Source organism: Ipomoea nil, unplaced genomic scaffold (assembly GCF_001879475.1).
Source record: "Ipomoea nil cultivar Tokyo-kokei standard unplaced genomic scaffold, Asagao_1.1 scaffold0276, whole genome shotgun sequence".
NCBI lineage: Eukaryota > Viridiplantae > Streptophyta > Magnoliopsida > Solanales > Convolvulaceae > Ipomoea > Ipomoea nil.
The window spans coordinates 2,399,211-2,471,299 of NW_017616704.1; the positions used below are offsets into that span (position 1 = coordinate 2,399,211).

At 43.1% G+C, this 72,089-nt stretch overlaps 2 protein-coding genes across 2 annotated transcripts; both read right to left on the reverse strand.

Annotated features, from left to right (window-relative positions):
* Positions 1 to 12,968: 12,968 nt before the first annotated feature.
* On the reverse strand, positions 12,969 to 23,253 carry LOC109155444 (putative late blight resistance protein homolog R1B-14). Its single transcript, XM_019303137.1, has 3 exons — positions 23,009 to 23,253; positions 13,162 to 14,412; positions 12,969 to 13,049 (listed from the first exon to the last, which is right to left on the reverse strand). The coding sequence occupies exons 1-2, from the start codon at positions 23,251 to 23,253 to the stop codon at positions 13,173 to 13,175; spliced, it is 1,485 nt and encodes a 494-aa protein (XP_019158682.1). The 3' UTR covers positions 12,969 to 13,049; positions 13,162 to 13,172.
* A 24-nt stretch (positions 23,254 to 23,277) lies between these two features.
* LOC109155460 (disease resistance protein RPP13-like) lies at positions 23,278 to 48,385 on the reverse strand. The gene is made up of 3 exons (XM_019303138.1): positions 47,980 to 48,385; positions 47,210 to 47,435; positions 23,278 to 23,759 (listed from the first exon to the last, which is right to left on the reverse strand). The coding sequence occupies exons 2-3, from the start codon at positions 47,325 to 47,327 to the stop codon at positions 23,278 to 23,280; spliced, it is 600 nt and encodes a 199-aa protein (XP_019158683.1). The 5' UTR covers positions 47,328 to 47,435; positions 47,980 to 48,385.
* Positions 48,386 to 72,089: the final 23,704 nt, after the last annotated feature.

The window sequence follows — 72,089 nt, forward strand, 5'->3', positions numbered from 1 at the left end:
TATGATGGATGAGGCAGTAGATCAGAGAGATCAAGCAGTTGATGAATTGCATACGGTTCCAGGTTATTTTGCATTTGGTTTTTTATGGATTTGTGATCGTTTGCGATTATTTTGATTGTTGCAGTGTGATATATTGTTTAGGTGTTTATATTTAGTGTGATGTTGGTCATTCTAGTCTGAGATCATTCTTAATTCTGGGTGTTTATGTGTTTATGGTTTTCTGAATGAACGAAATATTTATTCATAATTTTTGAACTATATAACCAGAAGTTGTGAGCTATATATCCAGAATTATAATAGTATATATCAAGGATTTTGTGAACGGATACTCTGTTCTGGATTGTATATCCATAATTATGTCCAGAAATTGTGAGCTATATATCCAGAATTCTAATACTATATATCCAGAATTCTAATACTATATATCCACAAATTTCTAAACTGATACTCTGTTCTGGCTTGTAACATTATGCAGTCAGTGAAGATGTTGTTGTTGATTCATCAAGTTCAGATCCCATAGAGTTAGACATTGAAGGTTCTTCTTCAATTCCAGGTTTATATGTAGTTTTATATGCTCATAATTCAGCATTGTTATATTTTCATTCTTTTTCTATGGAAAATGTTATTCCTTTTGTAGAGCATGGCTGGATTTATTCGGCATTCCCCGCACCCCCTCTACTTAGGAATTATATTTTCAATGGAATGTGTATTATTTGTTATACTTGAGGTTATATATTGCATTTGCAGTTGAAGATTTGGTTGGTGTTGTTGTAAGTAACGGGGTTGAAGCTTATGAGTTGTATAACAATTATGCATATAGAGTTGGTTTTAGTGTGAGGAAGGGTAATCAACGGTGCAAGGTATATAGTAAAACAGTCCAAATGACGATGTTTATGTGTTCTAAAGCTGGTTTTAAGGTTAAGGCAAATGCTAGTGTTAGGGCAAATTCAAAAATTGACATAAGGACAGGGTGTGGTGCATGTGTTCAGTTTGACGTGGGTGAGGATGGGTTGTGGACGGTTACAAAACACGTAAAAGTGCACAACCACGAGTTATGTGCTGTAGACAAGAGTCATCTTCTCCGTTCACATAGAAATGTGGGTGATAATCAACTGCTATATTTAAAAGATTTGAAGAAGAGTGGTGTTGCAATGGCAGATGGTATTAGGTTTTTGAAACATCAAGTAGGGGGGTCTCCATTAATTGGTTTCACTAATCGAGATGCTTATAATTCGATTGCTTCTGATACATCAAAGCGTTTGGATGGAACAGATTCGAACTCATTAATTGAAATATTTAGGAAGAGGCAGTCGACTGAGTCTGATTTTTTCTTCAATTTTGAAGTTGATTGCGATTCAAGACTGTGCAGTTTTTTTTGGAGGGATGGTCGGATGAAACAAGACTATGAGTTTTTTGGGGATTTGTTAGTGCATGATACAACATATCGCACCAATAAATATGATATGATTTGTGGCCCTTTTGTAGGGATGAACCATCACTGCATGAATGTAATGTTTGGATGTGGTTTTTTGATGAATGAGAGGATAGAATCATTTGTGTGGTTGTTTAGAGCATTTTTAAGATCTATGAATGGGAAGTGTCCACAGTCTATCATGACAAATCAATGTGCATCCATGGCTGCTGCTATCTGTCAGGTGTTTCTAACATCACGTTATCGTCTTTGCATATGGCATATTGGTGAGAATTCGAAGAAGCATATCAAGGCGTTAAGGAATAATAAGGATTTCTTGGATATGTTTAACTGTGTGTTGAAATACACACAGACTGAAGCTGAGTTTGAATTTTATTGGACAAGGTATGTCCACTATTTTTTTTTTCATTCCAGTAAATGAATTATGGATATTTAGTATTAGAATTATGGATATATAGCATTAGAATTATGGATATATAGTATTAGAATTATGGATGTATAGTATTAGAATTATGTGAACATGTAGTAGTAAAGCATGGAATTTTCTGATTGTTTCTGAATTACATGCATTCAATTTATGGATTTATAGTATTGGAATTGTGAATATATAGTATTAGAATTATGGATATATAGTATTAGAATTATGTGAACATGTAGTAGTAAATCATGGAACTTTCTGATTGTTTCTGAATTACATGCATTCAATTTATGGATTTATAGTATTGGAATTGTGAATATATAGTATTAGAATTATGGATATATAGTATTAGTTGTCTGAACATGTAGTAGTGAAGCAGTGAGCTTCCTGTTTGTCTCTGAATTATATGCATTCAATTTATGGATTTATAGTATTGGAATTGTGGATATATAGCATTAGAGTTCTGAACATATGTCTTATCATTTTCAGGTTGGTGACTAACTATAAGTGTCACAAGAATAGTTGGATACAAAAGCTGTATAATTATAGGGAGAAGTGGTGTCCAGCATTCAACAAGGATTATTTTTCAGGGGGCATTTTATCGTCGCAAAGGAGTGAAACTACTAATCATTCGATTTCAAGAAGGTTGTCTAAGACTGCGGGTCTTTGTGATTTTTATTCATCATTTGTTAGTGTAATTTCTGAATGGAGAAGCAAAGAGAATGGTGAAGATTTTCGTTGTGCTCAAGGGGTACCCACTATGATGATGGAGCACGTGAAACTTCTTTTACACGCTAGAGAGGTATATACGATTGAGATATATTTTTTGTTTGAGGAACAATTTATGAAAGGCAATGCTTGTCATCAAGAAATGGTGTTGAATGATAGTTTTCAGTTCAAGTATCATGTATGGCGTCCAGATATAGATATTATAAGGCATGAAGTTAGTTTTAAGTTGGCAACCTTGGACATTTCGTGTAGTTGCAAGTTGATTTCCGAGTTGAGAATTTTATGTTGTCATTGTTTACGTATTCTTCATATACATTGTGTTTCTAGTATCCCTAATAAATATATCATGAAAAAGTGGACTAAAAAGGTTGCTGATGGTAGGGATGTGAATACTGGTCCAATGTTTTATAGAGCTGGTGTCCCTCCTTCAATTTGGGTTGTGGAGATTTGTAGAAAATTTCAAAGATTGATTGCATCTAGTCAAGATAACAGTGTAACTAGGCAGTTCTGCGATGAAGCAGTTGAGGATGCAAAGAAAAAGGTTGAAGCTGAGATTGGCTATGTGCTTATTGAAGAGTGTTGTTACACCCCGTGTTACGACCCCTAAAACCAATTAATCATTTAATCAGTTACCCAAAAAAAAGAATTAAATTCCAGTAATTAATTAAGAAAGGTCCACCATGGTCCATGGGCCCTTATCCCTAAAACCAATCCCCTAGTCCTATAGGAAATAGAATTAGCAAACCCATACCACTTGGACCCTAATTAGGACTCTTAAATATATAAATAGGGGGCCTAGGAGGCACTTAGATCCCACACCACAATAATCTCTCACCACACAAGAAGTTCCAAGAAATCCCCTAGGAGAAATCAAGAAAGAAGGAATCTTAAAGAAAGACCATTCATAGCCAAGAAAATTAATTAAGCCTAAGAGGTAACCCATGTCTCAACAAAACCTATTTTCCTTGCTATAATTATCTTCTTTGGCCTCCTCTCTATACTTGTGTCTTGATGAATCGTTTATGATATTGATGATATGTTCTTGATGATTGTGAGATGATTTTATGTGTGATCTTGATGATCTTGATGATGATAAGAGGTTCTTGATGATTATGTGATGTTCTTGATGAATCTTGATGTTTTGGCAATTAAAAGATGAACTATGATTTTATTGATTTGAATATGATTAGAGCCCTAGGTTAAAATTGGGAATTTCGTATTGTGTTATTCTTGATATAATTGGGTGGGATTTCACATGTTCGGGTGTTGATTATGTTTAGAAGTCATGATATGATATGTGCTATATGATTCTTGCTTCTGATCCGTTATTTGTCTACGTGGTGTCATCAATTGCGTTTAAAAGTGTCTAAGCATGGTTTCGGGTTCCACAACGGATCCCGAAACGTTTATTTTGATAAAGAGTCAGTGGGGGGTAGGTGGGGGTAGGGGGACCCGCCACCTGCCCGCTGCCCGAGAAGGGCGTCGCCGGCAGCGGGCAGCCGGCGGGTAGCCTTCCACCCACCAGCTACCCGCTGGAAATTGTCCACCTCGGGACTCCGACTTCCCCGTTTGATGTTTCCCCGACCCTCGTGGTGTCCCAACGGACTCCGTTTATCGTGCCTAATTCTAGTTTGATGTTTCGGGTACCGTTCGTAGGATAAATGAGTCTTATATATCGCATGCTAGTGAATTGGTATCCCGCTGGCCTAGGTAAAGGAAATATGAACCCCTTAGGATTATTCCTAGTATGTGGATGACTACGCATAGGTTTCGTTATACGTTTTCTCCCCTTTTCCCAACGTGTTAATGTGGGTTGCATGTGCTTGCTATGTGTTATGTGTGCATGATACCCCAATTTGGTTGCGATCAAATTGGTTATTCCTGAGCTGCGGTTCAGAAGCTGGCTAAGGTCAGAATTACACTCTCGGGCTACGATCCACCTTTGGTTGCAATCAAACGTTTTACATGAGCTGCGATTCATATTCCTGGCCGCGGTCAGATGACTACTCTTGGGATGCGGTCTACTGTTTGGTTGCGATCAAACATTATGATGAGCTGCGGTTCATCGGTCGGTTGCGATCGACCCCTTTGTATTGCGATACGAGGCAGGGTTCTGCGGGGCCGTGTCAAAGCTATATGCGCTGACCCTCATGTATGGGCATGCGATTGGTCCTGTGGCGCCACCAAAGTGTGCGTGTGTGTGATGAGATACGAATTGGAATGATGATATGAATGAGATGAAGTGAATCTGTGACCATAGGATTTATGCTAGTATCTTTATATGCTTGATTATAACTGTTGAACGTGCTTACCCCTATCTGTCGAGTCTATTCTTGGTTTTAAAACTAGTGTCTCTTAAGTATATATCTTCCTGCTTCAAAATGGTTTTCGTATATCTATATATATATATATATATATATATCTATCTATAATGTATTTCAACTCGTTGGAGTGGGTTACCGGCATCTCTCGCTGAACAGATATATTTGGCTTTCAGGCACAGATGAGTAGACACTGGAGCGCGCTAGAGATTTGGAGCGTAGAGTAGATAGTTTCCCTTTCGACCTGCGTGCCATGCTTACATATTGACATTATTGAGGATTTTAGTTAGTTAGCCTGTGCACCTGAGCTCTCTAGCTCAGGTGTGGCATAACACCCCGTACTCTTATGTTATGTTTTGGGATTTAATGAAAATTTACCTTTATTTTATAAGTCTTAAAAGTTTTAAAATTTCTGGGTGTTACAAGTGTGGTGTTTCATCTTCAAGTGGTGTCATTCAAAATCCTTCAAACCGGAGATCAAAAGGTGAGCGTAATGTAAGGAGGAGTAGTGTTATTGAAAAGAAGTACAGTGTTGCAAGGGGGAGGAGGAGTGCTGCAAATAAAGTTGCTTCGAGTACAAAGGGTGCTGTTCAGTTGTTGGTTTTGGAAAGTCTATCTGAGATTGCCAGGGATGGGTACCTTGTACATCCAAGTTCTGGGAGTTCGGAGTTTTCTCAGTTTAGTAATGATTTAGATGATAATGCAGTTTTAGATTGAGATTGGGGTTAATACAAGTTGTTAGCTGTTTTGAGGATATCAATTTACAAGTTTTTGATCTGTGTATTCAAAATTTTAGTACTTGTTGCTTTGCAGGTTTAAAGCTATATATCCATAATATTAAAGCTATATATCCATAATACTAAAGCTATATATCCATAATATTAGAGCTATAAATCCATATTCTGAGAACTATATGACCACAAATTATTGGACTTATATGTCAAATTAGTAAAAGTGTTCATAATGTTATATCAATATATCCACAATATTAAAGCTATATGTCCAGAATATTATAAATATAAATTAATAAATAGTTGAACTTGATGTTTACACTTATGTAAAATGTAATGTTCACAGTTGAACAAATATTCATAACTTTATATCAATATATCCACAATCTTAAACCTATATGTCCATAATCTTTGAAATATAAATTCATGAATATTTGAACTTTATGTTTACACTTATGTAAAATGTTAATAATTTTATATCCATATATACACAATCTTAAAGCTATATATCCATAATATGAGAACTATATATTCCGTGAATTTCATAGATCAGAATTTGCAAAAATTGTAATAAAGTTGTTACAAAACAATCCGTGAACTTCATAAGATCAGAAATTGCAACAATTGCAATAAAGTTGTTACAAAACAATGTTTGATCATAACAAAAAACGTTCAATAATCTTTGTACTTTTACTTCTTCTTGTCTTCAATCTTTGCAGCTTTCATGACCTGGCTTATGACGGTGTTCAGTTTTGATGTGATGATACAAGCAGCATACTTTGCCCTCAACTGACAAATGAAGCTAGCATGTAAATTAAGAAAAATAAATAATTAGTTTATTGTAATTTTGTTATCCTTTTTTTAATGTAGTTTGAATGTAATATATTTATGTTACTCTTACATTTGTGCGCATATGTTTCTTGAACCCAGGATCCTAGTTCTCGAGAGCTCCACCCATGTAAGTCTCCATATGCCGCATTACATATATGCCACAGTCGGTGACATTCTCAGCATTTTTCCAGTCCATGGCAAGGAACTCTACTGGCATGCTGTTCAGTTTGTGAGTCAAGGTGGATTGTCCTGCTACCAGGTATGCCTTGAATGCTTCAATCTGGTAAAAAATTAGCTCAATGTTCATAATGTTTTAAATTCTATATATAGGTGACAATAAGGAGTTTTTTAATATAATATAAGCTACCAGTGTATATGGACAGTCCCCATATTTATCAAGCTCTGAAACACCAGCAGGCAATTCCTTGTTGTCTATCACTTGAACCTTGGATTCCTTGACATTTATGCACACAACAAAGTAGTGTGCATGGCGATGCACTGGGAAAAATATCTAATTCCAAAACAAAAGGTATAGCGATGTTAATATTTATGGACATAATAAATTCAAATTACAGAAGATTATGTTAAAGATCAAATTTGAACAACTACATACCCATGTATTATTAACTGCATGGGTATACATTCATATTTCACAGAGTACTATATATCCATAATCATATAACTATATATCCACAATTTTAAAACTATATATCCACAAATTCAGAACTTTATAAAGGATCTTAATAAACTGAGTATATTCCAAGCTTCATGCATATATATCCATAAGTTCATAACTATACATCCAAAAATACATTACTATATATCCAGAATTCTTAACAGTCTGTTCACAGAGTAATACGTTCATATATTCACAGAGTACTACATATCCATAATCACATAACTATATATCCACAATTTTAAAACTATATATTCACAAATTCAGAACTAAATAAAGGATCTTAATAACCTTTGTATATTCCAAGCTTCATGCATATATATCCATAATAAATTATTAAATTCTTAAATTGAGTGTGTGTAATAGATCTTACAAGGTCTGCATCATTGATTTCCAGGTTTCCAAAAATTGATATTTCATAATTCAATCTATCATTGAAATTTTCCATCTTTTTCTCGGCTAGGAGACTTTTCATCCAATCATCAGATGGATCAAGCTGCAGCTGTTTTTGAATACACAGAATGCAAAAATGAGTATTCAAAAGGCTTAGAGTACTATATATCCAAAAATCTATACATCTAGAATTATAATGCCACACAGCTAGATTTTTAAAAATATGCATCTGCATGTCAAAAATAACTCTTACATGTGGCAGTGTGGTGAAGAATACTCGTTTTGGTATCCCAACAGCACGTTCTGTGTTCTTCAAAGTTAACCGCAAAGACCAAACATTCAAGAAGTCTATATCCAGCTTGACGTTGCTCAAAGTTGAGAAGTGACGCCTTGTTAGGTAGTAGTCACCATAGCTGAACAGCAACTCACTACAACACCAAAATAATAATAATAATAATAATAATAATAATAATAACAACAATAATAATAATAATATGAACTATCTAAGTAATTAAAAGTTTGCTATGAATATACGTGTTCAAACATACTCTTCTGGGTGTTCGTTAGACACACTCAAGAATGCATAGTTTGAGATGATTTTTTCCCGTGGAGTTGCAGTGCGTATAAAACCTGCATTCTGTGTCCAGTATGGTGACCTCAGACAAAGAGGTTTGTTCCTGAATCGTCACTAGGGTCTCTTCCTAACAGTCACGTCCTCAACATCAGACTCACTTTCTTGCATGGCACTGTTGTTTATATATCCACAGTGTTAGAACTTCATATCTATAATATTAAACCTATATGTCCATAATCATAGAACTATACATTCACAGATATAAAATGTTCATAATTTTATTATCCACAATTCCAAAGCTATATGTTCAGTTGTAAAAATGTTCATAATTTTATATTCATAATCTTAGAACTATAAATTCATAACGTTAAAGCTAAATGTAAATAACAAACTGTCAATTTACCGATCAAAGTCATCAACATCAGCATCAGCAGCAGGGGCACGATGAACATATCTTTGAAATGGGACTCTAACAAGTGGAGGAGTTACTTCTGCTCCCAAGGGCGTTGACAGTCCTGCATCTTCTCCAATTTGTTGAACCAAAACATCCAATGGTTGTTCCTCTTCAACTACTTGCTCTGTTTCTTGCTCATGTGGCTGCGGTTGGGATTCATTGCTGTGTATTCCCAAATCTAATGATGGAGCTTCAAATTCCATGGTTCTTGTTGTCTTCTGAAACGCTTACACCAACGAATCCACTGCAGCTGTGAAGGTTTCACTCCCAAAGAATATGTCATCCAACTGAGATTCAGTTGGAACGGAAGTTGATTCAATTGCACTTGCAGCACCTAGCATGTTTGATATCCCTGAGAATGCTTTCTTCATCACTTCAATAGGTGCGCCCTGCTTTCCAATTTCAGACATAGCTTCACCAAACTCCAGAATATTTGATGCTAGCTTTTGGAGCACACGAGTCACCCGGTCGACACTTGAGAGTGGCTCATTTGTAGGTGGTGTCGGTGTTGCAGTAGCAGGAGTAGAAGAAGTAGTAGCCTGTGAGGTGGTAGCAGCAGCAGTAAATGCAGGTTGTGGCAATGAGGTTGTAGCAGCAGCAGTGCTTGCAGGTTGTTGCAGTGAGGTGGTAGCAGCAGTCCTTGGCTTCTTAACCCTAGGAACAACCTTTCCCTTTCCAAACCCCCAGCCTTTTTTTCAGCCTTGACTCTCTTTCTTACAAGAGTGCTCGTCCAAGCAAGTATGCTAGGGTATGTCCTGTTGACCTTCATTCCTTTGAATTCTACTCAATCAAAGTAGAACAGCTACAAATTACAGAAGATTATGTTAAAGATCAATTTAGAATAATTTACCCATGTATTCTTAATTGCATGGTCACAGAGTAATGCATTCATATTCACAGAGTACTACATATCCATAATCACATAACTATATATCCATAATTTTAAAACTATATATCCACAAATTCAAAAATATACATTCATATCTTAATAAACTGAGTATATTCCAAGTTTCATTCATATATATCCATAAAATCATAACTATATATCCTAAAATACATTACTATATGTACATAATTCTTAACTTTTTGTTCTCAGAGTAATACATTCATATATTCACAGAGTAATATATATCCATAATCACATAACTATATATCCACAATTTTAAAAGAGTGAATTCCATTTTTTCTCCTACTGTTATAGGGGCGTTTCTAATTTTAGTCTACCTTAATTTTTTTTGCCACTTTATAACCACTATTATTGAATGTATTCCACTTTTAGTCCCACCGTTAGTATTTTCATCAAGAGGCCGTGTAATCTATGGGTATTTTGACCTTTCTTATCATCCAAGACTATGTTTGACTAAAGAAATGAGAACATTAAACCTAAAACCTAAGAAACCTCGCCGGCCCATGTTGGAACGAACGAAACGATGTAGCTTTGGCTTCCCATTCTCGTTGTTCGAAGAGCCATCTTCGAATATCGGTGGAGGAGGACGAAGCCTCTGGATTAAAAGAGAAGAGACAAACATAAAGAGACCAAAATACCCTTTGATTATACGGCCTCTTGACAGAAATATTAACGGTGGACTAAAAGTGGAACACATTCAATAACAGTGGTTGTAAAGTGGCAAAAAAAATTAAAGTGGACTGAAATTGGAAACACCCCTATAACAGTAGGACCAAAAATGGAATTCACTCATTTTAAAACTATATATCTACAAATTCAGAACTACATAAAGGATCTTAATAAACTGAGTATATTCCAAGCTTCATGCATATATATCCATAATAAATTGTTAATTATACATCTACAACTACATAAAATTCATGCAATTAGATTAAAGACAATAAGAACTGACCAATATCATTGTCATTGGCCCCCAACAGGTTCTGCTTCTATCTTCCTTTTAATTCTCTATCGAGTCAATGAGAGATTTGTATGTGTAGCCGCACCAATTGTATTCTTTAATCATATCAACATGAATCAATGACTTTAAGATTCTGCACTTGGAGTAGCGTGTGTGTTTCCTCGAAGCATGGAGGAAACGACAAAGACTACAAAATCCCTCTTGAACTCATCACCATGATCAGCTCTCCTAACAATCTCATCTGGCATCTGTGTTGTTATTGGTGAGCCTGTTGCAATACCCCACCTCCTTCTCCATGAAGTCAGCAGCAGTTTGTATTCACGGGTTGAGTTGTCTTCCATCTTTGTTCCCTCATTGACCTCCATACGCCCTCGCGGGATTCCCAACGTGTATTCAACATCTACCTCTTCAATGTGGAGAATATCATCCTCTAATACAAAATCACACCTTAAAACATTAAATTTGTCCAGCAGGTATTGCACCAACTTTGATTTATTGGTGCAGAGTTGGAGATGTAGAAGTCCACCAAATCCAATATCAACCACAGCTTGTTTCTGCTGTGTTGAGAGCCTCTGGACAAGATCAAACATCAACTTTGGCCCAATCCTCGTACTGAATTAATCTCCCCTTTTTTCTCTAGTCTGTGGTGCTTGGCGTCTTTTGCGCGAAGTTTGGCGCCCTCTCGTTGAAGTCTCTGTAACGGTTGTTTGCCTAGCAGGGTGTTCTTCATTAGTTGGATTAGAGCTCTGAGCTGCTTCTGAATTTAGGACTGCTACTGGTTCTTCATTAGTAGGATTAGAGCTCTGAGCTGCTTGTGAATTTAGGACTGCTGCTGTCAGGTACCCTGTTCTTCTTCTTTTTGTTTCTCTAAGAGCTTCACCCAGTGCAGGTTCGCGTGCCATTTATGTAAATAAGAATTATTAAACTATACATCCACAACTATTTGTCCACAAACATTTCAAAAACACCCTAATTGAAGACATGAATGATATTTTCATACATGCAGAAGTATTAAACTATAAATCCACAATTATAAAGCTATATATCCATAATATCACAACTATTTGTCCACAAACATTTCAAAAACACCCTAATTGAAGACAGGAATGATATTTTCATACATGCAGAAGTATTAAACTACACATCCACAATTATAAAGCTATATATACATAATATCACAACTATTTGTCCACAAACATTTCAAAAACACCCTAATGGAAGACATGAATGATATTTTCATACATGCAGAAGTATTAAACTATAAATCCACAATTATAAAGCTATATATCCATAATATCACAACTATTTGTCCACAAACATTTCAAAAACACCCTAATGGAAGACAGGAATGATATTTTCATACATGCAGAAGTATTAAACTATAAATCCACAATTATAAAGCTATATATCCATAATATCACAACTATTTGTCCACAAACATTTCAAAAACACCCTAATTGAAGACAGGAATGATATTTTCATACATGCAGAAGTATTAAACTACACATCCACAATTATAAAGCTATATATACATAATATCACAACTATTTGTCCACAAACATTTCAAAAACACCCTAATTGAAGATAGGAATGATATTTTCATACATGCAGAAGTATTAAACTATAAATCCACAATTATAAAGCTATATATCCATAATATCACAACTATTCGTCCACAAACATTTCAAAAACACCCTAATTGAAGACAGGAATGATATTTTCATACATGCAGAAATATTAAACTACACATCCACAATTATAAAGCTATATATACATAATATCACAACTATTTATCCACAAACATTTCAAAAACACCCTAATTGAAGACAGGAATGATATTTTCATACGTGCATAAGTATTAAACTACACATTCACATTTATAAAGCTATATATACATAATATCATCACTATATGTCCACAAACATTTCAAAAAACACCAAAAAAAAAACAGAGTATTGCTATGTTTGAGAAAAATCCAAAATCGCATTGCAAAACCCTAGTAAAAAATCACAAAAATCTATAGCGAATATGAACGTTAACAGTCAAAAATCACAAAAATACATTATACCTGAGGAAGAAAGCGATGAAAATAGCGACAATGCGACAATGCTTGGATGAAAACGGAGAAAATGGCGATAATGGTGAACAAAACACGGCCTCAGCGACAATGAGATAAAGATGGCGAAAATCGTGACTTCGAGTAGACCGAGAGAGCGATAAAGACTGAAACAGTGCGAAGAAGCTCTGTAGCTTGTTGGAGACGAAATGTTGGAAAAGGTGGAAAAAGGCGCCTAGTGGTGCTTTATGGTAATAATAATAATATATATATACTTTTTTTAAACGATCGGAGGAGTGAAATGGTGCCGCTAACGTCACCGTTACTCCCTTAGTACTATACGGTGCCGTTTTCAACCGTGTGTACCAAGAATGGTACACACGGTTGCACGGCATAACAATTGCCTATGAAGCTTCCCGGCCACACACTCAAATGCGTGGAAGTATTTGAACCAGGAATAAATCAACAACACCCAAACATCATAACCCTTCAATGCTCTGATTGTAACAATTAACTTCAAGAATTCAAAGTGGGCTGATGAATTCTAGCACTACTGCATTAAATATACAGAACAGAAGGCAATTAGTAACAACAGATTTCCCAGATGACTTGGAAAAAATAATGCAATATAAACATGATTAAGTAATAAAAGGAGAAGCAATATATATACTTAGACTAACCTGGCAAAGCTAGCTTTGTTGAGAAGGATCCAGTGGAGGGTAGATAGTGAGCTTGAATCTGCGGGTGCATTTTTCAGTTGGGTCCTGTTTCTGTTGTTTCCGCTTGAGTATGTTCTGTGCAGACTTGATTGCCTTCTTGGTGTGGTTCACGTCTATCTCTTGAAGATTGCTTATATCTGCCAGGACAGGTGGGATCTCCTCGAGCTTCTCACAGTGCCTAAGAACAAGGCTCTTGAGTCCTGGGAAGTGTTTATTTGAAGCTTTCCAGTATCTTAAGTCAATCCTCTCAATATGCAGGACCTGAAGACAAAGAAACCCGCCAATGATTGGCTCCCAACACTCTCCTACAGCTGCATGCTCATGCAACTTGAGGATTTCAAGTTTTTCAAGTGTTCCCAATACCGCCAATTCTCTCCAATGGAGAGAGGTCTTTGACAGGGTCAGCTTTGTTAGGTTCACTGGAAATTCATACTTCTGAGGAAGGTGTTGTAGTTCCTCCCCGTCATTCAACAGCTTTAGATTTTCCAACAACTTAAACTCTCTGAGGTTTTTGAACAAACTAGATCCACTCTTTTTATCTGTCTCCAATAGTTTAGCCAAAGTCCCCCGAATGCCCAATTTCTTGAGATTTGGGACCTTGGCAAGTGCAGTAGCCGTGCAGCTTAAAGGTGAAACCTTGGAAAGGGTTTGTAAGTTTTGATTTGGAAAGGGATCATCCTTAGTCTTCGGAGCAGAAGGGGAAGGAAGTTCGGCAGAAGAGTTGGTTTGAAAATGCCTTAACCTTGACATGCTCCATATGTCACCTTTAATTTTAAGAGTATTCTCCGTTGTCCTAACTATAAGAGTCTGCAAATTTTGCAAGTTCCCAATCTCGGTAGGGAGGACTTTGAGTGTAGTTGAGATAGCAATGTACTTAAGATGAAATAACCGAGAAAAGTCTCTATGGCAACGCGTGAAAATGACAGATTCATCTGGTGCAAAGTGCAACACCCTCAGCAATGGAAAGGCCTTGCGGAGTGATTGAATGATTTCTGGAGGCATCTCAACTCTATTCGAGGCAAAACATAATAAGGACCAGACATGTTCTGGATGTTGCTTTGAAGAAACGAACTCCTTAAAAGGGCAGTGAACGCTTAGTCGACGACAGACATCCTGTTGATTCCTGACATTAATTTCATTGATTTCATTGAATAGGCCTTCGCCCTTAGCTTCCTTCTTGCAGAATTGGAGCAACATGTCATGAACACAACTGTAACACCCCTAATTTTCGAGACATTTAAAACTTAATAATAAAGGTAACATCTCATTAAATCCCAAAGCGTAACATAAGTGTACGGGTGCTATGCCACACCTGGGCTAGAGAACCCAGGTGCACAGGCTGTCTAACTACTATCCTCTGAAACATAAATGCATAATATGGCACGCAGGCCGAAAGGGAAAACTATACTACTTCTACGCTCCCGTTCTAGCGCGCTCCGGTGCTTTAATCCTCTGTGCCTGAAAGCCAAATATATCTGTTCAGCGAGAGATGCTGGTAACCCACTCCAACGCGTTGAGATACAATACATATAGCAATATATATATATAGATATACAAAAAACCATTTTGAGCATGAGAATATATCCTACGAACTCTAGCTTTAAAACCGGGAATGACTCGACAGATAAGGCCAGACGCCAGCAACAGTTATAACGAGCATATGCAGTCCACAACAGATAAGGCAGATAAGGCAAAGCATAACAATAATCATAACCCAACATGAACAATCCCCAATATAAATCCCATAGTCACATTCCCCAAGGCACTCCTAATCACAACTCGTCCATATCACAACACATGACACACTTTGTTGGCGCCACAGGACCAATCGCATGCCCATACATGAGGGTCAGCGCATATAGCTCTGACACGGCCCCGCAGCACCCTGCCCCGTATCGCAACACGGAGGGGTCGATCGCAACCGACCGATGAACCGCAGCTCATCATAATGTTTGATCGCAACCAAACAGTGGACCGCAGCCCAAGAGAGTGTGTTACCTGACTGTAGCCAGGAATTCCCATCTGACTACAGCCAGCCTCTGAACCGCAGCTCAGGAAAGATGTCACCTGATTGCAGCCAGGAATTCCCATCTGACTACAACCAGCTTCTGGACCGCAGCCCAGGATACTGTCATCCGACTACAGCCAGGAATTCCCATCTGACTATAGCCGGCTTCTGAACCGCAGCTCAGGATAACCAATCCGATCGCAACCGAATTGGGGTAACACGCACACATAACACATAGCAAGCACATGCAACCCACATTACACGTTGGGAAGGGGACGAAAGCGTATAACAAAACCTATGCGTGATCCATCACATACTAAGAATAGTCCTAAGGGGTTCATACTTCTTCCACCTAGGTCAACGGGATACCAATTCAACTAGCATGCAATATAATAGACTCATAAACCTACGAACGGTACCCGAAACATCAAACTAGACATAGGCACGACAAACGGGGTCCGTTGGGACGCCACGGGGATCGGGGAAACATCAAACGGGGAAGCCGGAATCCCGAGGGGGAGAAGATTCCAGCGGGTAGTCGGTGGGTGGTGGGCCACCCGCCGGCTGCCCGCCGGAGTCACTGTTACGGGCAGCGGGTCGCCGGCGGGCAGCTGCCCGCCCGCCTGCTGCCCGCTGCCGGAACAGTGTTCTCGGCCGTGGGTAGGTGGCGGGTCCCCTACCCCCCACCTACCCCCCACTGACTCTTTCATCAAGTTTTCGTCCCGGGAACCGTTGTGGAACCCGAAACCATGCTTAGACACTTTTCAACGTAATTAACGACAACACATAGACAATTAACGGATCAAATACGATAAACGAACGGCACATAACCTATCATGCTTTTCTAATCATAATCCATACCCAAACATGTGATTTCCCCACCCGATAACCCAAGAATAATAACATACGATACAACCTAGGGTTCTAATTACTTTTATATCAACAAGAATACGATTCATCTTCTAATTGCAAGATTCGGTAGGAATAACACATAAACATCAAGGATGCCAATTAATCATCAAGAACATCATAATCATCAAGAACAACACATAATCATCAAGGATCCCGAATTAATCATCAAGAATATCATCATTATCAAGAAACTCCCAATTATCAAGATTATCAAGATTCCCCATGGAATCATCAAATCAACATCAATAATAATCACCATAATTTCGCCATTCACAATAATATGGGGGAAACCCTAAGGGGAAATCATAGCTATGAAAATAGGTTTTGTTGAGACATGGGTTACCTCTTAGCCTTAATTAATTCCTTGGCTATGAAGGATCTTTCTTTAAGCTTTCTTGCTTTCTTGATTTCTTCTAAGGGGATTCTTGGAGCTCTCCTGGGGTGATGGGCGTTTAGGCGTGTGGGGGTTCCGGGTGTCTCCTAAGTTCCTTATATATATATTTAAGACTCCTAATTAGGGCCTGAATGGTATGGGTTTACTAATCCTATTCCTTATAGGATTCAGGGACTCGCTTTAGGGATAAGGGTCCATATTAATTAGAGCGGATCCTAATCACAATCTGAATGGTAAAAGGTTTACTATCTTTATTCCTAATAGACTTAAGCCTCTAATGTAGGCAAGGGTCTACGGTTCATGGTGGACCCCATTAATTAATTAAAGGGGGACTTAACTTAATTAGTCATATTTAATTATTATTAGCGGGATTAATTAAATAATTAATCCAAGATTAAAGGTCGTAACACGGGGTGTTACACTCTCTCCCCCTTACAAGGGGCTTCGTCCCCGAAGCCCAGTGTCATAGTCCACCCTTTCACCCCTAGACATCCTGTAGTTTGGCCTCCTGGGTAGGAGTGTGGCCCTACGTTTGTCTTAGTTTGGGATAGGCTGTACTTTTGGTGGCGTTGTGATAGAGAAGTTATGGGTGTACCTCGGTTTCCTGCGCTGGAACTGGGCGCCCCACGAGTGCCCAAGGCGGCCTCGATCGCTGCCACCCTCTGATCGAGTGCGCGTGTGGTTCGAATCAAGGATGAGAACCCTTCTTCCATGATTTGGTTTTTCCGGTTGAGCTGTGCGAGAATGCGCTCATTGACCGAGCTCTCGCTTTGATCTCTCGGGTCCCTTCCGGATTGTGGTTGCACTGTTGGGTCGGGCCCGTCATCCTCCTCCTGTTCCTCATTCTCTTCCGTGCCTCCGCAATCTTGCATGGCCCGCTTGAGCTTTTTGTTGGAGATGTCCAACCGATCAACCAATTCCCTACGTTCCTCCTCGGGTTTTTGGCAAATTTCTTCGAGGGTGAGATAGTGTCCTCCCTCGGTATAGTAGATGTCGTTGCGGCGGAGGTTTTGGGCATTGAAAACCATGCCATTGGCGGTCTTGACTTCGGTGTGGCTTAGGTCTACCCCCTTCTTCTCCATGATCCAACTTAGGATCATCCCGTAGGGTAGGCTAAGCCGGTTGCTTGCTTTGCAAAACTCTATGTGTTTTAACATGAGTGCCGGCAGGTTGAACTTGATTTTATGTTTTAGGAGATACGCAAAGGCGCACTCCAAGCTCCCTACATCCTTGCTCTTGTTATTGGTGGGCAAGAGGCTATCGGTTATAATCATAACTAGTATCTTTTGCTCCGCCGATAGCCACTTTCGGTTGGGTCGAGTAGCCGAGGTGAATCCGTCCTCTTTCCCGAGTAAGTACCCGAGATAGTCCTTGTATCCCGTAGTTTGGGTGTCAATCCACCCTTTCCGGTCATAGTCGGACACACCCGTGGTGGTCAATTTCAAGAGCTTGGCCAAACGGCCTTCGGAAAGCACAATTTCCTTGCCGCGGACTTTGGTGGTGATTTCTACCTTGTCACCCCGTTTGGTGGCCACAAGGTGTTGATAGAACTCCTTCACCAATTCGGGGTACGTGTCCCCTTTGATGGTGAGATATGTATCTAAAAGTCCTTGGTATTTAAGCATATCAACCAATTCCGGAGAAAATTGGTCGGGTTCAAGTGCTTTACCTCCGATTACGGTGTAATCGGCGTTGTTCCATTCCGGGGTGCGGATTCCGAGGGGTTTCTTTGGCATTGTGATAGGTGGTACTTTTTCCGGTGGGTTTTCCGGCGAGGCTTCCGGCGATGTTTCCGGCGAGTCGCCGGCGAGGTGGGCGGCGCGTTTTTCTTCGCGGGCGAGGAAGGTGGCGGCGAGCTGGGCTCCGGTGAGGGCTCGGCGAGGGGAGGCGGCCGCTTGGAGTGGGGTTGGACGGAGCGTGGCAGCGGGTGGTGCCCGGGCGAGAGGCGGGCGGTGCCGGTGTCGCGGGTCCTCTCCGGCGGCTTGGTCCGGACGGCGGCGAGGCGGGGCGGCGTCACCGGGGAGTGGCCGGGCGGTGGCGGCGTCCGTTCGGTGGTGATGGGAGGTGGCTGCTATGGTGGGGCAGTGGGGTGTGCGAGAGGGAGGAGGAGAGGGTGTGGGGAAGAAGAAGGAGAGGAAAGGAAGAAGAAGAAGGGTTTTTGATTTGGGGATTTTGTGGGTTTAAGGGTTTTGGAGGGGTTTATTAAGAGGGTGTTCCCTTGTGGTTTCAAGAAACACACATGGGCTAGTGGTTAAGGCTTTAACTTATAGATGAGAGGTCTAAGGTTCCATTCCCAATGGTGACAGTAGGCATTCCTTGATGAGGTGATTTTTGTCCTTTTCCTTGTTTCGTCTTTTAGTGGGGAAGGGTTGAGTGGGTGGCGTAGCTTGTGTTTTACTCGTGTAGCGGGATTGGAATTTGAACCAAAAATGAATCTTTATTCATGACGCTCTCTAAGTAGCTAAGCTAAGTAGACATGACGTTCCCGAAGTAATTTAAACTAAATAAGTGGTCGATACGATATAGGGGATGATTACACGGGGTGATGGTTCATCCTAGACAGAATTCGCTTCCGGGATTTTCTTCGGCGGGGTCCGTATGGTCCTCGTCTTCGGGGTTTGGGTTCTCCCCTTCTAGGTCTTCTTCGTTTCCGAGGTCGGCTTGCGTTTGGCTCATGACGAATACCTTCCCGGGGGCGCCGTAACTCCTTTGATGGCTGGTGCCCCCGTGTTAACCCACGGTGGTGGGGCGTGGTCTTTGGGGTTGAGTGCACTGGAAGGCCTTGTGCCCTTCCTCTCCGCAATTGAAGCATCGCCAGGGGTTGCCCGCGCAATCCTTGCCCCTGTGGCTTTTGTTGCATCTCGGGCAAGGGAAGCCTCTTGGATTAGCTTCGTTGTTTCCCAGGGGCGGTCTTTGGTTGGTCGGGTTGTTCGACCTTGTGCCGGTGTCGTTTCTCGTTCTTTTCACCGGCGGTGCCCCACTTCCAGTGTTTCTTCTTCGTATTTGTTCCTGAACTCCGCGTTGGAGTAACTGGATTCGGTAGAGATTCGCGGCACTGGAGTAAGCCTCGTTGAGGGTTCGAGGTCTGCTTACCACTAGCGCCTTTCGAGCTTCGAAGTTGAGGCCTGACACGAATCTCTCTATCTTGGTCACCTCGGTGGGGACTAGCTCTGGCGCGAAGCCTGCCAGCTCGAGGAATCGTTTATGGTATTCTATGACGGTGGCCGTTCCTTGTTTTAGATGAAGGAACTCCTCGTACATGGATGCTTTTACGTGGGTTGGATAGAATCTCTCTCGTAGCCGTGTCTTGAGGTTCTCCCAATTGAATCCTGGTTCTTGTTGATAAGTGGGCCCCTCGTGGATCCACCAGAGATCGGCCTCGTGTCCGAAGTAGAACGAGGCTATCTCTACGCGGCGTTCCTCCGGGCATTCTACTACCCCAAAAATCTTATCAAGGGTTCGGATCCATTCTTCCAGGACTGCGGGATCCTCTTCTCCTGAAAACGTGGGTGGTCGGTGATTTGAAACTTGTCGGGCAACGTCTGCGTTTGCGTTTGATGGAGGTGGCGGGGGCCTGGTGTTGCGAAGGGCCGCGTCGCTTAACGCCTGCGCGACTTGTGTTAGTTGCTGTAGGGTTTGGGTCAAGGGGTCGCTGGTGGCGGGTTCCGGAGTCCTTGATTGCCTTCTGTTTGGTGCCATGCTATCGTCTTTCTGGTCAGTGTTTATAAGAATGTTAAGTTAGAGTTCGATGCACTTCTGGTGAAGTGATAAGTGGGGAAGGGTTTTAGAATGGGGAAGGGCAACGTGTAGGGGAGTTATGTGTGGGTCTCACAATCTCACCGCGCGTCCTAAGATTCCTGAGCCCTATGTTCCTAGGTACTTAGAGTTCAAGCCTAGCGTCCTAAAGTCCGGTCTTAAGAGTCTTTTCCTAGGGTCAAACTTAGGCTCTGATACCAACTGTAACACCCCTAATTTTCGAGACATTTAAAACTTAATAATAAAGGTAACATCTCATTAAATCCCAAAGCGTAACATAAGTGTACGGGGTGCTATGCCACACCTGGGCTAGAGAACCCAGGTGCACAGGCTGTCTAACTACTATCCTCTGAAACATAAATGCATAATATGGCACGCAGGCCGAAAGGGAAAACTATACTACTTCTACGCTCCCGTTCTAGCGCGCTCCGGTGCTTTAATCCTCTGTGCCTGAAAGCCAAATATATCTGTTCAGCGAGAGATGCTGGTAACCCACTCCAACGCGTTGAGATACAATACATATAGCAATATATATATATATATATAGATATACAAAAAACCATTTTGAGCATGAGAATATATCCTACGAACTCTAGCTTTAAAACCGGGAATGACTCGACAGATAAGGCCAGACGCCAGCAACAGTTATAACGAGCATATGCAGTCCACAACAGATAAGGCAGATAAGGCAAAGCATAACAATAATCATAACCCAACATGAACAATCCCCAATATAAATCCCATAGTCACATTCCCCAAGGCACTCCTAATCACAACTCGTCCATATCACAACACATGACACACTTTGTTGGCGCCACAGGACCAATCGCATGCCCATACATGAGGTTCAGCGCATATAGCTCTGACACGGCCCCGCAGCACCCTGCCCCGTATCGCAACACGGAGGGGTCGATCGCAACCGACCGATGAACCGCAGCTCATCATAATGTTTGATCGCAACCAAACAGTGGACCGCAGCCCAAGAGAGTGTGTTACCTGACTGTAGCCAGGAATTCCCATCTGACTACAGCCAGCCTCTGAACCGCAGCTCAGGAAAGATGTCACCTGATTGCAGCCAGGAATTCCCATCTGACTACAACCAGCTTCTGGACCGCAGCCCAGGATACTGTCATCCGACTACAGCCAGGAATTCCCATCTGACTATAGCCGGCTTCTGAACCGCAGCTCAGGATAACCAATCCGATCGCAACCGAATTGGGGTAACACGCACACATAACACATAGCAAGCACATGCAACCCACATTACACGTTGGGAAGGGGACGAAAGCGTATAACAAAACCTATGCGTGATCCATCACATACTAAGAATAGTCCTAAGGGGTTCATACTTCTTCCACCTAGGTCAACGGGATACCAATTCAACTAGCATGCAATATAATAGACTCATAAACCTACGAACGGTACCCGAAACATCAAACTAGACATAGGCACGACAAACGGGGTCCGTTGGGACGCCACGGGGATCGGGGAAACATCAAACGGGGAAGCCGGAATCCCGAGGGGGAGAAGATTCCAGCGGGTAGTCGGTGGGTGGTGGGCCACCCGCCGGCTGCCCGCCGGAGTCACTGTTACGGGCAGCGGGTCGCCGGCGGGCAGCTGCCCGCCCGCCTGCTGCCCGCTGCCGGAACAGTGTTCTCGGCCGTGGGTAGGTGGCGGGTCCCCTACCCCCCACCTACCCCCCACTGACTCTTTCATCAAGTTTTCGTCCCGGGAACCGTTGTGGAACCCGAAACCATGCTTAGACACTTTTCAACGTAATTAACGACAACACATAGACAATTAACGGATCAAATACGATAAACGAACGGCACATAACCTATCATGCTTTTCTAATCATAATCCATACCCAAACATGTGATTTCCCCACCCGATAACCCAAGAATAATAACATACGATACAACCTAGGGTTCTAATTACTTTTATATCAACAAGAATACGATTCATCTTCTAATTGCAAGATTCGGTAGGAATAACACATAAACATCAAGGATGCCAATTAATCATCAAGAACATCATAATCATCAAGAACAACACATAATCATCAAGGATCCCGAATTAATCATCAAGAATATCATCATTATCAAGAAACTCCCAATTATCAAGATTATCAAGATTCCCCATGGAATCATCAAATCAACATCAATAATAATCACCATAATTTCGCCATTCACAATAATATGGGGGAAACCCTAAGGGGAAATCATAGCTATGAAAATAGGTTTTGTTGAGACATGGGTTACCTCTTAGCCTTAATTAATTCCTTGGCTATGAAGGATCTTTCTTTAAGCTTTCTTGCTTTCTTGATTTCTTCTAAGGGGATTCTTGGAGCTCTCCTGGGGTGATGGGCGTTTAGGCGTGTGGGGGTTCCGGGTGTCTCCTAAGTTCCTTATATATATATTTAAGACTCCTAATTAGGGCCTGAATGGTATGGGTTTACTAATCCTATTCCTTATAGGATTCAGGGACTCGCTTTAGGGATAAGGGTCCATATTAATTAGAGCGGATCCTAATCACAATCTGAATGGTAAAAGGTTTACTATCTTTATTCCTAATAGACTTAAGCCTCTAATTTAGGCAAGGGTCTACGGTTCATGGTGGACCCCATTAATTAATTAAAGGGGGACTTAACTTAATTAGTCATATTTAATTATTATTAGCGGGATTAATTAAATAATTAATCCAAGATTAAAGGTCGTAACACGGGGTGTTACACAACAAGTTTTAATTTGACCATTCGACTTTCTCTGTGTTGTCATCACTAGATTCCTACTAACCAAACTACACAACTTTTCACACGCTATGACTTCCATGGTTAATACTCCTTCTTCCTCAACAAACCCCTCTGCAATCCATAGCTGCATCAGTTTTGCAGCGGGGATATGATTGCCATTGGGAAAGGCTCCCAAATAGAGGAAGCAACACTTCAAGTCAACAGGCAAATGGTCATAGCTCAACTGCATTAACGTCTCATAGCTGTCTAGATTTCATCTAAGGAAATCGATGAGACTATTAGCCACATTGCGCCATTCAAACCGAGTTTTTGATTTGCCTAACAGAATACCAGCAATTATCACTACTACCAGTGGTAGTCCATCGCATTTTCTCGCTATCTCTTCACCATACTCTTTCAAGTCATCGGGGCATCTTTCCTCACGAAAAACCTTCTTCTCAAGTAGCTCCCAGCTTTCTTTATGCTCTAGAAACTTCAACCGGTGAGGCTCTCCTAGGGAATTCACAATCGTCGCCACTTTCTCCTCCCAAATCGTGACTAAGACTCTGCTACCTTTGCTCTTTGGAAAAGAATCCTGGATATCATTGAATGCATCTTCACACCAAACATCATCTAGTACAAAGAAATACTTGAGAGGCCCCAGAACTTGTTTAGTCTTGTTAGCTAATTCTTCTTCATTCACATTGGTATCATAATCATAGGGCTGTTGTAGTTTCTTCAGAATTTGTAGATAAACTGTAATGGTTTCTAGGGTTGACAGAGGAGAGAGAGAGAGAGAGAGAGAGAGAGAGAGAGAGAGAGAGAGAGAGAGAGAGAGGGAGACGAGAGATTTGAAGAAGAAACAATTCTGCATTACAAAACGATTAAACTGCTCAGTACAATTTTAGGATATTTAATCCCTTCTAACAACTGCCCTTACAACGACGTCGTGTGAGACTAACGACTCTAACCGCTGCGCTGACTTATTAAAACGATGGCGTTTTGGCTCTGGCTTCCAATGACTCTCAACAACCTTAACCGTCCCAGTCATGCGTTGTCGTTTTGCTTCTTATTTCCCTTAACCAATTCCCTGAACCGTTACATTACCCCCTTCTTGTGGAGATCCTTGACCCCAAGGATTAAACCCAGGAAATTGCCTCTTGATGTGATAGAAATCTTCCCAGGTTGCAGCTTCTTCAGGCAGATTGGCCCATTGAACTAAGATTTGCGTCACAGCCTTATTATCCCTCTTAACAAGCCTTTTATTCAAGGCTGCAATTGGTTGAGCAAGGACTTCACCTTCCTGGCCTGTGACAGGGGGTTCCAATTGCAATGGTGCTGAGTTTCCCACCTTCTTCTTCAGCTGAGATACATGGAATACGGGGTGAATTTGTGCACTGGCTGGCAAGTCCAACCTTTATGCTACCGGACCAACCTTCTCAATGACTTGGTAAGGCTCATAGTACTTGGATGTATGCTTAATGTTAGATCTTAATGTAACACCCCGTGTTACGGCCCCTAAAACCATTTAATTAATTAATCAATAGCCCAAGAGAAAGAATAAATCATAATGATTAATTAGGGAAAAAGGCCCACCATAGTCCATGGGCCCTCATATATAAACCCAACCCCTAAACCCAATCCTTAGTTCCAAAAGGAATAGAATTAGCGAGCCTATAATATTAGTTCCTAATTAGGACTCCTAAGTATATAAATAGGGGACTTAGGAGGCACCTAGAACTTCCCACAAAAATAACGCCCCACCACCCCAAAAGAGCTCCAAGAATCCCCTTAGGAGAAATCAAGAAAGCAAGGAAGCTTAAAGAAAGATCCTTCATAGCCAAGGAATTAATTAAGGCTAAGAGGTAACCCATGTCTCAACAAAACCTATTTTTATAGTTACGATTTCCCCTTAGGGTTTCCCCTTATTATTGTGTTTTAATGATTGGTAGTGATTATTATTGATGTTGATGTGATGATCCCATGAGGGATCCTGATAATCTTGATATTGGGAGATTCTTGATAATTATGGTGTTCTTGATGACTATATGGGGATCTTGATAATTATATGGAATTCTTGATGATTATGTGTTGTTCTTGATAATTGTGTGATGCTCTTGATGTTTATGTGTTATTCTTACCGAATCTTGCAATTAGAAGACGAACCGTATACTTGTTGATATAAAAGTGATTAGAACCCTAGGTTGTATCGTATGATCTTATTCTTGGATTATCGGGTGGGGAAATCGCATGTTTGGGTGTTGATTATGTTTAGAAAAGCATGATAGGTTATGTGCCGTTCGTTTCTCGTATTTGATCCGTTAATTGTCTACGAGTTGTCGTTAATTGCGTTGAAAGGTGTCTAAGCATGGTTTCGGGTTCCACAACGGTTCCCGGGGCGAAAAGTGATGAAAAGAGTCAGTGGGGGGTAGGGGACCCGCCACCTACCCATGGCCGTAAAACACCGCCCGGCAGCGGGTGGCCGGCGGGCGGGCAGCTGCCCGCCGGCGACCCGCTGCCCGGAACAGTAGAATCCGGCGGGCAGCCGGCGGGTGGCCCCCACCCACCGGCTACCCGCTGGAAAATTGTCCCACCCGGGACCCCGGCTTCTCCGTTTGATGTTCCCCGTTCCCCGTGGTGTCCCAACGGACTCCGTTTATCGTGCCTATGTCTAGTTTGATGTTTCGGGTACCGTTCGTAGGTTTATGAGTCTATTATATTGCATGCTAGTTGAATTGGTATCCCGTTGACCTAGGTGGAAGAAGTATGAACCCCTTAGGACTATTCTTAGTAAGTGGTGGATCACGCATAGGTTTTGTTATACGTTTTCCCCCCCTTCCTAATGTGTAATGTGGGTTGCATGTGCTTGCTATGTGTTATGTGTGTGCTACCCCAATTCGGTTGCGATCGGATTGGTTATCCTGAGCTGCGGTTCAGAAGCTGGCTGCGGTCAGATTGATACTCTTGGGCTGCGGTCCACCGTTTGGTTGCGATCAAACGTTTCTATACGAGCTGCGGTTCGTCCTTTTTCATGGCTGCGGTCAGATGACATTCTCTTGGGCTGCGGTCCACTGTTTGGTTGCGATCAAACACTATGATGAGCTGCGGTTCATCGGTCGGTTGCGATCGGCCCCTCCGTGTTGCGATACGGGGCAGGGTGCTGCGGGGCCGTGTCAGAGCTATATGCGCTGACCCTCATGTATGGGCATGCGATTGGTCCTGTGGCGCCAACAAAGTGTGTTATGTGTTGTGACCTGGACGAGTTGTGATTACGAGTGTCTTGGGGGATGAGACTATGGAATTTATATTGGGGATTGTTCATGTTGGGTTATGATCATTGTTTATGCTTTGCCTTATCTGCCTTATCTGTTGTGAACTGCATATGCTCGTTATAACTGTGCTTGTGTCTAGCTTTATCTGTCGAGTCATTCCCGGTTTTAAAGCTAGTGTTCGTAGGATATATCTTCATGCTCAAAATGGTTTTCGTATATCTATATATATCTCTATATGTATTGTATTTCAACGCGTTGGAGTGGGTTACCAGCATCTCTCGCTGAACAGATATATTTGGCTTTCAGGCACAGAGGACTAGAGCACTGGAGCGCGCTAGAACTGGAGCGTAGAAGTAGAGTAGTTTCCCTTTCGGCTTGCGTGCCATATTATGCATTGTGTTTCAATGGATATTAGTTAGACAGCCTGTGCACCTGGGTTCTCTAGCCCAGGTGTGGCATAGCACCCCGTACACTTATGATATACTTTGGGATGTAATGAGATATTACCTTTACTATATAAGCTTAAAATGTCTTGAAAATCTGGGGTGTTACAGTTGGTATCAGAGCCTAAGTTTGACCCTAGGAAAAGACTCTTAAGACCGGACTTTAGGACATTAGGCTTGAACTCTAGGTACCTAGGAACATAGGACTCAGGAATATTAGGACGCGCGGTGAGATTGTAAAACCTACACATAACTTCTCTACACGTTACCCTTCCCCACTCATCACTTCACAAGAAGTGCATCAGACTCTAACTTAACATTCTTATAAACACTGACCAGAAAAACGATAGCATGGCGCCAAACAGAAGGCAATCCAGAACTCCAGAGCCCACCACCGACGACCCCTTGACCCAAACCCTGCAGCAACTAACACAAGTCGCACAGGCACTAAGTGACGCGGCCCTTCGCAACAATAGGCCCCCACCGCCTCCATCAAACGCAAACTCGGACGTCACCCGACAAGTCTCAAATCACCGACCACCTACGTTTTCGGGAGAAGAGGATCCCGCGGTCCTAGAAGAATGGATCCGGACGCTTGATAAGATTTTTGGAGTAGCGGAATGCCCAGAGGAACGCCGCGTAGAGATAGCCTCGTTCTACTTCGGGCACGAGGCCGATCTCTGGTAGATCCACGAGGGACCCACCTATCAACAAGAACCGGGGTTCAATTGGGAGAACCTCAAGACACGACTACGAGAGAGGTTCTATCCAACCCACGTAAAAGCATCCATGTACGAAGAGTTCCTTCATCTAAAAAAAGGAACGGCCACCGTCATAGAATACCATAGACGATTCCTCGAACTGGCGCGCTTCGCACCAGAGCTAGTCCCCACCGAGGTAACCAAGATAGAGAGGTTCGTGTCAGGCCTCAACTTCGAAGCTCGGAAAGCGCTAGTGGTAAGCAGACCTCGGACCCTCAACGAGGCTTATTCCAGTGCCGCGAACCTCTATCGAATCCAACTACTCCAACGCGGGGTTCAGGAACAAATACGAAGAAGAAACACCGGAAGTGGGGCACCGCCAGTGAAAAGAACGAGGAACGACACCGGCACGAGGCCGAACAACCCGACCAACCCAAGGCCACCCCTGGGAAACAATGAAGCTAATCCAAGAAGCTTCCCTTGCCCGAGGTGTAACAAAAGCCACAGGGGCAAGGATTGCGCGGGTAACCCCTGGCGATGCTTCAACTGCGGAGAGGAGGGGCACAAGGCCTTCCAGTGCACTCGACCCCAAAGACCACGCCCCGCCACCGTGGGTCAACACGGGGGCACCAGTCACCAAGGGGGTTACGGCGCTCCCGGAAAAGTATTCGTTATGAGTCACACGCAAGCCAAACTCAGAAACGAAGAAGACCTAGAAGGGGAAAACCCAATCCCGGAAGACGAGGACCATACGGATCCCACCGAGGAAAACCCAGAAAACGAATTCTGTCTAGGATAAACCATCACACCCCTTGTAATCACCCCTTGTATCGTATGGACCACCTATTTAGCTTAAATACTTCGAAAACATTATGTCTACTTAGCTTAGCTACTTCGAAAGTATTATGAATAAGGATCTTTGGTCAAACTTCAATTTCCACTACGAAGATAAAGCACAAGTTATATCATCAACCCAACCCTTTCCCCACTAAAGGACAAAATAAGGAAAAAGGCAAAGGAGGACCACACCACCAAGAAATACCTAATGTCACCATTAAGAATTGAACTTTAGACCTCACATTTACAAATCCAAGTCCCAACCACTAAGCCATGAGTGTTTCTTAAAACTTTAAGGGGATAACCCCTTGTTAAATCCCTCCAAGTCCCTAAAACCCACAAAACCCCAAATCAAAAACCCTTCTTCTTCTTCCCCTCCCCTTCTTCTTCCCCACTCTTTCCCTTCCCCACCTCACACACCTCGCCGCCCCACCCCAGCAGAACCGACGACCACGCACCACCGTCGCCGGCCGAACGCCAACGCTAAGCGCCACACCGCCGCGCCGCCGTCCCAGCCGACCTCGCCCACCGCCCGGAGAGCACCCAGCGGCGACCCGCTGCCTCCCTACCCGAGCGACGCCGCCCGCCATCCACCAAAGCTTCGCCCGCTGCCACTAACGCCCACGCGACCGTAGGCCTCTACCGCCCCGCCGGAAAATCGCCGAGCTCTGCCCCACCATCGCCACCTTGTAGCGGCTCGAACCACCGCCGGAAAAGAGGCCGCCGGAAACTTCGCCGGAGAACCGCCGGAAAGCTGCCGGAATTTCTATCGGAATTCCTCACCGCCAAAAGAAAAATTTAAGATGCCGAAAAAGCCCCTCGGAATCCGCACCCCGGAGTGGAGCAACGCCGATTACACCGTAATCGGAGGTAAAGCACTTGAACCCGACCAATTCTCTCCGGAATTGGTTGACATGCTCAAACACCAAGGGCTTTTAGATACTTACCTCGCCATCAAAGGGGACACATACCCCGAATTGGTGAAAGAATTCTACCAACACCTTGTGGCCACCAAACGGGGTGACAAAGTAGAAATTACCACCAAGGTCCGTGGCAAGGAAATTGTGCTTTCCGAAGGCCGGTTGGCCAAGCTCTTGAAATTGACCACCACGGGTGTGTCTGACTATGACCGAAAGGGGTGGATTGATACCCAAACTACGGGATACAAGGACTATCTTGGGTACTTACTCGGGAAAGAGGACGGGTTCACCTCGGCCACTCGACCAAATCGAAAGTGGCTATCGGCGGAGCAAAAGATATTGGTTATGATTGTAACCGATAGCCTCTTGCCCACCAATAACAAGAGCAAGGATGTGGGGAGCTTGGAGTGCACCTTTGCGTATCTCCTAAAACATAAAATCAAGTTCAACCTACCGGCACTCATGCTAAAGCACATAGAGTTCTGCAAGACAAACAACCGGCTTAGCCTACCCTACGGGATGATCCTAAGTTGGATCATGGAGAAAAAAGGGGGTAGACCTAAGCCACACCGAGGTCAAAACCGCCAACGGCATGGTTTTCAATGCCCAAAACCTCCGCCGAAACGACATCTACTACACCGAGGGAGGACACTATCTCACCCTCGAAGAAATTTGCCAAAAACCCGAGGAGGAACGTAGGGAATTGGTTGATCGATTGGACATCTCCAACAAAAAGCTCAAGTGAGCCATGCAAGATTGCGGAAGTACGGAGGGAAATGAGGGACAAGAGGAGGAAGACGGGCCTAACCCGTCAGTGCACCCACAACCAAGAGGGAACCCGAGGGGACAAAACGAGGGTTCGGTCAACGAACGCATACTCGCTCAGCTCGACCGGCAGAATCAAATCATGGAAGAAGGGTTCTCATCCTTGATTCGCACCACACGCGCACTCGATCAAAGGGTAGCAGCGATCGAGGCCACCTTGGGCACTCGAGGTGCATCCAGTTCCAGCGCAGGAAACCGAGGTACAACCGAAAAATTCTCTATCACAACACCATCAAAAGTTCAGCCTACCCCAAGCCAAGACAAACGTAAGGCCGCAACCCTAATCAGGAGGCCGAGCTACGAGGTGTCTAGGGGTGAAAGCATGGACTATAACACCAGGCTTCGGGGACGAAACCCCTTGTAAGGGGGGGAGAGTGTAACACCCCGTGTTACGGCCCCTAAAACCATTTAATTAATTAATCAATAGCCCAAGAGAAAGAATAAATCATAATGATTAATTAGGGAAAAAGGCCCACCATAGTCCATGGGCCCTCATATATAAACCCAACCCCTAAACCCAATCCTTAGTTCCAAAAGGAATAGAATTAGCGAGCCTATAATATTAGTTCCTAATTAGGACTCCTAAGTATATAAATAGGGGACTTAGGAGGCACCTAGAACTTCCCACAAAAATAACGCCCCACCACCCCAAAAGAGCTCCAAGAATCCCCTTAGGAGAAATCAAGAAAGCAAGGAAGCTTAAAGAAAGATCCTTCATAGCCAAGGAATTAATTAAGGCTAAGAGGTAACCCATGTCTCAACAAAACCTATTTTTATAGTTATGATTTCCCCTTAGGGTTTCCCCTTATTATTGTGTTTTAATGATTGGTAGTGATTATTATTGATGTTGATGTGATGATCCCATGAGGGATCTTGATAATCTTGATATTGGGAGATTCTTGATAATTATGGTGTTCTTGAAGACTATATGGGGATCTTGATAATTATATGGAATTCTTGATGATTATGTGTTGTTCTTGATAATTGTGTGATGCTCTTGATGTTTATGTGTTATTCTTACCGAATCTTGCAATTAGAAGACAAACCGTATACTTGTTGATATAAAAGTGATTAGAACCCTAGGTTGTATCGTATGATCTTATTCATGGATTACCGGGTGGGGCAATCGCATGTTTGGGTGTTGATTATGTTTAGAGAAGCATGATAGGTTATGTGCCGTTCGTTTCTCGTATTTGATCCGTTAATTGTCTACGAGTTGTCGTTAATTGCGTTGAAAGGTGTCTAAGCATGGTTTCGAGTTCCACAACGGTTCCCGGGGCGAAAAGTGATGAAAAGAGTCAGTGGGGGGTAGGGGACCTGCCACCTACCCATGGCCGTAAAACACCGCCCGGCAGCGGGTGGCCGACGGGCGGGCAGCTGCCCGCCGGCGACCCGCTGCCCGGAACAGTAGAATCCGGCGGGCAGCCGGCGGGTGGCCCCCACCCACTGGCTACCCGCTGGAAAATTGTCCCACCCGGGACCCCGGCTTCCCCGTTTGATGTTCCCCGTTCCCCGTGGTGTCCCAACGGACTCCGTTTATCGTGCCTATGTCTAGTTTGATGTTTCGGGTACCGTTCGTAGGTTTATGAGTCTATTATATTGCATGCTAGTTGAATTGGTATCTCGTTGACCTAGGTGGAAGAAGTATGAACCCCTTAGGACTATTCTTAGTAAGTGGTGGATCACGCATAGGTTTTGTTATACGTTTTCCCCCCGTTCCTAATGTGTAATGTGGGTTGCATGTGCTTGCTATGTGTTATGTGTGTGCTACCCCAATTCGGTTGCGATCGGATTGGTTATCCTGAGCTGCGGTTCAGAAGCTGGCTGCGGTCAGATTGATACACTTGGGCTGCGGTCCACCGTTTGGTTGCGATCAAACGTTTCTATACGAGCTGCGGTTCGTCCTTTTTCCTGGCTGCGGTAAGATGACATTCTCTTGGGCTGCGGTCCACTGTTTGGTTGCGATCAAACACTATGATGAGCTGCGCTTCATCGGTCGGTTGCGATCGGCCCCTCCGTGTTGCGATACGGGGCAGGGTGCTGCGGGGCCGTGTCAGAGCTATATGCGCTGACCCTCATGTATGGGCATGCGATTGGTCCTGTGGCGCCAACAAAGTGTGTTATGTGTTGTGACCTGGACGAGTTGTGATTACGAGTGTCTTGGGGGATGAGACTATGGAATTTATATTGGGGATTGTTCATGTTGGGTTATGATCATTGTTTATGCTTTGCCTTATCTGCCTTATCTGTTGTGAACTGCATATGCTCGTTATAACTGTGCTTGTGTCTAGCTTTATCTGTCGAGTCATTCCCGGTTTTAAAGCTAGTGTTCGTAGGATATATCTTCATGCTCAAAATGGTTTTCGTATATCTATATATATCTCTATATGTATTGTATTTCAACGCGTTGGAGTGGGTTACCAGCATCTCTCGCTGAACAGATATATTTGGCTTTCAGGCACAGAGGACTAGAGCACTGGAGCGCGCTAGAACTGGAGCGTAGAAGTAGAGTAGTTTCCCTTTCGGCTTGCGTGCCATATTATGCATTGTGTTTCAATGGATATTAGTTAGACAGCCTGTGCACCTGGGTTCTCTAGCCCAGGTGTGGCATAGCACCCCGTACACTTATGATATACTTTGGGATGTAATGAGATATTACCTTTATTATATAAGCTTAAAATGTCTTGAAAATCTGGGGTGTTACACTTATAGCCACAGATAGTTGTCTATAGGGCTGGATTTTCAGATAAACCTAGTCCCCTACTTGCAAAGTCCTTTCACTCCTCTTCCTATCAGCCTGTTGCCTCATCCTTTCCTGGGCTGTTCTCAAGTTGTCTTTGAGAACTGCCAACATAGCTGCCCTTTCAGCCATCCATCCTTCCACTCCAGCTTCACATTCAGTGCCTAAGGCCAACATAAGAGGTTTGTACCCATAGAGAGCTTGAAATGGTGTGCACTGTAAGGATGAATGGAAGTTGGTATTGTACCAATACTCAGCTAAGTGCAACCACTTGGCCCAGGCTTTGGGCCTGCTAAACACCATGCATCTTAGGTAAGTCTCCAAGCATCTATTGATTTTTTCAGTCTGGCCATCTAACTGAGGATTGTAGGTAGTAGACATACTCAGATGGACCTGGAGTTGCTTGAAGATGGTCTGCCAAAACTTGCTGAGAAATACCCTATCTCTGTCAGTCACAATGTCCTCTGGTAATCCATGTAACTTGTAAACATTTTCCATGAATGCTGAGGCCACACTTTCAGCAGTGTATGGGTGGACTAAGGAAATAAAATGGCTGTATTTGGTTAGCCTATCCACTACCACAAGGATCGCATCCTTTCCTTAAGATTTAGGCAACCCTTCAATAAAGTCCATTGCTATCCCCTTCCAAGCTTGATCAGGAATGGGAAGGGGCTGCAAGAATCCAGGTGATGCAACACTTTCAGACTTGCATCTTTGACATGTATCACATGCATCTACTGCTTCTTTAACATCACTCATCATCTTCTGCCAATAAAAAAGGGATTTCAGCCTCTGGTAAGTCCCTTGTTGCCCAGAATGTCCCCCAAGGGGTGAATCATGCATCTGTAAGATCAGTTTGATTTTCAGATTTCCCTTACTGCCAACATACAGTTTCTGTTTGTACCTGATGAGCCCTTCCACTATGGCTATGTTAGGATCATTGTTAGGGTTGATCAGATTTGCTGTTAACTTTTCCTGGGCCCAATCATCTTCTTCATAACTGTTGGCCACTTCTTCCATCCATTGCGGCCTTATACTTAGAACTGCTTTCAGCTCAGCTTCTTGGCTCACTTCTCTTCTGAAAGGGCATCAGCAAGACAATTTTCACTGCCCTTCTTGTACTGGATTGTATAATGCAATCCTAGGAGTTTAGACAACCCTTTTTGCTGGGCTGAAGTTGTTATTTTCTGATCCAGAAGGAATTTCAGACTGTGGTGATCAGTCCTAATGATGAAGTGCCTCCCTAGAAGGTATGATCTCCATTTCTCCACTGCATTGATGATAGTCATGAACTCTTTCTCATAGATTGATAGGCCTAGATGCTTTTCCCCAAATGCCTTACTGAAGTAGGCAATTGGTTTCTCTTCTTGGATTAGTACTGCCCCCATACCCTTATGACAAGCATCTGCTTCTACTACAAATGTTTTCTGGAAGTCAGGGAAGGCTAATACCGGTGCAACACACAATGCTTGTTTCAACTGGTCAAAGGCATTCTCAGCTTCCTTGTTCCACTGGAAGGAGTTCTTTTTAAGCATGCTTGTTAGAGGTCTGCTAATGACTCCATAGGCCCTGATAAATCTCCTATAATAGCCAGTGACGCCTAAGAATCCCCTCAGAGCCTTGATGGATTCAGGCTTAGGCCATTCAGATACAGCTTGAAGCTTAGAAGGATCAGTGTGCAGACCTTGATCAGAAATGATGTGGCCTAGGTACTCAACTTCTTTCTGTACAAAGGAGCACTTACTTAGCTTGGCCAACAACTTGTGCTCCCTCATAAGCTCTAGAACTCTTCTGAGATATTCCCAGTGTAGTTCCAACTCAGCACTGTAGACTAATATGTCATCAAAGAAAACCAATACAAATTTTCTCAGTAATGGTTTGAATAGAGAATTCATTAATGCTTGGAATGTAGCTGGTGCATTTGTTAACCCAAAAGGCATGACCCTGAATTCATAGAGGCCCTGGTGGGTTTTAAAGGCAGTTTTATACTCTTCTCCTTCCCTCATCCTAACCTGGTGATACCCTGCCCTTAAATCCAGCTTGCTGAAGTACTTAGACCCAGCTAGCTCAGAAAACATATCCTCTACCACCGGGATGGGAAACTTGTTCTTGATGGTAATGTTGTTTAAGGCTCTATAATCCACACAAAACCTCCAAGTATTATCCTTTTTTGGTACTAGCAAGACTGGGGATGCAAAGGGTGACACACTCTCAGTTATAACCCCAGATTTGAGCATATCTCCTACCATTTCCTCAATAACATTCTTCTGGTCAAAGGAGTATCTATATGGCTTTATATTCACAGCTTTTGCTCCAGGCATTAAGGGAATAGCATGGTCATGCAACCTTCTTGGTGGTAGGGTTTCAGGTTCCTTAAACAAGTCTTGAAACTCTTGGACCAATTCAGATAATTCCTGGTATTCAGTCTGCACAGTCACTTGATTCAACATACTTTTTCTGCCCATCAAGGTCTCATTATTCAAGCCTTCACAGTGGACTAAGAAGCCTTGCACTCCATTCTTCTGCCACTTCTTAATTTCACTGCTGGATGCTGCTTGTAACCTTTCAGATTTTCTGCCCAACCCTCTCAACAACAGCTTCTTGCCATCCTTATAAAATGATAGTCCAAGGGGTCTACTGTGGAGTTGTATAAGTGCATATTGGTCTATCCAGTCCATGCCAAGGACCATATCACACCCTCCCAGTTTCAGCAATCTAAAATCCTTCACAAACATTTCCCCTTGCATCTGCCAGGACAATCTTCTACAAGTAGCATCACACCTTAACTGTTCCCCATTGGCCACTGTCACATTGAGGACCTGAGCCTTCTCTGACTCCATTCTTAATTGTGTGAGGAGTTTGGGGTCTAGGAAGCTATGTGTGCTTCCACTATCTACCAAAATGACTATTGGTTGCCTCTGGATTGCTCCCAATAGCTTAATGGTATTCAATCCTCCCCCCCCCCCCCCCCCCCATCATAGCATATAAGGAAACCTCAGCCTGTTCCTCCCCTTGTTCTTCAGTGGCTAATTCATCATTTGCATCTTGGAATTCATTCTTTTCCACATTGTGGAGAGTGGATCCCTTACACTTATGCCCAGACTGCCAATGTTCAAAACATCTGAAACATTTATTTTGTTCTCTCAACTGCAATCTAGTCTTGCCTGCTCAGGATCCTTGATAGAGTTGTTACTGCCACTAGAGGTGGTGGCTCCTTGGTTAGTATAGGGTTTAGAGTTGGTATTCTGGCTATAGGGTTTGGGGTTTGAAAGGTTGGTTATGGGTTGGGAACTTTTGGCTGTATATTGGGAAGGGTTTTTTGTGGGTTGTTCATTGAATTTCAAGCCCTTTTCAAGCTGTCTAGCAGTCCACATTGCATCAGCTAGACATTTTGGCTGGGATGTTTTAACAAAACACCTTAGATGGGGCTTTAGTCGGGCTAAGTAGGCTTCTAGGAAGTATAGGTCAGTGAGGGTGGGGTGTTTTTGTATTAGTTGGCTTCTGAACTCCTCGAATTTGTCTGTGAATTCCATCACCCCTCCAATCTGTCTAAAACATGCGAACTCTTCCATCACTACCCCACTGTCTTCCCCAAATCTCCTAACCACTGCCTCTGCAAAGTGAGCCCACTGGAAAGGTTCATCTAATCCGGTCAGATATCCTTCGAACCATATCCCCATCTTCCCGGTTAGGTTTACATACAATACATGCATTATTTCAATTTTTGGAATATAAGCCAACAAGAAGAATCTCTCACACCTACTAATCCATAGCCTCGGCTGCTCGTAATCAAAGGCAGGAAAATCATAACGGTACCTTAATAAAGGAGAGTCCCTAGCCGGCCTTTGGAATTTCCTCCTTGTCCAGTCCATAGCGAGTGTAACAACCCCCAAACAAGACCTATATAAAAGCCTTAACACATGCAGATTAAGCGACAAGACTAGCACAGCGGAAGATAAATACGAAACTGGATAAAAAGAAATCCAACGGGGTGTCACGCCACGTCTACCAAACACAGTAAATGCTACGGAAAACAATCTGCAAGTGTGTACATCTATCCCAAAACATCAGTCTAACTACATCGACGCATAGGCCACAAAAGCAAGGATAAAGGTGCTAAGCTACCAGGCTCTAGACATCGCGCTCGTCTAAACATCACCTGAAAGATACAAAGATAAACATTGGGACGACGCCCGTTCAACGAATAATGCTGGTAACCCACCAATACCGTTAAGTATCATAAGTAGATAGATATAAGTCATAAAAACCATTTTCGAAACGGAATACATATATATAAGTCAAAACCAAGATCAATTGTCAACACAAGACTCACCACTCTCAAGGATAACACGGGAACACATCCCAAACCACAAAGGTTAACCACACGCAAAGGATATAGACTCACCCAACGGCAACACATGCCAAAACAACACAAGTCTCCATGACTACACACATCACGATAGAAGATCACACAACGCCGGCTTTACAAGCCCTCGCAACATCACCCATCACGAGTTGGTATGCCTTCTTTATGCCATGTTCCAACCTTATGGCTAAACCCAACCTTGTATCTTCTTTCCAACAATTACCTCCAGGAACCCCTGTACTTCTTAGTCCAACCTTATTCCCCCGGGACCGTCGTCCCCCACCAACAACCACCAACGAACACCACCAATCACGGCAACACATTCCCGGATAACACATGTTATCCCCCAAAAACGTGGACCCATCACTCAGGCCACAACTCCATAATCACGTCACGGCCACCACGAGGACCGCTGCAATACCTTGGTGACTAGTGTCCCATACCACTAATCGTGCAATCCAGGTAGAGCCACACACGCACCACAACTCAACAAGAGTCAAACAACGGATCACAACGAAGGTATGAAACATACTCAATCAAGGAACGGGTCACACTGCCCAACGACAACAACGATGAATAACGCAAGTTATCATCAACTAAACGGAAGGTATAAACCACACACACGCTAGCATTAAGACAACAAACTAGCATGCTTATCAATGGGGAAACTCGAGATAGTTTCGAGGAACACACAAGACACCTCTTGGTCCAATGAAACACAATGTTGAACACTTAGCACGATTCAAGACACCAAAGTCCTACATGGATACCTACCATATAGTTCTAGACGTACGAAACATCAAGGAGACACTCAAATAGTTCCACAAAAGAACAACGGGAAGCCAAAAGACCAAATACCGAGTCAAAAGAATCACGGGGAACAAATCCCATCTCAACGCCATCATGTTCCTCGCGGGTGGACCCACGGGTAGGCCCCTACCCGTGGGTACACTACCCACAAGCCTATGTACCTGCGGGTGGGCGGCGGGTAGGGCTCTCCCCGCTGTTCCGCCCGCGGGTACATACTCCTGGGCAAAATAATCCCTTCGGAGATTTTCTTCTCCAAACACAAATTCAAGTCCAAAACATGCCAAATCTCACCAAACACAACAAAATGACTTGAATCATGGAAAATGCCATGCAATGGCACAAAGGAACCCTAAACACAAGCTCTAGATATGCAATATCACAAGACAAATGCATAAACTCTCACATTTCATAGCAAAACACATGTAGAATCTAAGAAATCACATATAGGTAAGCAAAATAGGTTTTGTAGAGCATGGGTTACCTCTTGAAGACCAAAAGACTTCACTTTACACCACAACAAGCTCTCCACAAGGCTTACTTTCCAAACCCACTTCAAGATTAAACCAAAAGATCATAAAGATCCTACCTTTAAGAAAAAGACATCTAAGATGGAACCAAAAACACAAGATAAACTTAGATCTTACCCTCCTAGATGCCCAAATAGGTGAAAGATTGAATCTTGGAATCTTGACAAGGGTCTCAACTTGGCTTGGAGAATAAGCTACGCTTCTTTTCTAGAGAGAAGGTAGAACTATTTTTCTAAGAATTGTTGGGAATGAAATGAAGAAGTCTTCTAGGTTAGGTTACAATACTAACTCTTGGTGAAAAGACAAGGATACCCTTACTAACCCTTAGAAAGTGTAAGGAACAAGGGAACTCCCCTCAAAGCACAAGGTACAACACAACTTAAAGGTTGACTAGTCAAATTCTAGTCCTTGAGTATTAAAAATCAGGATTTTAGGAATTAATTCCTCAAATAAAAATAGGATTAATTACTCAATTAATCCATGGATTGAATGTGGATTTTTGGGGTGTCACAGCGAGTTCTGCCGGCTCGATTTCACTGTCGGATTCAGCTTCTCCCATTCCCTCGTCCCGCCCTGTAGTTTGCACAGCTGGAGCCTTTCCCGGCCTGTGATGGGAGTAAGCTGGTGGATCACATCTTGCTCCATTCACCGATGATCCACCTGGAACGGAGTTGAGGATCGGAGGCTAAGGACGATTGAGCCGGATTGTTTCTGCTATCTCGTTCTTCCAATCGCTCATCTGAGCAACTAATCGTTCCAGCAACTCTGAAGTGGTCTTCTTCTGTGTTTCCATCTGGTTACTTAAATCAGCCACCATTAGTTCAAGTTGGTTCAAGTGTGCCTCCATTTACGAGCTCTGATACCAAATGTAATGGTTTCTAGGGTTGACAGAGGAGAGAGAGAGAGAGAGAGTGAGAGAGAGAGAGAGAGAGAGAGAGAGAGAGAGAGAGAGAGAGAGATTTGAAGAAGAAACAATTCTGCATTACAAAACGATTAAACTGCTTAGTACAATTTTAGGGTATTTAATCCCTTCTAACAACTGCCCTTACAACGACGTCGTGTGAGACTAACGACTCTAACCGCTGCGCTGACTTATTAAAATGACGGTGTTTTGGCTCTGGCTTCCAACGACTCTCAACAGCCTTAACCGTCCCAGTCATGCGATGTCGTTTTGCTTCTTATTTCCCTTAACCAATTCCCTGAACCGTTACATAAACGTCCCTTTTCTTATAGGACTGAGAAACATAAATCCAGACACGATACATGAAATGATATTCAATTTCTTCAGATTTGAATACCTTGTTGGCCAGTGTGGTTTTGCCCAAACCCGGCATTCCAAACACTGAAATCACCCCATAATTTGGCCCTTCCCTAAGGTGATTGATAATCCTTTTTGCCTCTTCATTAGATCCCACTACATAATCTTCCTCCACTCTGGGTACCTTTTTAAGGTCAATAAATCATCTGAGTCAGCATTTGCATTGATCACTTCAATAAGGAAAGGAAACCAGGTAAAACATATAGAAACATGGCCTAATTTCTCATCCATAAATATTATGGAAAATGCATAATTAGTCCTAAGAATAAACCTACCAGGATCATACTCGGCTAGGTTAGGTTACAATACTAACTCTTGGTGAAAAGACAAGGATACCCTTTCTAACCCTTAGAAAGTGTAAGGAACAAGGGAACTCCCCTCAAAGCACAAGGTACAACACAACTTAAAGGTTGACTAGTCAAATTCTAGTCCTTGAGTATTAAAAATCAGGATTTTAGGAATTAATTCCTCAAATAAAAATAGGATTAATTACTTAATTAATCCATGGATTTAATGTGGATTTTTGGGGTGTCACATCCTCTCCCCCTTCAAAGAAGCTTCGTCCCTGAAGCTTGGGTACGACGAATTAAAAGCGAACGGCGAAAAGGAAACGAAATTGTGACAAGAAGTTCAAGAACAACTCTTTTGGTCAAAGACTCCAAAAGAACTCACAAGGATTCCAAAGCAAAGAAGTTTTCCAAAGCAAGAAAGAAGGCATTTCAAATTCAAGGATTGGCAAGAGGTCAACAAACGGATAGATTGAGCATCAAGAACTCCAGCCTCAACACAACCACCAACTTCTAGACAACAACCAAGAACTAAACTACTAACTCCAAACACCACTATCAAACTAGCTAAACAACAAGGCAACAAGCAAGCACACAAGGCACACAACAAACGAGGAAAATGAGGTACCTTCCACAAACAACTCAGGGTACCGCTCCCGCATCGATGACTCCAGCTCCCAAGTAGCTTCCTCAACCCCATGATGTGACCACCAAACCTTCACCATCTTAACAGATTTCCTACGAGTGTCCCGAGTCTTGAAGTCCAAAATTCTGAGCGGCCTTTCTTCGTAAGACAAATCTTCATCTAACGGTATTACTTCTGGTGGTAAAACATGAGTTGGATCGTGAACATATCTCTTGAGCTGCGATACGTGGAACACGTTATGCACTCGTTCCAACTCCATAGGCAACGCCAAACGGTAAGCCAAACTCCCAACCCTCTCCAGGATTTCATACAGACCTATAAACCTAGGGCTCAACTTCCCTTTCTTTCCAAACCGCATTTCTCCCCGGGTGGGAAATACTTTCAACCAAACCTTATCCCCAACCGAGAACTCTACTTGTCTTCTAACCAAGTTCGCATAGGACTTTTGGCGATTTTGAGCTGCTTTCATCCTTTCCTGAATCTGTTTAACTTTCTCGGATGTGTCCAACAAGTATTGCGGTCCCAAAACTATCGGATTGACAAGATCCTCCCAACAAAGCGGACTGCGAAACTTCTGTCCATAGAGAGCTTCATAGGGTGCCATGCGAATACTCGAATGATAACTGTTGTTGTAAGAAAACTCGATCAAATCCAACTGGTCCTCCCAAGACCCTTGAAAATCTAACATACAAGCTCTCAACATATATTCGATAGTCTAGATAGTCCTTTCTGTTTGCCTATCAGTGGCTGGGTGGAAAGCAGTACTGAGACTTAGCTTAGTTCCAAGAGCTGCTTGCAAGGATTTCTAAAATTGAGACAAGAACCTTGGATCCCTATCGGAGACAATATCCCTTGGAACTCCATGATACTTTACCACTTGGTTGACATAAGCTTGAGCCAACTGTGTCATAGTCCAGGTCTCCTTCATTGCGATAAGGCGGGCAGTTTTAGTCAAACGGTCAACTATCACCCAGATTTTGTCCTTACCCGAACGGGTCGTCGGTAGGCCTCCCACGAAATCCATAGATATAGAATCCCACTTTCCTTGTGGAACATCTAATGGTTGTACCAACCCCTTTACCTTACAACGTTCCGCTTTTACCTTCTAACATTAAAGGCATTTCCCAACAAACTCTGCAACTTCCTTTTTCATATTAGGCCACCAGAAGAAGCCCTTGACGTCTTTGTATAACTTGTCTCCTCCGGGGTGAACCGAATAGGGCGTGTTATGACCTTCTTCCAAAATCTGTCGCTTCCACTGATCACATGACGTGGGTATGCATATACGACCTTTGTACCTCAGCACCCCATCCGTAGATAACTCAAATGGTCCCCCTTTCTCTTTAGCTAGGTCATCCCTTACCTTTGTCAAAAACGCATCCTTTTGCTGCTCTTCCTTAATTTCTCCCAGAAATGTAGGTACAATCCTTAAGTTATAGCAACGAACTTCTACCTCAACATCTCCCTGTTCCACCACCTCCAAGTTCATCCGTTGAAGCTCCTTACAGACCTCATTCGCCACTACCCAAATAGAACTAGCGGTATGCTTCGATTTCCGACTTAAGGCGTCCGCCACTACGTTAGCTTTTCCTTCGTGATACTGAATATCTAACTCATAGTCCTTGATGAGCTCTAACCACATTCGTTGCCGCATATTGAGATCCTTTTGGGTGAAGATATATTTGAGACTCTTGTGATCCGTGAAGATCTTGCAACGCACCCCATATAGATAATGCCTCCAAAGTTTCAAAGCAAACACTACCGCGGCCAATTCCAAATCGTGTGTAGGGTAATTCTCTTCGTGAACTTTCAGTTGACGCGAGGCGTAGGCAATCACTCTCCCATTTTGCATCAACACACAACCTAGTCCTTTCTTGGACGCATCACTGTATACCTCAAACCCTTCCGTTCCTGATGGCAAAATTAAGACTGGTGCAGTCGTGAGCCTCTCCTTCAAATCTCGAAATGCTAACTCACAAGCTTGATCCCAAACGAAAGGCACTTCTTTCCTTAATAACTTAGTCAAAGGTTGAGCCACCTTAGCGAAGTCCAAAACAAACCTCCGATAATAACCCGCTAACCCAAGAAAACTTCTTACTTTTGACACCGACGAAGGTACAGTCCAATCTTTCACTACCCGTATCTTGTCCGGATCCATAGAAATCCCCCTACTATCAATCACGTGGCCCAGAAACGTCACACTGTCTTTCCAAAACTCACACTTAGAGAGCTTGGTGTATAACTGCTTCTCCCTCAAGATCTGAAGTACCGTCCGAAGATGTCCAACATGCTCTCTCTTATCTTTCGAATAGACCAAAATATCGTCGATGAACACGATGACAAAATCATCGAGGTGGGGTTTGAACACTCTGTTCATCAAGTCCATAAAGACTGCAGGGGCGTTAGTCAACCCAAACGGCATAACTGTAAACTCGTAGTGGCTGTACCGAGTCCGAAACGCAGTCTTAGGAATGTCCTTGTCTGCTACCTTTATCTGATGGTACCCTGACCTCAAGTCAACTTTGGAAAACACTCCTGCACCGCAGAGTTGGTCAAACAAGTCGTCGATCCTTGGGAGGGGATATTTGTTCTTGATGGTAACTTGGTTCAGCTCCCGGTAGTCGATACACAACCTCATACTTCCGTCCTTTTTCTTTACAAACAAAACTGGGGCTCCCCATGGTGATGTACTTGGTCGGATGTAACCCTTATCAAGGAGTTCTTGCAATTGGATTTTCAGCTCTTGCATTTCTGGCGTAGCCAAATGATACGGGTCTTTAGAGATGGGTGCAGTGCCTGGCATAAGGTCCACTGAGAACTCCACTTCCCTAGAAGGGGGCATACCCGGTATTTCCTCGGGAAATACATCAAGAAATTCACAGACTACGGGTATAGATTGACCTACCTCTCCTTTTTCCTTCAAGTTCTCGACCGAACACAAGAATAACTCGTTGCCTTTATCTATATACTTCTTCATCTTTGTCATAGAAACTAGCTTAATCCCGGTTTCTTCCATCTTCCCACGGTATGACACCCTTTTCCCGCTAGGTCCTCGTAGCACCACTTTCTGATCTTTGCAAAAGATTTGGGCTCTAAACCGCCCCAACCAGTCCATACCTAAGACCACATCCATCCCGTCCAAGTCGTACTGGATTAGATCGCTAGGGAACTCTTCTCCTTTGATATTGATCTTGATGCCCTCAAAAAGGCGGTCACACATCCTAACTTCTCCTGATGCTACCTTCACGTTAAACCTCACTCCCGTGCCCCCAGATAAGCCCAACTTCTTCACGAGGCCGAGTGATACGAACGAGTTAGACGCTCCTGAATCAAACAAGACTGTTGCTGGCACAGATTGCACAAGGAAGGTTCCCACTACTACGTCACTGTCACTTGTTCGAACTTCATTTAGGGTAAGCACCCTCTCTTGAGATGACCCTTCCGTCGGATAATGAACTTCTATCCTTCCATGCCTTTTTACATCTCGGAATGCTGGCAAGGTAGCTGCACTAAGACTTACTCTTGTGGACGTACCACTCCAGATCCATCGTTCAATCGCCCCAGAAGCATTGCTAGATTCGGCCAACCGAGATTTCTTAACCACTTCACCCACATCTTCAAACGTTGCGATACACTGACGAGGAGGCATCACAGACTTCTGCTACAACAATGAGGTTACCAAAAGAAAGCAAACAAGCAACACAGCAAACAACACACATCTCGCCGCGCAACCTAGAGTCCTAAGTCTAACACTTAGCTTCTTAAGGTCGCTTAGAGGTCTCAAAACACACTTAACCACTTAGAAAGTCTAGACTTTACTCTTCCTAGGCTCAAACCTAGGCTCTGATACCAACTGTAACACCCCCCAAACAAGACCTATATAAAAGCCTTAACATATGCAGATTAAGCGACAAGACTAGCACAACGGAAGATAAAAACGAAACTGGATAAAAAGAAATCCAACGGGGTGTAACGCCACGTATAACAAACACGGTAAACGCTACGGCAAACAATCTGCAAGTGTGTACATCTATCCCAAAACATCAGTCTAACTACATCGGCACACAGGCCACAAAAGCAAGGATAAAGGTGCTAAGCTACCAGACTCTAGACATCGCGCTCGTCTAAACATCACCTGAAAGATACAAAGATAAACATTGGGACGACGCCCGATCAGCGAATAATGCTGGTAACCCACCAATACCGTTACATATCATAAGTAGATAGATATAAGTCATAAAGACCATTTTCAAAACGGAATACATATATATAAGTCAAAACCAAGATCAACTGTCAACACAAGACTCATCCCCCAAAAACGTGGACCCATCACTCAGGCCACAACTCCATAATCACGTCACGGCCACCACGAGGACCGCTGCAATACCTTGGTGACTAGTGTCCCATACCACTAATCGTGCAATCCAGGTAGAGCCACACACGCACCACAACTCAACAAGAGTCAAACAACGGATCACAACGAAGGTATGAAACATACTCAATCAAGGAACGGGTCACACAGCCCAACGACAACAACGATGAATAACGCAAGTTATCATCAACCAAACGGAAGGTATAAACCACACACACGCTAGCATTAAGACAACAAACTAGCATGCTTATCAATGGGGAAACTCGAGATAGTTTCGAGGAACACACAAGACACCTCTTGGTCCAATGAAACACAATGTTGAACACTTAGCACGATTCAAGACACCAAAGTCCTACATGGATACCTACCATATAGTTCTAGACGTACGAAACATCAAGGAGACACTCAAATAGTTCCACAAAAGAACAACGGGAAGCCAAAAGACCAAATACCGAGTCAAAAGAATCACGGGGAACAAATCCCATCTCAACGCCATCATGTTCCTCGCGGGTGGACCCACGGGTAGGCCCTACCCGTGGGTACACTACCCACAAGCCTATGTACCTGCGGGTGGGCGGCGGGTAGGGCTCTCCCCGCTGTTCCGCCCGCGGGTACATACTCCTGGGCAAAATAATCCCTTCGGAGATTTTCTTCTCCAAACACAAATTCAAGTCCAAAACATGCCAAATCTCACCAAACACAACAAAATGACTTGAATCATGGAAAATGCCATGCAATGGCACAAAGGAACCCTAAACACAAGCTCTAGATATGCAATATCACAAGACAAATGCATAAACTCTCACATTTCATAGCAAAACACATGTAGAATCTAAGAAATCACATATAGGTAAGCAAAATAGGTTTTGTAGAGCATGGGTTACCTCTTGAAGACCAAAAGACTTCACTTTACACCACAACAAGCTCTCCACAAGGCTTACTTTCCAAACCCACTTCAAGATTAAACCAAAAGATCATAAAGATCCTACCTTTAAGAAAAAGACAACTAAGATGGAACCAAAAACACAAGATAAACTTAGATCTTATCCTCCTAGATGCCCAAATAGGTGAAAGATTGAATCTTGGAATCTTGACAAGGGTCTCAACTTGGCTTGGAGAATAAGCTACACTTCTTTTCTAGAGAGAAGGTAGAACTATTTTTCTAAGAATTGTAGGGAATGAAATGAAGAAGTCTTCTAGGTTAGGTTACAATACTAACTCTTGGTGAAAAGACAAGGATACCCTTACTAACCCTTAGAAAGTGTAAGGAACAAGGGAACTCCCCTCAAAGCACAAGGTACAACACAACTTAAAGGTTGACTAGTCAAATTCTAGTCCTTGAGTATTAAAAATCAGGATTTTAGGAATTAATTCCTCAAATAAAAATAGGATTAATTACTCAATTAATCCATGGATTGAATGTGGATTTTTGGGGTGTCACAGCGAGTTCTGCCGGCTCGATTTCACTGTCGGATTCAGCTTCTCCCATTCCCTCGTCCCGCCCTGTAGTTTGCACAGCTGGAGCCTTTCCCGGCCTGTGATGGGAGTAAGCTGGTGGATCACATCTTGCTCCATTCACCGATGATCCACCTGGAACGGAGTTGAGGGTCGGAGGCTAAGGACGATTGAGCCGGATTGTTTCTGCTATCTCGTTCTTCCAATCGCTCATCTGAGCAACTAATCGTTCCAGCAACTCTGAAGTGGTCTTCTTCTGTGTTTCCATCTGGTTACTTAAATCAGCCACCATTAGTTCAAGTTGGTTCAAGTGTGCCTCCATTTACGAGCTCTGATACCAAATGTAATGGTTTCTAGGGTTGACAGAGGAGAGAGAGAGAGAGAGAGTGAGAGAGAGAGAGAGAGAGAGAGAGAGAGAGAGAGAGAGAGATTTGAAGAAGAAACAATTCTGCATTACAAAACGATTAAACTGCTTAGTACAATTTTAGGGTATTTAATCCCTTCTAACAACTGCCCTTACAACGACGTCGTGTGAGACTAACGACTCTAACCGCTGCGCTGACTTATTAAAATGACGGTGTTTTGGCTCTGGCTTCCAACGACTCTCAACAGCCTTAACCGTCCCAGTCATGCGATGTCGTTTTGCTTCTTATTTCCCTTAACCAATTCCCTGAACCGTTACATAAACATCCCTTTTCTTATAGGACTGAGAAACATAAATCCAGACACGATACATGAAATGATATTCAATTTCTTCAGATTTGAATACCTTGTTGGCCAGTGTGGTTTTGCCCAAACCCGGCATTCCAAACACTGAAATCACCCCATAATTTGGCCCTTCCCTAAGGTGATTGATAATCCTTTTTGCCTCTTCATTAGATCCCACTACATAATCTTCCTCCACTCTGGGTACCTTTTTAAGGTCAATAAATCATCTGAGTCAGCATTTGCATTGATCACTTCAATAAGGAAAGGAAACCAGGTAAAACATATAGAAACATGGCCTAATTTCTCATCCATAAATATTATGGAAAATGCATAATTAGTCCTAAGAATAAACCTACCAGGATCATACTCGGCTATCTAAATTAAATTGAGTTAATGTCCAATTTAGTCCTCGAATGTAGTGATTTTTCTCGATTTAGTTCTAAACGACGTTTTGTGTTTAATTAGGTCATCGAATTCTATAGTTTTACCAAATTGGATCACGGCTCAAGGACTAAATCGATCACTAAATTGGGTAAAACTACTATTTTCGAATATTAACTTGGATAAAACTACTATAGTCGATGACTAAATTGACTAAATCCAAACTAACTTAACAGATGATTCAATTAGGTAAAAATCATTAAATTTGAAGAGCTAATTGAGCATAAAAAGTGATTTAGAACTAAATCAAATTGAGTTCATGAGCTATATAAAGGCACTTGATTGAAATTATAATAAAAATTGTTTACCTTCTGCGGCACGGAGTAGGTATGGTCTCGGGGTAAGACTATATTTTCAATCACTTTCTGATACTCCGTCTTCTCCTGAATTACCTTGATTTCCTCGATAATATCTTTGATCTTTGTCGCAATGTCCCTCTTGGTAGGGATATCGAGCAGAACGTTGACCTTGGCGTCCACCACGTATTAGTCGATGAGATTTTCTGACCAGTACACGACGTCCATGATGTCCTTCATCAGCTGCTTCACGATGTCGTTTTTGGTCCGGATTTTCCGGTATTCTTTCAGGAATGCCTTGAAGTCGTTGACGTAGCGGAGGAGTTTTTTGACGTCGTCTTTTATGTCGGAGATTAGCTGGAAGTTCTTGTACAGTAGCTCCGTCAAGCTCTCCACCAGCAAGTTCACTACTGCCTCCATTGTCTCCCTCTCTCTAATCTAATCTTCCTCTGTTCTGTTTCGTCAGCTTCTACATCTCTCATTCTCTCCTGTCTGTTCTTTTATGAACTATCAAGTCAACGAGTCAACTCGTCGTCGGCCACTAAAGCAAAGTCTTTCTTTATTTTCTTTTTCTTTTTGGTAATGATTAAGCATTAAAATCACAAATTGGTGCATCAGTTATTCTCATTTTATTTTTCCGTCGGCTCCGACCTCCCCGTAGAGTTTTATTATATGAACTCTCAAATTCTACTCCTTCATTTTTACTCCTTTAAGTGACAAATTCAGATTGATTATTTTTATCATGTGCGTCCACAAAAAAGTGTCTGTATCAATAACATGTGAGAGGAAGTACAAGTTGAAAGTATAAAATTAGAATGCACCAAGTATTTTCTCTCCATCTATGACCAACTGAGTTGTTCATATAAACATTTATACAGTTTTCATGAAAATATGACTAATTGTACTGAGTAATCATTTATCACATAAATATATGTATGTGTAAATATTTTTAGAAAATAAAAGTTCTTAGCTCTCCCAAAAAGTAGTTCCACAATATTTTATTATCGCAAGATAATTTGATTTATTATTTGCTAATGTCAGCTATCTCTTAGAGCATCCATGCTAGTGGGTTTTTGTTAATTTTTTTGTGGAGCTCATGGTGAGGTAGATGTGAGAGAAGAAAGAGAGAAGCATATTATAACTCTGGCAAGAAATGGTTTTTTATGGGCTCCAAGGAGAGAAGGAGAGAAATAGCTCTAACAATGGCTGTTTTCCCTTTTCTTCCATTCTCTCTTTCTCTTTCCTATTTGACTTCTAAAAAATTGTGCAAAAAACCAAATTAATGTGGATGCTCTTAGTGACCGTGAAATCCCGAATTCTTTGGTTCTAAGGGAGTGTTTGGTTCAGGTAATCTTAGATTACTTAGGTAATTTGAGTCTGGTAATGTTATATTACTTTGTTTGCTTCAAGTTATGAGATTACCTGACAATGTTATATTATCTCAAAACTGATGTGGCGGTAATGTTTCAACGTAATGTGATTACTCCCATTTTCTTAGATAATCTTAGATTACCTTGATTATTCTAACTTTGACCATGTTAACTAATAATAATAATAATAATAATAATAATAATAATAATAATAATAATAATAATAATAATAATAATAATAATAATAATAATAATAATAATAATATTGTCAATTATATGTTGGGTTTTTGGACAAAAATAAAAATACTAACAAACTCCCCCTTTGGTTATTATTTGGCAAAACAACTCGACTAAGTACCAAAACGTTTAGCTAGAAATATAAAAGAGAATAACTGATAACTGTCGCATAAAAGGGAATAAGTATGAAATACAACCCATAAACGAAATAACAGCACACAAGTCGTGCTGGATAAAAGCAAGTGACATTCTTCACAAAACATGGGGCCATCACACAAAAAACACGCCCAGATAGGGCCAGAAGATACTAGCGGTCATACAAAAAACTCCCCCCCTAAGTTTAGGCACCCCCCCTTTTTGCAAAAGATAGACAAAGGAACGATTAAGCATTCGAGGGACCTTCACTATCAGACTTCACGTTCTCAGCAACAGCAGACTCAGTCACGCTTAATCGAAGCAGAACAGTCGCAAGTTCAGTACGGGCTGCAGTGAGCTGATTCGAGATAATGCCATTAACAGTCTCTAGCTCAGACACCCGAGCCTTCAGTCGCAGGGATAGCTGAACATCTTTCGCATGTAGCGAGTCCTCATTAACTGGTGTAACATCACGGATATGCTTGTCAATCAAGAGGCGCGGATCAACAGTATAGAGCAGAGACGGAGTAATAACCTCACTTGGCATTGGTACTAGGCCCTGTATCGTCAGAACACCAAAGATAAGATTAGGATAAGGCAGTCGTACCTTCTGTTCCCTCGGATGATTCAGGGTAAGAAAATGATAGAAGATCCACTTCCCCAGATCAATGGACATTCTGGTGCCAATGCGGAACAAGAGAGCAGCCAGTTGCTTCCGAACAATATGAAAATGTGCAGAGGGAAGCCAATTGTGCAGTGCAATACGGTGGAGGATAACATATTTAGAGGTAAGCACCGAGCTGGACAGAGTGTCAATGTCACCTGTAGGCCATACTGGAGTCTGACCACCAGTAAGAGTCCTTGCAACCAAATCCCAATCTGTAATTTCTTCTTCGTCAACAGCTTTCAACCCATAGTAGTCATTTATCATGTCTGGACCGAAAACATACCACTTTCCTCTAATGAAAATCTGCTGGCACCGAGTCCCCGTAAGGTTGTCAATTTATTCATTCAGATTGCAATAAAACTCGTAAGTCAACAGCTTCGAGTAAGGGCAAATTGATGTTACAGTCTTTAGGAGGCCAACCTCACTCAGCAAGGGTAATACATCACAGACAGAATTTAACTGATTCTCATCAACTGATCGCTGAACAATATGCTCTCGTCTCACCATAGTAGACCACTTGCCTTAAGCTGTTGCAGAAACAAAGTGTGGCTTGTAAATGGTGGTGTCAGTACTATCAGAGGTAGCTTGCACATCAGGAGTCACACTCCTTCCTCTTGACCCTGTTGAAGCTTTCAACTTTCTGGTAGCAGTGGTGGAAACAGTCGCAGGGGCCTTAATATTGATAGACGATCTCAAGGTTTTAAACACTTGTTGGACAGGTGGATCACTTTCAGCCTTCACCGACTCAGCTGATCTTCGTCTTTTCTCTGGTTGAACAGTGTCAATATTATCATCACCAGTTTCCACAGCCACTCTTTCTGGAACACCTTTGCGTTTGGATTTCCTTGTTTCTCTAGCAGGAGAATGATCAGTAGGACTTGGTGAAACCGAATTGCTTGTCTTAGACATAGGAGCAAATGAAGATGCAAGAAGTTTGGAGACTTCTCTGATTTTGAATGTAGTGGAGTCTGGATGTGCTGTCTCTTCCACTGTAAGGGGTCTAATGGAGTCAGACGATGGGGCTTGTGGACCATACACTTCAGCCAGAATTTTCTCATCATCACTGTCTATCTGCAAAGAGGGATCATTAGGATGAATAACACTGTATGGCTCAGGTACTGAGGTAGAGGGTAAACCAGCAAAGTGATGAATGTGATCAAGACTTTCAGCCAAGGTAGTGGCTGTATAAACTGGAACTCCATCAATTGAACCAGAGGGACGAGGGCTTGTAGATTTTTCAGCTTCAATCTCAGCAGATAACTTAGGTGGATCAACAACCGGGCAAACCTCAACCGAGGACTTAACAACATCAGATACAGGAACAACAGAAATTGCATATCGCTCAACATCAGCAGAGTAAACAACCAGACTCAAATTTTCTATCTTATCAGATTGTTTAACTTTTTCTTCAGACTCACTGTCAAGAACAACTTTTGTAGACTCAAAATTTTCAGAAGATAACAGATGTGGATCATCAGAAAAAGAGGACTTCGCAGACAGTAACGCATTCTCATTATCAGATTGTGCAATAGGCAGAGCAGATTCAATGTCATCAGAAAGTAAATCAGCAGGCTTATCAGGGGAAATCTCAATAGGAGTTTCAGAAGTATTAGACCTATTTTGTAGAATCTCAAGACGATGTTTGGCTTCATCTTGTGCAGCTTGAAGGTAGAGAGGTCGAGCTTCTACCATTCGACACGAGACTTCTTCCGATTCCAGAGCTCTTTGGGCAAAATATTTGAGGAAAGCCCCAGCACGGTTCCCATCTTCAGGTTCAGCAATGGAGGCAGGGCTAACATTGTCACTCGCTTCAGAGGCCAACATAAGAAGATCGCTTGTATCATCGTACGACCAGTCCGCATAGAACTCCGGGTAGTCTGAAATCATCGTGGCAATGATCTCGTTGCGGAGAGCAGAGTCTAGTTTCAGCTTCTTTTTCATTGCGAGTTGGAGGAGTGTTTTCACATGCTTCGTTGCGGTTTCTGGTGAATGGATTTTCCTTCCCAACTTGATGATAATATTCCTCACTTCATCCGCCATAGTCGTGAGATTTGGGAATGTGAAGAGAGAAACCCTAGGTAGAGAATCAGTAAGAGATTAACTGAGAGCAAAGTAGTGTTTAGGACTCTTTTCCTATCAATATTGACCCGATGAAATATATAATCCCAAGGGTGTTGAACACTATTCAATGCGGCTGTCAGAATGCATGCAGCTGAGATTTGATTGACGCAACGGTATAGCTCCTTTTTAGGGATTAAACGGAAGATTTGAATTTCGAATGGGCAAATTAAATTTGGTAACCAAGGTTAAGATATTATCTTAACAGAAACAAAAGAGATATTAAAAAGAAAGTCAAAGATGTAATTTTGACCCGAGATTGAGACCATCATACACTCTCCTTTTGTATTATCATTCTGCCTTACTAATCAATCCTGCAGATTCCCAGAGCAGATCTGAGAATTTCAAACCGATTTGCGTCCGGAGGCTTAGTCAGTATGTCAGCCAATTGCTTGTCTGTTTGAATATATTCCAACTTTATCTCCTTTGATTCTACCAAATCTCTGATATAGTGATGTCTTATATCAATATGCTTCGTTCTGGAATGTTAAACTGGGTTCTTTGAAATGTTTATTGCACTGACATTGTCACAGTAAAGTGTCATAGTCCTTTGAGTGAGACCATAATCTAGAAGCATTTGCTTCATCCAAACCAGCTGAGTGCAACATCCTCCAGCTACTATATATTCTGCCTCTGCAGTACTTAGCGAGATAAAATTATGTTTCTTGCTTAGCCATGATACCAAATTCTTACCCACAAAGAAGCATCCACCTGATGTACTCTTTCTGTCGTCAATATTTCCTGCCCAATCAGCATCACAATATGCAATCAGACTGAGTTCAATATCCTTGGAATACCATATCCCATATTGAATTGTTCTCTTGATGTATTTCAAGATCTATTTAGCAGCTATCAAATGTAACTCTTTGGGATCAGATTGATATCTTGCAAACATTCCAACACTGAACATTATATCTGGTCGACTGGCGGTTAAGTAGAGCAGACTTCCAATCAGACTTCGATAAACTGTGTTATCAACTGATGGACCAGTATCATCTTTTGATACCTTTGTGGAGGTGGAAATAGGAGTCTTGGGTGTTTTGCATGATTCCAGATCGAACTTTTTGACCAAATTCTTAGCATACTTTTCTTGTGAGATAAAGTAGCCTTCAAGACTCTATTTAACTTGAAGCCCTAGAAAATAAGTCAGTTGACCAACCATGGACATTTCAAATTCTTCCTTCAGAACCTTCACTAAGTCATCAGTATATTTCTGTAGGGTAGATCCGAAGACAATATCATCTACATAAATCTGAGCTATAGTAACATGACTTCCAGTGGTTTTAACAAACAAGGTTTTATCGACACTCCCTTGATTATACCCATCATGCAGCAGATACTGTGTCAGATGTTCGTACCATGCCTTTGGAGCTTGTTTGAGCCCATAGAGAGCTTTTCTGAGCTTGTATACATGCGTTGGATGAACTGGGTCTTCAAATCCATTAGGTTGTGCCACATAAATATCTTCATGCAGGTACCCATTCAAGAACGTTGTCTTAACATCCATCTGAAATAGTGTGAATCCCAGAATACACGCTACTGCCAATAAGATTCTGATTGACTCCAGTCTTGCAACAGGAGCAAACGTTTCATCATAGTCAATTCCCTCTATTTGGGTATATCCTTGAGCAACTAAACGAGCCTTGAAGATCCACTTTGTTCCGATTATGTTAACTCGGTCAGGTCTTGGTACCAGATCCCAAACATGATTTCGTTCAAACTGGTGTAATTCCTCTTGCATTGCCTTAACCCATAAGTCATCCTCCAAGGCTTCCTTCACATTTTTTGGTTCTATTTTTGAGGTGTAGCAAGCAAAGCCGGATATTTCTATCAGATTGCTTCTCATCTGACTCCTGGTGTTCATTCCATTTGATGGATTACCAATTATGTTGTCTGATGGATGATTTTTCTGAGGTCTGGTGGACTTATTTTTGCCATCACCATCCGAGAGAGAGTTCTCCTGTTCAGGGCTATCTTTATCTTCTTTTGATGAATCATGTGTGTCAGACAGTTTGGTTTTCTCAGCTGTTTTTAACGACTCACATATAGGGAGATCTGTCTCTGGATCAATGACCGATATTTCATATGATTCTTCTGGATTATTATCTATAACAGCATTCACAGATTCCATGACTGATTGAGTTCTCTTGTTGTAAACTCTATAAGCTCGACTATTTGGAGAGTATCCAAGAAAGATGCCCTCATCACTCTTGGGTTCAAACTTTCCTCTTTGTTCCCTATCGATTAGAACATAGCATCTTGTTCCAAACACATGAAAGTACTTCAAATTTGACTTCTTCCCTTTCCATATCTCATACGGTGTCTTAGACGTACCTAGTCTGAGATAGACTCTATTCACTGTATGACATGCTATGTGCACTGCTTCAGCCAAAAAACGTTGTGGCAGATGCGATGCGTGTAACATCACTCTAGCCATTTCTTGCAAGGTCCAATTCTTTCTTTCCACCAAACCATTGTGTTGTGCTGTTCTAGGAGCCGAGAACTCATGAGCTATCCCATTTTCGGAACAGAAATCTGAGTATAGGGAGTTTTCAAACTCTTTCCCATGATCACTTCTCAGTCTTTGGATTTTGATAATGGGCTCGTCTTTTTTGTTTTGTACTCTTATGCATAGAGTTTTGAAAGCATTGAATGCCTCAGATTTTTCTCTCAGAAAGTATACCCAACTGAAACGAGAGAAATCATCTACACACACAAAGATGTATTTCTTTCCGCCAATGCTTTCAGTCTGAGTTGGTCCAATAAGGTCTATATGAACCAGTTCTAGATATCTCTCAGTAGTGATTATCTTTACTGCTTTGTGAGGAGCTCTTATTTGCTTTCCAATGGCACATGCACCACAAAATCCTTCCTGTTCTATTTTGAGTTTAGGTATCCCACGTACATCATCTAATTTTATCATTTTGTCCATATCTCTGAAGTTTATGTGTCCCAATCGTCTATGCCACAGTTTTGATTCGTCTGTTTTAGATATTAGACATTCAGTTTCATTTGTCAGAACATAACAATTATCATAAGATCGTGTTCCTTCCATCACCACTTGATCTGCTTTATCACGGACTCTGCAGCAGTCACGATTGAAGCACACATTCCAATTCTGATCACACAGCTGGCTAATGCTAATAAGATTTGCTTTCAGACCACTGACTAAGAGAACTTCGTCCAGATGTGGCAAACCTGGTACATTTAGGATACCTTTTCCAACTATCTTTCCTTTTTGTCCGTCTCCATACGTGACTGATCCACTGCCAGGTTGAACAGCCATGAGACACTTGACATTCCATGTGACACCCCGTAAATCCGGATTCTATTTAGGGATTAATTAAGTAATTAATCCTAATCCAATTGATAACTTAATTCTCTAAATTCCTGAAAATTCAATAGTCGGGTACTAGTAATTGACTAGTCAACCCAAGTCAAGGTGTTGTACCTAAAGCTTTGTGAATAGTTCCCTTGTCCCCTTACACTTTTTCATCTTAGTAAGGGTAAAGGAGACATTTCCCTCATAATTGTATTCCAAGCTAACCTAGAAGACATCTTTCATTTCTCTCCTAACACTTTCAAATCAAAAGCTCTTCCTTCTCTCTAAAATTTAGCTAGCTTTCTCTCTAAGATAAGTTTAGGTTTTCCAAGATCTTCAAAGTTTGTCTCCTAGATTCCACCTTTCCTACTCTTGAGCATCTAGGAGGGTAAGATCTATGTTCCTTTTGTGTTTTTAGTGTTTTCTAAGGTATCTTTTCCTAAAGATGAAATCTTTATGATCTTTTGGTGTGTTCTTGAAGTGGGTGTGAAGGTGAACCTTGTTAGGGGCTTTGAGAAGTGTTTTAAGTGAAGGTTGAGTCTACAAGAGGTAACCCATGCTCTACAAAATCTATTTTCACTACCTATATGATGATTTATTGGATTCTACATGTGATTTTGCTATGAAATGTGAGTGTTGATGCATTGTCTTGTGAAAATGCATATCTAGAGCTTGTTAATAGGGTTCATGTATGCCATTGCTTGGTTATTCCTTTGATTCAAGTCATTTTGTTGTATTTGGTGAGATTTGGCATGTTTTGGACTTGAATTTGAGCTTGGTGTTGAAAATCCCCGAAGGGATATTTTTTGTACAGAGGTTGTACCCGCGGGGTACGGGTGTAAAGGGAAGTGGTTCCCACGGGGTACAATGTTGGCTTATGCGGGGATTTGTTCCCCATGATTCTTTTGGCTCGGTAATCGATGTTTTGACTTCCAGATGTTCTTTTGTGGAACTATTTGAGTGTCTTCTTGATGTTTCGTATGTCTAAAACTATATGGTAGGATTCCATGTAGGTGTTGGTGTCTTGAATCGTGCTAAGTGTTCAACCTTGTGATTCGTTGAACCATGATGAGTCATGTGTGTTCTTCGGATCTATATTTTGTTTACCCGTTTGATAAGCATGCTAGTTCGGTGTTTAAATGCTAGCGTGTGTGGTTTGTGCTTTCCTATGGTGGATGATGACTTGTGTTAATCATCGTTGTTGTCGGATTGTGATCTTTTCCTTGTTGAGTATGGTTTCATATCTTCGTTGTGATTCGTTGATTGATTCCTGTGATGGTGTTGTGTGTGTGGCTATACCTGGATTGCACGATTAATGGTATGGGACATTAGTCACCAAGGTACAGCAGTGGTCCTCGTGGTGGCCATGACACGATTAGGGAGTTTGTGACCTGAGTGATGGGTTCACGTATTTCTTGGGAGCCATGTGTTGCCAAAGTGTGTGATTGGTACCCTTGTGTACTATGAAATCGGTGGTTATGTTGGAGATTATCAGAGTGGGGACGACGGTCCTCGGAGGAATAAGGTTGGACTTGGTGTACAGGGGTCCTGGAGGTAAAGGTTGGAACTAGACATAAGGTTGGGGGTAGCCATATGGTTGGAACCGGGCATAAGGAAGGATTCTTGATTCGTGATGTGTGATGTCACGAAGGCATGTGTTGCCGTTGTGTGTTTCTCTATTGCGTGATGAGTGATGTCACGAAGGCATGTGTTGCCAATATGTGTCTTTATTCTCTTGTGTTGAGTATGTCAGGTGATATTCTACTGAGTGATGGTAGAATACACCTTAAGCCTTACTTATGTTGTTGTTGTTTACTTCTTATTGACTTGGGATGTGTTCCCTTATCCTTATTGAGAGTGGTATAGAGTCTTGTGGGTGACTTCTATCCTTGGCTTTGAACTTATACATACAGTATTCCGTTTCGAAATGATTTTGTAATAAACTACTATCGATGTATAATACTTAACATGTATTGGTGGGTTACCAGCATTATTCGCTGACCGGGCGTCATCCCATGTATTTTACGTGCTTTTCAGGTCCCGAGTAGTGGCGAGCGCGATCTAGTGATGGATAGTGTAGATCCCTCAGACTTTGTAGTTTGTTTTGGGCCTGTGTGCCTTCTATGTTGGATTTTAGACTTGTGTATGGTTTGACCTTGTCCCATTTAGACTGATGATGTGGATGTTGTTTTCACCTGTGCGTTCACCTTAACGTGGACATGGCATAACACTCTTCATTTTCCAGTTTTTATATAGTCAGACTTCCGCTGTGATTGCTTATATTGTGGTTAGACATCTTGCGTTCTTAAGTTTAAATTGGCATGGAAATCGGGGGTGTTACATTCCCAGTCATATGTCTGGAACATCCACTGTCGAAATACCATCTTGCTTCAGTCATAGAAGCGGTCAGAACTATTGTGGGATAGCATATTACTTCTGATTTCCTGACCCAAACCTGTCTTGTGAAGGGGGTAATAGACTTGTTCTGATATTTCTCCTTCCTCTGATCTCTGTAGAAGAAGTAACATTCAGGTCGGGTGTAACACCCCGTGTTACGATCCCTAAAATCAATTAAATCATTTAATCAATTACCCAAAAGAAAGAATTAAATCACAATAATTAATTAGGAAAGGCCCACCATAGTCCACGGGCACTTATCCCTAAACCCAATCCTTAGTTCCAAAAGGAATAGAATTAGCAAGCCTATAATATTAGTTCCTAACCAGGACTCCTAAATATATAAATAGGGGACTTAAGAGGCATCTAGAACCCCCCCCCCCCCCCCACCACAATAAACGACTCACCACCCCAAAGAGCTCCAAGAATTCCCTTAGAAGAAATCAAGAAAGCAAGAAAGCTTAAAGAAAGACCCTTCATAGCCAAGGAATTAATTAAGGCTAAGAGGTAACCCATGTCTCAACAAAACCTATTTTCATAGCTATGATTCCCCTCTTAGGATTTCCCATATTATTGTGTATTGATGATTTGTGATATTATTATTGATGATTGGTGGGATGATTCCATGGGTGATCTTGATGATGAGAGGTTCTTGATAATTATGGTGTTCTTGATGATTATATGACGTTCTTGATAATTATATGGTGTTCTTGATGTTCTTAATGATTATATGAGGTTCTTGATAGTTAGATGATATTCCTACCGAATCTTGATTTTGGAAGATGAATTGTGTTCTTGTTTATTTAAAAATAATTAGAACCCTAGGTTATATCGTGGAATTCGTATGGTATTATTCTCGGTATATTGGGTGGGAATTCGCATGATTGGGTGTTGATTATGTTTAGAAAAGCATGATAGGTTATGTGCCATATGTTCCTTGATTTTTATCCGTTAATTGTCTACGTGTGTTATCAATTGCGTTTGAAAGTGTCTAAGCATGTTTCGGGTTCCACGAAGGTTCCCGGGGCGTTTTTGCTAAAAAAGAGTTAGTGGGGGTAGGTGGGTGTAGGGGACCCGCCACCTACCCGCGGCCTTCTTGGGCAACACCGGCAGCGGGCAGCCGGCGGGCGGGCAGCTGCCCGCCGGGCACCCGCTGCCCGGATTAGCTACCGCCGGCGGGTGAACCCTCACCCACCGGCTACCCGCTGGTTTGCACCCAATTTGGGATTTTGGCTTCCCCGTTTGATGTTCCCCCGACCCCCGTGGTGTCCCAACGGACTCCGTCTATCGTGCCTATGTCTAGTTTGATATTTTGGGTACCGTTCGTAGGTTGTATGAGTCTCATATATTGCATGCTAGTTGAATTGGTATCCCGTTGACCTAGGTGAAAGAAGTATAAACCCCTTAGGATTATTCTTAGTATGTGAATGATCACGCATAGGTTTTGTTATATGTTTCCTCCCCCTTCCCAATGTGTTAATGTGGGTTGCATGTGTTTGCTATGTGTTATGTGTGCATGATACACCAATTCGGTTGCGATCGGATTGGTTATTCCTGAGCTGCGGTTCAGAAGCTGGTTGCGGTCAGATTTACACTCTCGGGCTGCGGTCCACCGTTTAGTTGCGATCAAACGTTTCTACATGAGCTGCGGTTCATATTTCCTGGCTGCGGTCAGATGACATACTCTTGGGCTACGGTCCACTGTTTGGTTGCGATCAAACTATGATGAGCTGCGGTTCATCGGTCGGTTGCGATCGACCCCTCCGTGTTGCGATACGGGGCAGGGTGCTGCGGGGTCGTGTCAGAGCTATATGCGTTGACCCTCATGTATGGGCATGCGATTGGTCCTGTGGCGCCAACAAAGTGTGCTATGTGATGAGATATGGAGGAGTTGTTGTTATGAGTGCCTTGGGGATATGACTATGGGATTCATATCGGGAATCGTATATGTTGGGTTAAGATTATTAATTGTGCTTATCTTATCTGCCTTGCCTGTTGTAAACTGTATATGCTTGGTATAACTGTTGTCTGTGCTTAGCCCTATCTGTTGAGTCTATCCCTGTTTCAAAAGCTAGAGTTCGTAGGATATATCTTCATGTTCAAAATGGTTTTCGTATATCTATATATATATCTATATATATTATATTTCAACGCGTTGGAATGGGTTACCAGCATCTCTCGCTGAACAGATATATTTGGCTTTCAGGCACAGAAGAATAAGTCACTGGAGCGCGCTAGAACTTGGAGCGTAGAAGTAGATAGTTTCCCTTTCGGCCTGCGTGTCATGCTTATGCATTTACATTATTGAGGATATTAGTTAGTTAGCCTGTGCACCTGAGTTCTCTAGCTCAGGTGTGGCATAGCACCCCGTACTCTTGTATTACGTTTTGGGATTTAATGAGATTTCACCTTTATTTTTATAAGTTTTAAATATCTTGAAAATTCGGGGTGTTACAGTTGGTATCAGAGCCTAAGATTGACCCTAGGGTAAGACTCTTAAGACCAGACTTTAGGACATTAAGCTCAAACTCTAGGTACTTAGGAACATAAGATTTAGGAATCCTAGGACGCGCGGTGAGATTGTGAAGCCTACACATAACCCACTCACTTACTCCCTCTCTAAAAAGAAACTCCCCCTTCACTTATTGCATCCAGGTAAGAATACAAAATAACATCGACTTATGAACACCAGGATGGCACCGAAAAAGGGACAGACAGGAACACCGAAACTCCCCACTCAGGAATTCTTGACACAGAATTTGCAACGCCTAGCCCAAATTGCCCAGGCACTGAGGACTACCATTCCCCAACCCTTACCAACAAACGAGAACTTAGAAATCCACCACCAAGTCTCGGCACATCAACCACCCACCTTCTCAGGGAACGAAGACCCCACAGCCTCGAGGAATGGATCGGGACTTTCGACAAGATATTCAGGACAACCAAATGCCCCGAAGACCACCAAGTAAGAATAGCCTCCTTCTACTTCAAGCACGAGGCCGATACCTGGTGGGACCACGAGGGACCCACGTGTAAACATAACCATGAATTCAACTGGGAATCCCTAAAGACACAACTACGAGAACGATTCTATCCCAATCATCTAAGAGCCACCATATACGAAGAATTCCTCCACCTAAGACAAGGTGCAACCTCGATCACGGAATACTACCAACAATTCCACCGACTAGCTCGCCTCATCCCCGAGTTAGTACCCACCAAGAGGATTAGGATCGAGAAGTTCATAACAGGCCTTGACCCCGAATATCAAAAAGCCCTGGCCACACAAGAGCTAGGAACCCTCGGGGAGGCCTATGCCAAGACATCCCAACTACAACAAGTGCCAAACCAACCCCGGGAGACACACCTGGGGTACAAAAGGAAATCTGAAGGAAATCACAAGAACTCCACCCGCGGGCCTAAAAACCCCAGGGCTGCCTCACCTCAACAAGTCACAACACCAACCGCTCAAGGGAGAATCCTTACTCTAAGCAAAACCAGGATTGGAGATAGCAACATAGTCTCCGGAACCTTCCTGGTACACGCCACTCCCGCCACTATACTATTTGACTCAGGGGCTACCAACTCGTTTATAGCAACTGAGTTTGCCACTCAGCTCGACCTCAACGCCAGCACCAAGGTCCAACTTCAGGTCAAGGTGGCCTCTGGCGAGATCCTAAAATGCGACCGCATGTACGGAAATGTAATGATTACCATACAAGGGGTGGATTTTCCCAGCAACCTTATCTAATTCAAACTGGATGGAGTACAGGTGATCTTGGGCATGGATTGGCTAGGGAAATACAAGCACAGATTCTATGCGGAGAACAAATAGTGGTCCTACGGGGACCAAACGGCAAGAGAGTATCATACCGTGGGACCCACCGAGAAGCCGGGATCAAATTAGTAAACATGGTGAAAATGAAGAGATACCTAAACAAGGGAAGCGAGGCCTTCCTATGTATGGTCGAGGACCTCAACACCAAAATCCCCGAACCACAAACCATTCCAGTAGTAAACGAGTTCACCGACGTCTTCCCGGACGAAATCCCCGGGGCACCCCCAGCCAGAGAAGTCGAGTTCACCATAGATCTCGTACCGGGCGCTGCCCCGATTTCTAAACCACCCTATCGGTTTGGCACCAAAAGAAATGAAGGAACTAAAAACGCAACTACAGGAATTGCTAGACAAGGGTTACATCCGCCCTAGCACCTCCCCATGGGTAGCGCCAGTGTTGTTTGTTAAAAAGAAGGATGGAAGCATGCGCCTGTGCATCGACTACAGGGAACTTAACCAAGTCACAATAAAGAATAAGTACCCCCTTCCCCGAATCGACGACTTATTCGACCAACTTAAAGGGGCAGGGGTATTTTCGAAAATCGATATGAGATCCGGGTATCACCAAATACAAGTGGCCAAACTGGACATTCCGAAAACAGCTTTCCGAACACGTTACGGCCACTATGAATTCATAGTAATGCCCTTCGGACTCACCAACGCACCTGCCATATTCATGGACCTTATGAACCGAGTATTCCGACCCCACTTGGATGACTTCATCATTGTATTCATCGACGACATCCTAGTCTACTCCCACAACGAGGAAGAACATGAAAGACACCTCCGCATGACCCTGCAAACTCTAAGGAAGCACCAACTCTACGCCAAGTTCTCTAAATGCGAATTCTGGAAGGACAGTGTGGCCTTCCTAGGCCACGTGATAGCCAAGGAAGGAATTAAGGTAGACCCCGCCAAAATCCGTGCCGTTAAGAAATGGACCACACCGAGCTCACTCACAGAAGTCCGAAGCTTCCTAGGCTTGGCAGACTACTACAGAAGGTTTGTACCCGACTTTACCAGGATAGCCCAACCCCTCAACAAACTCATGAAAAAGGAAACCCCCTTCCGATGGGACAACGACTGCATCTCGGCTTTTCAAGAATTGAGGGATAAGCTAACCACGGCACCCGTACTCGCCATCCCCTCTGGAGAGGAAGGATTCGAGGTCTTCAGTGACGCATCCAAAAAGGGGCTGGGGTGCGTGCTAATGCAAAAAGGCCGAGTAATAGCCTACGCATCCAGGCAGCTCAAAACCCACGAAGAAAACTACCCCACCCACGACCTCGAACTAGCCGCTATCGTGTTCGCACTAAAAATTTGGATGCATTACTTATATGGGGTGCAATGCAAGATTTAAACAAACCATAAGAGCCTAAAATACATCTTCACCCAGAAGGACCTAAACATGAGATAACGAAGGTGGTTAGAACTCATAAAGGACTACGACCTAGACATCCAATACCATGAGGGAAAAGCTAACGTTGTGGCGGATGCCCTAAGTAGGAAGACTAACCATGCCCTCAACACCACCTGGATCCTACCGGACCAGCTGTACAGGGATTTCCAAAGACTGAATTTGGAAATAATAAAGCAATATCAAATCTACCCTGACGCCCACCTACTCAACGCACAAGTCATACCTACACTCTTCGAAGAAATCAAAATAGGACAACTGCAAGACCCGGAACTAGATAAGATCCGCCGCGACCTGACCCAGGGGAAGGAAGAGCCCTTCAAAATAGACGAAGACGACAGTCTCCGTTACCAAGGAAGGTGGTGCGTGCCCTCAACACGCCCCCACTTGAAACAACAAATCTTGGAAGAAGGACACAACTCCCCATACTCAGTTCACCCAGGAGGTGACAAACTATACCAAGACATAAAAAGGTCGTTTTGGTGGCCCAACATGAAAAAGGAGATCGCGGATTTCGTGGCCAGGTGCCTGAATTTCCAGAGGGTGAAGGCCGAAGGATGCAAACCCAAGGGACTCGTACAACCCCTGGAGATACCACAAGGAAAGTGGAATTCCATATCCATGGACTTCGTCGGAGGATTACCCCCAACAAAGACCGGCAAGGATAAGATTTCGGTCATAGTGGACCGACTACAAAACCTATTTTGTTTACCTGTATGTGATTTCTTGGATTCTACATGTCTTTTGCTATGAAATGTGAGGGTTTATGCATTTGTCTTGTGATATTGCATATCTAGAGCTTGTGTTTAGGGTTCCTTTGTGCCATTGCTTGGCATTTTCCATGGTTCAAGTCATTTGGTTGTGTTTGGTGAGATTTGGCATGTTTTGGACTTGAATTTGTGTTTGGAGAAGAAAATCCCCGAAGGGATTTGTTGTGGAACAGAGATGTTCCCGCGGGCGGAACGGCGGGCGGGCACCACCCGCCGGCCTACCCGCGGGTACATAGGCCTGTGGGGATGTGTTCCCGCGGGCGGGACCACGGGTAGGGCACTACCCGTGGGTCCACCCGCGGGGAACACGGTGGTGTTTGTTCGGGATTTGTTCCCCGTGATTTGTTTGACTCGGTATTTGGTCTTTTGGCTTCCCGTTGTTCTTTTGTGGAACTATTTGAGTGTCTTCTTGATGTTTCCTACGTCTAGATCTATATGGTAGGTATCCATGTAGGATTTTGGTGTCTTGAATCGTGCTAAGTGTTCAACATTGTGTTTCGTTGGACCAAGAGGTGTCTTGTGTCTTCCTCGGAACTATCTTGAGTTTCCCCGTTGATAAGCATGCTAGTTTGTTGTCTTAATGCTAGCGTGTGTGTTTTTTGTGCCTTCCGTTTGGTTGATGATAACTTGTGTTATCCATCGTTGTTGTCGTTGGGCTGTGACCCGTTCTTGATTGAGTATGTTTCATACCTTCGTTGTGATCCGTTGTTTGACTCTTGTTGAGTTGTGGTGCGTGTGTGGCTCTACCTGGATTGCACGATTAGTGGTATGGGACACTAGTCACCAAGGTATTGCAGCGGTCCTCGTGGTGGCCGTGACGTGATTATGGAGTTGTGGCCTAAGTGATGGGTCCACGTTTTTGGGGGATAACATGTGTTATCCGGGCATGTGTTGCCGTGATTGATTTTTTCGTTGGTGGTTGTTGGTGGGGGACGACGGTCCCGAGGGAATAAGGTTGGACTAAGAAGTACAGGGGTCCTGGAGGTAATGGTTGGAAAGAAGGTACAAGGTTGGGGGTAGCCATAAGGTTGGAACAGGGCATAAGGAAAGCATACCAACTCGTGATGGGTGATGTTGCGAGGGCTTGTAAAGCCGGCGTTGTGTGATATTCTCTCGTGACGTGTGTAGTCACGGAGGCTTGTGTTGTTTGGCATGTGTTGCCGTTGGGTGAGTCTTTATCCTTTGCGTGTGGTTAACCTTTGTGGTTTGGGATGTGTTCCCGTGTTATCCTTGAGAGTGATGAGTCTTGTGTTGACAGTTGATCTTGGTTTTGACTTATATATATATATATATATATATATATATATATATATATATATATATATATATATATATATATATATATATATATATATATATGTATTCCGTTTCGAAAATGGTTTTTATGACTTATATCTATCTATTTATGATATTTCACATGTATTGGTGGGTTACCAGCATTAATCGCTGACCGGGCGTCGTCCCAGTGTTTATCTTTGTATCTTTCAGGTGATGTTTAGACGAGCGCGATGTCTAGAGCCTGGTAGCTTAGCACCTTTACCCTTGCTTTTGTGGCCTGTGCGCCAATGTAGTTAGACTGATGTTTTGGGATAGATGTATACACTTGCAGATTGTTTGCCGTAGAGTTTACAGTGTTTGGTAGACGTGGCGTGACACCCCGTTGGATTTCATTTATCCAGTTTCGTTTTATCTTCCGTTGTGCTAGTTTTGTAGTTTAATCTGCATATGTTAAGGCTTTTATATAGGTCTTGTTTGGGGGGTGTTACATTTGGCATGTTTTGGACTTGAATTTGAGTTTGGAGATGAAAATCCCCGAAGAGATTGTTTTGTGCAGGTATGTGTACCCGTGGGCGGAACGGCGGGTAGGGGTCCAACCCGCCGCCCACCCGCGGGGTATAAAGAGGTGGATAGCCTGTACCCGCGAGCGGAACCACGAGTAGAGGCCTACCCATGAGCCTACCCGCGGGGTACACCTTGGTGTTATTTGGGGATTTGTTCCCCGTGATCCATTTGATTCGGTATTTGGTCTTTTGACTTCCCGATGTTCTTTTGTGGAACTATTTGAGCGTCTTCTTGATGTTTCGTATGTCTAGAACTATATGGTAGGAATCCATGAAGGTTTTGGTGTCTTGAATCGTGCTAAGTGTTCAAAATTGTGATTCGTTGAACCATGATGAGTTTTGTGTGCTCTTTGGAACTACGTTTGGTTTACCCGTTTGATAAGCATGCTAGTTCGGTGTTTAAATGCTAGCGTGTGCGTTGTTCGTACCTTCTTACTGGTTGATAATAACTTGTGTTATTCATCGTTGTTGTTGTTGGGCTGTGACCCATTCCTTGATTGAGTATGGTTTCATATCTTCGTTGTGATCTGTTGATTGATTCCTGTTGTGGTGTGATGCGTGTGTGGCTTTACCTGGATTGCACGATTAGTGGTATGGGACACTAGTCACCAAGGTATTGCAGTGGTCCTCGTGGTGGCCATGACGTGATTATGGAGTTGTGACCTGTGTGTCAGGTTCACGTATTTTGGGAGAGGCATGTGTTGCCGTGTGTGTGAACGATACCCTCGTGTACTACGAAACTGGTGGTTTTGTTGGCGGCCGTTGGCCGATGGGGACGACGGTCCTCGGAGGGAAAAGGTTGGACTTGGTGTACAGGGGTCCTAGAGGTAATGGTTGGAAGAAGATATAAGGTTGGGGGTAGCCATAAGGTTGGAACCGAGCATAAGGAAGGCATATCAACTCGTGATGGGTGATGTCACGAGGGCTTGTGTAGCCGTTGTTGTGAGTTCTCTTCTTGTGACGTGTGTAGTCACAAAGGCATGTGTTGCCTTGGCATGTGATGCCGTTTGTTGTGTCTTTATTCCTTGAGTTATGCATGTCGGGTATTAATCTATTGGGTGATGATAGATTATACCTTGAGACTTCTTGTGAGTCGTTGTTGTTCCTTGTAGTCTTGGGATGTGTTCCCGTGTTCTTGTGGAGAGTGTTGAGTCTTGTGTTAACTATTACTCTTGGTTTTGGACTTATATATATACGTATTCTGTTTTGAAAATGGTTTTACAACTTATATCTTATCTATGTTTGATATTTCACATGTATTGGTGGGTTACCAGCATTATTCGTTGACCGGGCGTCGTCCCATGTTTTATATGCTTCTTTCAGGTGATGCTTAGACGAGTGCGCGGTCTAGTGCCAGCTAGTATAGCTCCCCTTTTATGTTTTGTGGCCTGTGAGCCAATCTAGACTTAGTACTCTGTTGGATGGTTGTAGATTTTAAACAATGCAGATTTAGCCTGTGCGTTCACCCTTGGGTGAGCGTGGCATAGCACCCCGTTTCCTTGTTTTATATATATCTTCTCTTTCAGTCTTCCGCTGTGTTTGGTGTTTTGGTTTAAGTTATCTGCATGTTTTAAGGCTTAAAATAGCATGGTTTTAGGGGGTGTTACAGTTGGTATCAGAGCCTAGGTTTGAGCCTTGGATGTTAAAGTGTAGAATTTTAAGTGGCTAAGTGTGGTTTGAGGCCTTAAAGTGACCTTAAGAATCTAAGTGTTAGGCTTAGGACTCTAGGTTGCGCGGTGAGCTGAGTGTTGCTTTCAGTTATTTGCTTGCTTGTTGTCTCTTTGGTAACCGTGTTGTTGTTGTAGAAGTCTGCGATGCCTCCTCGTCCCTGAGCGCGTACCCCGGAGACCCCGACGACTGAGCAGCTTGCTCAGAACCTCCAGCAGCTAACACAGACGATGCAGACGCTTAGCGAGGCTTTGCTGAACAACAACCACCCCGTGCCACCTCCTCAACCTGCTGGGCATAGGGATATGGGTCGTTTGGTGTCAGGTCATAGGCCGCCGACCTTCGCGGGTGAAGAAGACCCGGTGGTCTTGGAGGAATGGATGAGAGTGTTCGACAAGATCTTCGCGGTTGTGGGTTGTCCCGGGGAGAGAAGGGTAGAACTGGCAACGTTCTACTTCTTCCAGGAAGCTGATCTGTGGTGGGTCCATGAGGGTCCGACCTTCCTTGAGGAGCCTGAGTTCGGTTGGTCTGCGCTTAAGGATAGGATGCGTGAGAGGTTTTACCCAGCACACGTGCGAGCCGCCATGTTCGATGAGTTCCTCCACCTGCAGCAAGGATCCCTGTCTGTGGTCGAGTACCACAAGAAGTTTTTGGAGTTGGCACGCTTTGCTTGGATGCTCGTGCCTACGGAGCTCGCTAAGGTCGAGAGATTCGTTGCCAGCTTGAATTATGAGGCACGAAAAGCTTTGACAGTGAGTAGGCCGAGTTCTCTCAAGGATGCGTATCTGAGTGCCGTGGATCTGTATCGCGTTCAGCAGCTTCAGCGGGGATCTTTTGAGCAAGCGAGAAAAAGGACCGAGAGGGGAGGTTCTTCCACCTTCAAGAAGTCACGGCCGAGTTTTCAAGCCAAGAGTGGGCCATCTTTGACTCAAGTACCCAACCGGATGGAGCAAGGGAACCAAGTCAAGACGTTTGCATGCCGTAGATGTGGGAAGGTGCACGCGGGCCAGGATTGCAATGGCCAAGCGTTCCGGTATTACCGATGCGGAGATAGGGGCCACAAGGTTGCTGAGTGCCCTCACCCTGCCAATCAAAGAGCGCTGCCGCCACCCCTGGAGCCGGAGGAGCAGCGGGAGGTAGCTCGAGCCGCGGAGCAGCTGGGGCCAAGCCAGCAGGGAGAGTTTTTGTGATGGGGCGTTCGCAAGCGGAGACTGAGGGTTTGGTGGAGGAGGAGCTAGCAGGTAATTCCTTCCTAGCCTACTCTTATTCCTTGTGCGCATCTTGTTTCTTGTTACCTTGAGTGTTGTCCTGTGTTCTTTGTTGCATACTTGAGTTACTTGGCTATCCTTGTCATAGATCGTTGATAATGATTCTTTGGAGTTAAGTGTAAGCCCTTCTTGATAGATTATTTCCCTAGTTTTTTGGGTAAGTTTCGTTGTGAAAATAGTTATTTATCTCCTAAATGAATCATGCTTGGAATGATTCTATAATCCTTGCACTTGGAAATTCTTGCAACCTTTCCTTTGAGAACCCTCTAAATTTTCCAAGTATTCTTTGGATGTGAGAATAGAAAACCCATACAAAAATCCTATCTTGTGTAGCCTAAAATCCAAGCAAAATGTTTTAATTACAACCCTTGAGTTTTAAACCCAAACCTAATCTTTACCAACCCAACCTCTAAACCACTTGAACTAATTATCTTTCTTGGAACCTACCCAATTTTAATTCCATTTAAACCATAAATTTCCATTTTACCCAAATCCCCAATTAAATCATCTTTTCCCCAATTTTTTCCCCAAAATCCCTAAATTCTCAAAGTCTTCGTCTTCTCTTTTCTCTACCCATAAACCACCGAAACCCTCCCCACCCGTCGCCACCGCCCGCAGCCCGCCACCCCACCGCCGACACAGCAGCTGCCAATGCAGCAGCCAGCCGCCACCGCTTCGCCGTTCGCCGCCGTCTGCCGTCTCGCCGCTAAACCGAGCGAGCTTCGTCGCCGAGAGAGGAGAGCGCGAGAGAGAGGAGAGCGCGAGAGAGAAGGAGCCGCGGGGAGTGAGTGGAGAAGAAAGGAAAGTTGTGGCCTTCGTTTGTTGAGCTTTGGGTCATCTCCTATCATGCCTAGAAGGTCAAGCTTGGCGAGGAAAGCAGAATGGGTGGATGCCCATTACCTTGTTCTTGAAGGTAAAGCCTTTGACCCGGAATCTTTTTCTAATTCTTTGTTGGAAATGCTTAGATTCCAAGGTTTGTTGGATGGGTTTCTCGCCATAAGGGCCGAGACTTACCCGAGTTTGGTTAAGGAATTTTATCGTCACATGGTTGTGACAAAGGATGGTGATAAGCTTGAGATCACTTCTAAAATGAGAGGTGTGAAGATAGTTCTGTCTGAAAAGAGGCTGGCTCAGCTTTTGAGTTTATCTGCTTCGGGAGTTGCTCAGTATAGCAGTAACTCATGGATTAGTACGGATATCATGGGGTACCGGGACTATTTGAGTTATTTGTTGGGTCGCACGAGTGGCTTCACTCAAGCTTCAAGGCTGGAGAAAAAGTGGTTGTCTGCGGAACAGAGGGTCTTGGTTATGTTGGTATCGGATTGTTTGTTACCCAATAACAACAAAAGTAAGTTGTTGGGAAAGCTGGAATGCACCTTTGCCTTTTGCCTCAAGAATATGGTCAAGTTCAACCTGCCAGCTTTGATGTTGCTGTAACACCCCGTGTTACGACCCCTAAGATCAATTAAATCATTTAATCAATTACCCAAAAGAAAGAATTAAATCACAATAATTAATTAAGAAGGCCCACCATAGTCCACGGGCCCTTATCCCTAAACCCAATCCTTAGTCCCAAAAGAAATAGAATTAGCAAGCCCATAATATTAGTTCCTAACTAGGACTCCTAAATATATAAATATGGGACTTAAGGGGCACCTAGAAACCCCCCACCACAAGAATAACGCCCACCACCCCAAAGAGCTCCAAGAATCCCCCTAGAAGAAATCAAGAAAGCAAGAAAGCTTAAAGAAAGACCCTTCATAGCCGAGGAATTAATTAAGGCTAAGAGGTAACCCATGTCTCAACAAAACCTATTTTCATAGTTATGATTCCCCCTTAGGATCCCCCATATTATTGTATGTTGATGATTCGCTATATTGATAATTGGTGTTATGATTCCATTGATGTTCTTGATGATCTTGACGATGATGGGTTCTTGATATTTAGGGCGTTCTTGATGATTAAAATGACGTTCTTGATAATTACATGGTGATCTTGATGTTCTTAATGATTATATGAGGCTCTTGATAGTTATGTGATATTCCTACCGAATCTCGATACGGGAAGATGAATTGTGTTCTTGTTGATTAAAAATAATTAGAACCCTAGGTTATATCATGAAATTCGTATGGTATTATTCTTGGTATATTGGGTGGGATTTCGCATGATTGGGTGTTTATTATGTTTAGAGAAGCATGATAGGTTATGTGCCGTTTGTTTCTTGATGATTGATCCGTTAATTGTCTACGTGTGTTATCAATGGCGTTTGAAAGTGTCTAAGCATGGTTCCGGGTTCCTCGAAGGCTCCCGGGGCGTTTTGTGATGAAAAGAGTCAGTGGGGGGTAGGTGGGGGTAGGGGACCCGCCACCTACCCGCGGCCTATTTGGGCATCACCGGCAGCGGGCAGCCGGCGGGCGGGCAGCTGCCCGGAACAGTTGCCGCCGGCGGGCAGCCGGCGGGTGAACCCTCACCCACCGGCTACCCGCAGGTTTACACCCTACTAGGGATTCCGGCTTCCCCGTTTGATGTTTCCCCGACCCCCGTGGTGTCCCAACGGACTCTGTCTATCGTGCCTATGTCTAGTTTGATATTTCGGGTACAGTTCGTAGGTTGTATGAGTCTTATATATTGCATGCTAGTTGAATTGGTATCCCGTTGACCTAGGTATAAGAAGTATGAACCCCTTAGGAGTATTCCTAGTTGTGGATGACCACGCATAGGTTTCGTTATACGTTTTCCCCCTTCCCAATGTGTTAATATGGGTTGCATGTGCTTGCTATGTGTTATGTGTGCATGTTACCCCGATTGGTTGAGATCAACCGGGCTATACGGGCAGTCGGATGGGCTGAGAACCATACCGGCTGTTAACCAGGCTGGTAAAGACCGGTCAGGTATATAAATATTATATAGGACTAAGTTCCACTATACGGGCAGTCAGATGGGCTGAGAACCATACCGGCTGTTAACCAGGATGGTAAAGACCGGTCAGGTATATAAATATTATATAGGACAAAGGTCCACTATACGGGCAGTTGAATGGGCTGAGAACCATCCCAACTGTTAACCAGGCTGGTA

Bases quoted from the DNA above. Each gene is read 5' to 3' on its own strand.
- LOC109155460 (XM_019303138.1), bottom strand. From the start codon at position 47,327: ATGCCGGGTTTGGGCAAAACCACACTGGCCAACAAGGTATTCAAATCT. The intron at 23,760-47,209 runs TTTATGTAACGG...AAACCATTACAG, and splicing joins GTCCTATAAGAAAAGGGATG to TTTATCTACAAATTCTGAAG.
- LOC109155444 (XM_019303137.1), bottom strand. From the start codon at position 23,253: ATGCAGTTGAGCTATGACCATTTGCCTGTTGACTTGAAGTGTTGCTTC. The intron at 14,413-23,008 runs TTGTGTAACACC...GGGGTGTTACAG, and splicing joins AATGGTCAAATTAAAACTTG to TTGTGTTCATGACATGTTGC.